The 72,089-nt window shown below is 31.3% G+C and overlaps 1 protein-coding gene across 2 annotated transcripts; it reads left to right on the forward strand.

Annotated features, from left to right (window-relative positions):
- Positions 1-6,997: 6,997 nt before the first annotated feature.
- On the forward strand, positions 6,998-57,482 carry LOC139514722 (uncharacterized). Of its 2 annotated transcripts, none has more exons than XM_071304327.1 (4): positions 6,998-7,119; positions 51,894-51,993; positions 55,853-55,929; positions 56,942-57,482. In XM_071304327.1, exons 1-4 carry the CDS (start codon positions 7,062-7,064, stop codon positions 57,061-57,063), a joined length of 357 nt encoding a protein of 118 aa, XP_071160428.1. In that variant the 5' UTR covers positions 6,998-7,061; the 3' UTR covers positions 57,064-57,482. The 2 variants fall into 2 exon arrangements, with proteins under 2 accessions (XP_071160428.1, XP_071160426.1); XM_071304325.1 differs by lacking the exons at positions 51,894-51,993; positions 55,853-55,929; positions 56,942-57,482 and adding exons at positions 14,318-14,417; positions 26,133-26,209; positions 27,720-28,110.
- The last annotated feature ends 14,607 nt before the right edge of the window (positions 57,483-72,089 follow it).

Here is a 72,089-nt window from a genome sequence, read left to right on the forward strand (position 1 = left end):
TGAAGAGTATGAAAAAAGTAATATATAACAAAAAAATATGACAGACATGATCCCACGACATCAACTGAACTACAAGCTCCTGACTTATGACCCAGATGAGTTTGGGTTAAACATGTATGTGAGCGCTCAATCCTCCCTGAGATAGGGATGTAACAGTAAACCATGATATAAAGTTAGTTGCAATTGCTTAACGTCACGAGACACAGCACTAGCTAAAAAAATAACCGCTAAGCACCTAAGTGATAGTACTCGCACTTATAAATAATAAATAATTCGGCCCCAGACTTAAGTAATAATCAGTACATAGTGTCATGGGCAGTAATAATACGCATGACCTTGTGCAATGCAAAATGTGGTAAACAGTATCGAAAGAATAAAAGTTAACTAATAATCATACTTGTAAACATTTCCTAATTACTTTTTATTTAAAAAAAACAACATCAATAGTTGTACCGATAAATAAAACATTACAATAACATTGGATTTAATTACGCTATTAAATTGATATTCTTCCTCTTAAGAATAAACAACTACTAAGTACTTCAAATTGATTATAAGAATACAAAGAGTATCAAAGATTCAGATTCAGATTCAATATTTTATTATAGTCTCACCACATACAAACATAAAATGAGATTCACATACATAGATTTAAAACATTAAAACATTTGCATTGCATGTACCAATCTTAAAAAGATTTATGAGAGACTTTTAAGATATACTATATACATATAAACTTATTTTTACACATTTAGAATTAAAAATTCTGACATAATATACATTTTTACTAAATGATATTAAAACATTTGTTTCTTTAAAAACTAGTGAAATAAAATACTATTTCTTCTTAATAAAATGTTGTTGCAGGTTTTGGCAACTATAGCAGCAACATTGTCATTACTAAATAAAAATATAAATTTTTCATTATCTGATAAAAGGTTAAAATGTTCATTAAAATGTAAAGCTTCATGTATCATGATTTGTCTTAGATCCACATATAATGGGCATTTTAAAATGACATGCATTTCATCTTCAACAATAGAGCTACAGTTAAAACATGTCCTCTCGTGGACTTCTTTCTTTTCATATCTTCCAGTTTCTAGTTTTAGTGGAGCTACCCCACATCTAAATTTAGCAAATGAACTTCTGTTCTTTAAAGATATAATATTTTTCAAATAATTTTCAGTACAATAGTTATTTTTAAACAATTTGTAAGTTCTTAATTTACTTCCCTCTGCATATGCAGCAACTCTTGTACACCAGTTTGATTTAAAATTATCAAATACATCCTCCTCAATTTGTTTAATACAATTTTTGTTTAATACATTTGATTCAAAATTACAATATTGCTCATAATTATACAATTTTAACATTTCTATAACTCTAAAACTCCAGTTTTTAATTCTAGTATTACACTTTCGTATAGACCACTTAAAAATTTTAAAATTTATCCTGTGTGGGTCCATTATGGAACACCGAGCCCAATGTCTCAAGACACTTGACCATTGTTTAACGCATGGAGGTTTCCAGCCCATATCACCAGCTATGGCATCATTTGGTGTGTATTTGCCAACACCCATGAAAAATCTCATGGCCCTGTTTTGGACTGCATTTATGCAGGAAAAGTCTCTTGTTCCCCAAATACCTGCGCCATAACTAATAACTGACCATACCATTGTATCATACAGTTTTGAAAAAATTTTGTGCTGGAAACCACCATGCATTTTACTCTTTACAATTAATAATCCTAATGCTCTACTGGCTGACTTCGCTACTGCCTTAGCCATTAACTGATAATCTAAATATTCAGTAAGTAATAAGCCTAAATATTGATAACTTTTTACACATTCTATACTATTACCACCAATAGAAAAAATACATTTAGTTTGTAAAACAGCTGGATTTCTAAAATGTATGATCTTAGATTTATTTATATTAACTGTCAGCTCATTATTGAGACACCATGTATTAAGTACATTCAACATTTTTTGTAAATCTTCTTCATTCTCTGCCATTAAAATAACATCATCAGCATATAACAATATAGCTAATTTTTCTTCATCTATGTTAATACCAATATTCAAAGCATTAATGTCATCAACCAAATTATTTATATATATATTAAACATTATAGAAGATAAAACACAACCTTGTTTCAATCCAGAATCAACATTAAACCAGTCAGTCATTTTACCATTAATACGTACACTACATTCTACATTAGAGTATAAAGCTTTTAAAGAATACATAAACTTTGAACTTATACCTAGATTTTCTAGTTTGTTGAACAAAAAAACTCTATTAATTGAGTCATGTGCTTTCTTAAAGTCTATAAAAGCTACATATGTTGATAATTTACACTTTTTCCTGGTTTCTATTATTGATGTTATAGTGCTTATATGATCAATTGTACTTTTGCCTTTCATAAAACCGTTTTGCTCGTCGTTAATTATCTCCCTTTTATCTAACCATTTGACTAATCTTTCATTTAAAATACTACAATACATCTTGTATGTGAATGGAGCTAGAGTTATGCCCCTATAAGATAAGGGGTCTATAGGATCTGATGTAGAACATTTTGGTATCTACCTTCTGTCTACAATGACATTTAACTTTATGCTATTTTACCCCTTCTATAATGCATGTCCTTAATTGACATAATGAAATCGTTGTACATATCTAGCCATAGATCGAATTTGACTGCACCATAATAATTATTTTGTAAGCAACTGACTATTCGGTATCATCCATAACTTCAATATAACGTGATACTTTTCTAGATTATATATCTTTATTATCAATAAACCATATATATAGGTAATATATAGAGATATTTACAAGTAGACAGAAGAAACAAAGAAGTTGCGTAGACAATATATGAAGTACATTTCAGCAAGAAGCACATATACCTGTGTGAATATTATTTATTTTACACAGTTTAATAAATTCAGATTTGTTATTTTGAGGTCACAATCTGCTAGCTGCGGAACCGTAGCTCTTAGGTCCTTATGTTATTTTTTGACTATTTGCGGACCATAGAGCTACGGATTTTTCCTATTTCAAAACGTTCGGAATTGCGACCCAGGTTCAGGTCGCACTTATTTCTCAAAAAAATATTGTTTATAATCCATGCAAAACTTGTCAATATATATAGTTCGTTTCGTTAGATATTTTTCTAGGATATGACGTACCTATTTATGTTTGAATATTCATTTCCTTAACACTATTATCTAATTATATCCATTTGTATACATTCTCCGCCTATTTTATTCGGCCATATTGAATCTCGTAGTGACGTCACGAGAATCAAGAAAAGATAACTCAAATATCCTCGATCTCCTATGTTGGAGGTGAGGAACGCCTATGAAAAACAAGAACAGATAACTCTTTTAGAAAAACACGTGTTGGTTTGTTTACTTATTTCTAAGCGAGAATCGAGGGTTTTCAAGACTTTACAACATTAAATCATTCGAAATATTTATATAGCTTGAAAGAATTATTATTTCCATTAGTATTTAACCTTAATTAAACGTACTTTCATTCAAAAAGTCATGAAAATAAAATAAAAGACAACGTAAACAAACCAACACGTGTTTTCCTATAAGAGTTATCTTTTCTTGATTCTCGTGACGTCAATACGAGATTCAATATGTCTTTATTCCTAACTCTATTATTCCATCTACCCTGTTCAACGGGAGCTTTTGATTTGTGTATTACGGATTACCTACTGATTTTCGACAGGACAAAAATCCTTACAACACAGTGTTGTTCGTTATCAAAACACTGCTTTACAATTTAAAACCGTACATACATGTATTAGCATTCTTCTTGAAATGACTGTACACACACGGCTTTAGCGCAATCATACAGACTAAACGGAAATTTATGTTTAGGACAAACTAAATTCATTTAACATACAATTCATTGGCTCCATCAATTTTACTATTACAGACCCTCAAGTTATATATACTTAAACTGTTACCGCCTTTGTTGTTTATTAAAGAATGACTATAATACTTGTTTTATCTATTCGAAATAACATACAAAAATATGTGGTGCACACTGAATAACCTAAATAGCGAGTTATTTCAATGTGTTCACCCCATTTTATGTCTTACTTCGAATAGACAGCAGCAGATATTAGAGTCTCCTTACAGGTTAGTTCTTAATTATAATTTTAATGAATAACTATTGAGGACAAAAATTGAGACGTCACCGTCAAATGACAAATCACTTTCAGCCAATCAGAAGACGTGTTACATCAAAATTAAAAATTATAACATAAATGCTTGTTTAAGACCAAGATAAGTACAATTACCAGAAAAAAAATTAATACAATTTTACTTTAAGATACATCAGATTTAAGCACATAAGTTTGTTTAAGCTATTATCTGTTTTAATAGTCAGAAAATTGTCTCAATACCATGTAGATAAATTTACCTTTTGTTTTCATCATGGGCTTTTACGATTCAAGATTCAAAATTCAAAGTGTTATTCAGAGTCGATATTCAATCAACTACATAATCACAAAGCTCTAGTGAGCTTTTCAAATCGGCTTAATAACAAAATATAGTATACACATACAAAAGTCACGAAAACAACACAATTTTAAACATATAAGTTAAAGATATAGTACACTTAAAACATAGCACAAGTTAGTAATAAGTTTGCACAACTCAAATAGTCACAAAAAAAAATCAAAAAAAATAATCACAGGCATAAACCCTATATGCATGCCCTGTACTGGCATGAGCTGTTACTTGGATCCTATATGTTTGTACCAATTGGTCAAAAGATGGTCCATCCAACAATGATCGGCAGCTTATTCCAGATTTGTGCAGTATTATAGCGACACGATCTTAAGCCATTCCTAGTTGTTCGGACTCTTGGGGGTACTGCTGTTTCCTGTGATCTTAAATCATACTTGTAATTTTTATATCAACCAAATCATGCAAGTAGCTAGGATTTTTTTTTGTAAATAATTTTAAATGTTTCTATTGCAATTGTTTTTATTCTTCTTATCTTAAAAGATGGTAATTTAGATTTTTATAGCAGTTTTTATAATGGACTTTCATAATCTTAATATATAAATCTTACGGCTCTTTCTTGTATTTTTTCCATTATAAAGATTTTTCTCGCTACAGTAGGAAAGATAGGAAGATGTGGTGCGAGTGCCAATGAGACAACTCTCCTCCCAAATAACAATTAGTAAGTAAACCATTATAGGTCAATGTACGGCCTTCAACACGGAGCCTTGACTTACATCGAATAATAAGCTATAAAGGGCCCCAAAATTACTAGTGTAAACCCAACGGTCTAATCTATATAAAAAACGAAACACAAAAAACACGTATAAATTACATAAACATACAACTACTGTACATCAGATTCCTGACTTAGGACAGGTGCAAACGTTTGCAGCGGGATTAAACGTTTTAATGGTACCAAACCTTCTCCCTTTTTCTAAAACAATAGCATAACATCACAACATAAAAAAAAACACGCGATAAAATATCAATTGGAAGGCTTAACTCAATCAAAAAACGTAAATTTAAACACTATGAACAAATAAATTTAAGTCTGAATCTAAAGTTATTCCAAGAAGTTTAACATTTTCTTGACAAAAAGTTTGTTTTCACTTGAATTTGATATCAAATTATGTTTATTTTTTAATATTTTTTTCCAGTGGCTATAGCCTGGAATTTGTCAGGATTAGCCTTCATTAAATTTAATGAAAACCAGTTTATTAGATTTAAACAATTAGTTTCTTAACTTTTCAACAACTTTATCTTAATCATATACAGTGTTATTATCAGCATATTTTTAAATGTTGCTTTTTTGTACAAAATGAATTATGTCATTTAGGAAGACATTGAAAAGAACTGGACCAACTTCCCACTTTCGCTGTGAATATATGTTGAGGTCACTGCATTCCTAAATGCTGTCGGTATATTAAAGTATGGGAAGACAATAATGAAATAGCAGTGGATTTCTGAAAATTGGTCATAAATGATGAGTTTTTTTAAAACAAAGTCTATGTTTATGTGTATAAAAAAATTATGATATACATTAATTTACAATAATTTAATTTTTCCATTTAAAATAATCGTTATAATGCCAGGTTGAACTCCGTCTTGTAAAATGTTCATTTTATTGTTAAATATAATCAAACGTTACCAATTGTACGGCCATTGGGGTAAGAATTGGGGTTAACAGTACAACTTTTTATTTAAAACAATTGTTATATATAATTCATCAACATTTACCGTACAGTCCTAGATCCATGCACAAGGAAGTGAAAATTTCATATCTTCTCTCATAAATCTGTCATTTCATACTGATAATGCGACCGATAATATTAATTAACTAACAGATGTTTTAAACACAAAATTGTAAAACTCTAAATTTACAAAAATAAATAGATTTGGAAATATTCTTTGATGTATACTGCCTTTCAAGATTTATTTGAAAACTAATCATTTTTATATATGGTTTTTAAATTATTTTAATCTTGCAAGTTATTGAAAAAATTAAATTTAGTAAAATATCAAAATCACATATATATAATGAAAAAAACCACCTTTTCTTTTAATGGTATTGTGTATTTCATTATTATCCCTTCTTTCAACAATTGTCACCTATAGATTGAGAGAGAAACCATGTGGTGTCTGTGAACTAATATAATATAATTGATGTGACAATTTTATTTGAAATTCTGGTGTTTCCTAAGTGATACAGGAGATAAGTTCACTTTTTATTTAACAGCATTTTGATGCATATTCTTGGGCTTAGTTCATAGACTGCGTAATAAGAATTCATATAAATATCTTGTTCATTTCCGAAAATCAACAGAACACTAAAAAATACAATAAGCTGTATTCAACAGTAATTTTTAAAAATCCTGTTTTAGTTCAAATGTACTTGAAATGATAACTTGCAAGCTTCAACAAGTTTTACATATTTTATCAGAACTGCGCAATCGGTATGTTACTAATAATTAAAAAAATATAGACATTTAAATCGTTATTTCTAAATAAGTTAACCGCAGTGCTGGTTCAGATATGGATGTTGTTATTTTCGTCATACTTTTGCTAATTCAAGTAATTGCTTTGGTAGACGGTAAGAACATTAATATGACTTTTTTGTTTATCTGTTTAGAATAATCAATCATGAGATATAATTTACAATAAGTGCTAAAATGGGTCATAGTTCTAAAATATTTATCTAGAATTCATAATCAAAAAGGCGTTGCCTCACACTAGATGCATACTATTATTGCGTATTTAAATATATTGTTAAAAAGTGATGTTGACCAATACAATGTCTTCGTATCACTACTAAAACACAGGAGTTTGTATTTTTTAAGCTTCTAGTTGGAAATATTTTTTTTTTCACATGCATTTTTTTCTTTCCTGTTTCTTTGTGTTATTGTATTTCGGCACTTTACTGGCTTTTGGATTTTGATAATTGACTGATTCCGTTGTAAAATATGATAGGGATATTTTGATTGATTAAATTTTATAATTTGTAAGATGTCTTATATATTGTTACATACATTCATTGTAATAAGCTCAGCATTATACTATAATAAATCCTTGTCGATGTGAACCATATTAATTTTAAGAATATTTGTTTTATTCATATGAATTATGAATTCGGAATATAATCTGGAAAGCCATATTTTTTTTAAGTTGCACATCCTGAATGTACAATTATTTTACCAAAGCCATGGAATTATTTAAACACAATTGTTATTCAAAATAAAACCGGATCCTATTTTTAATGATAGAGTTCATTTGCTTATAAATTAAATATAAAGGAAGTAAATAGTTGTCATCTTTTAAAACATGAACAGACTATCAAGTGGAAAAAAGTTTAAATGCCACAGTAAATAGCATTCAAACTTGTAGTACATGTAGAACAGCAAAAATGGATTTCGTATTATTCATAGTTGGTATATTTGCTCTTATAATAAACTGTACAAAAAGATAATTGTATATGAACCATATATATTTTCATCCATTTCTTATGAACTGAACATGTTTCTGCCTGTTAAAAAAATATACTTTTTTCCAAAATGTGATTGAAAGGTTGACAATCTGCCGCGTATGAAAGTGAGACATTTTGCATCAAATAATTTTTCTACAATTGTAGCTCGTTAAACTTTTATAGCCACAAAGTTATTCTAATTAAAATACCCTCCTTTATCATATACTTGTATAAAATATTACTTAAATTTTACAGTTCAATAACATTTGAAAATATCATAAGGCTACTATGAAAGGATTACTAGGTTTATTGACCAGATTCCTTGGAATTTCAATAGCGGGCTGATAAAGGTGCCTTTATTGACTGCTTCCGGTATGTTATCACATGCCTTTCCGTTAATTTCCGTGACGTTTATCACATGCAACTTCGTGCATTTCCGGAAATATGTATGTAAACGACAGAACGTGGAAAACGGCAAGTGATAAGACTTTTCCAAAAATGGTTGAGGAGCAAAAATGAATTAAGTTAAACTTGTTTTGAAAGACATAAATGAGTTGACAATATTATTGAAGAACACGATAATTATTGCGAAAAGATCAATGAATGCTTGTAATAGTATGCAATAAAAACGATTAAAGTTATTAATAAGATTTTGTTTTTGTTGTCTGTAAATATTATCTGAAAATGCAAAGATACACAAAATTAAATTTTAATAGTTCTTGTCTGTATTTCTTCTGCTGAAGTATATGATAAAAAGATAATTACATGTCATTTATCATATCAGACCCTTTATCGGCCCTCGTTGATGATATTAGCCCTCAAGCCTGCGGCTCTTGGGCTAATATCATAACCTTGGGCCGATAAAGGGTCTGTATATTTTTCTTTAAATTTTGAAAAAACGGTTTGTATTCACCAAATTGATTTCAATTTCGGAAACGCGTTTTTTGCTCTGGATACAAAACAGTTTAGTTTGACGTCCATAATCACTGATTTACTGATTCGTCTACTTCAAAAAGTTTTTATAAGCATCAAGTTACTATGTCGTACGGTTAAATAAGTCAGAAAAAAGTGAAAATTTAAATTATTTCTCTTAGGTCCAGGTACATTTATCTCTCTATTTTCCAAATTTTATGCAAAATTGAAGATCGATTGATAAAACATTATGAAATTTAAAAAAAAACAACTTTTTGTTGTTTAATGCAGCCACAATCTCCTTCTTCTTTTTCTTGTGATCCATTGAATAAATGTCCAGCATCATTTTAATAACTCGATAGTTTTATAAATATCTTGTGCCTTTGTATTTCTACTTTGTAGGTTTTTATTTGGTTACAACTTAAACTTAAAATTTAGAATGGAAATGAGGAATAAGTCAAAGAGAAAACAACTCGACCATAAAACAGACAACGGACGATGGCCACCAATAGATCTTCAATGCAGCGAAAAACTCCCGCAATCGAAGGCGTCCTTCAGCTGGCCCCATAACAAATATAAATACTAGTTCAATGATTATGGACGTCAATCTAAACTGTTTTGTATCCAGAGCTAAAAACGCGTTTCCGAAAACCTTTCCATTGCAATTATTATAGCAACAGAAAGTTTGTAATGGAGTTAGGGCCGATTTAAGCCTCAAATTTCAGGTTCATCTAACGAAATATTTTGAACACTTTTTAAACACTTAAGTGTCTATTTCAATTAATTCTTAGTTTTTGTGGAAGATTTTAACTGATTAACTGATTTACTAATTAAAAACGCCCCGATTCAAGCTAAAATATGACAAATCTATCAAATATGCCAAAAACTGTCACTTTTCAGATGGTTTTTGTCAAAAATTAAAGTGGCCTCATCCGTGTTCATCCTCAACCTTTATATATGTTACGTATTATCATCAAGTACAACTTATATTTCAATATTATGAATGAACACGAATGCGGCCACTTTCATTTAAGACAGAAATCGTCTAAAATTTAACTTAAAGGCTAAAATTGAAGATTTCAGTAATTTAGCATGCCTTAATGATGCTAGTATCCGATATATGTGCATTGTCTTGTCAAAAACAGACCATATTTATGTAGCAGAAGCATTCAACTTTCCAATAAATAACTAAAAGTTTACATTTTCACAATTCTGTAAATATGCTATATTTTGGGGCCAAAAAAAGGGTCTTACTGAACCTACTCCTTTAAAGGTCAACAACAGAATATATACAGACAATTTGCTTTTCGAAAATATCACATAGTTGAAGTTCGTTTCAAACGATACCCGCTACTTTCCAATAATATATTACACAATAATCAGCCAATGACATGGGTGTTATAACAAGGAAGTTACTATGTTAATATTGATAGTTGATTTTTATACTTTTATTAAAAGGTAAAACGATTTAAATAAACAATCTATGGATAAGATCTGTCTTTTTAAATCAGAGATCTATTAGCTACTAGTATTCAGCTTTGAAGTTCAACATTTATAACAGTTTTGAATATTTAAATTACAAATCTCACCTTTAAGGTAGATGGGGTGTCTAAATTATAATCCATAGAATCTTTTAATAATTTGCAAAAATGTAGTTCATATCCTGCTTGTTTAAAAACATTAATAAAAAGAATGGGTCACCGGACTTATTTTCACACTACAGGTTGTGCAAAATTGTCAAGATTTTGTATAGATTATGCATGGAAAACCCATTTTTCCGCCATAAAACACAAACCACACCATAGAATTTTGAGATAAAATATGAGAAGATAGCTCCAATATAATGCTTTCAAATAAGAAAAAGATAAAATGGGGTCACCGGACTCGTTTTCTTGCTACATGTAAAAATGGGTAAATTCCTAACACATTCTATTGTAAAAGTAACACTATCTGAATTATCTGCCCTTGCATTTGAGTTGCCTCCCCTTATTTGAGAAAGTTGGAAAAAAATGAATCAAACAAAAGAGTTCATATTTTTGTAAAATACAATCATAAATATGATCAAACATGGCATTTTCTATATTATTATGAAATTTTTTACACATGAATTACCTACTACTATAAAAATTTGCACATTTCATCAAAAATCTAGACCTGGTTTTCTAGTATTTTCAAAATCCAAGATGGAGGAAGGCACCCTATCTACTTATCTATAATCTAGAATAAAAGATGTACTTAGCATTCCAACTTATACTATAAACAGTACGTGTCCTCATATCTTGATTTAGCTAGTACAAATGTACGGGAAATCTAATCTAACAAAGTGAGTCATTTACAGGTTGTCTTTTTTTTTAAAGTGTATTAAATGTTTTCTCGTATATATCACTAAAAATTGGTTAAAAAGCAACTGATAGACTAATATCACCATTTGCATGATTTGTGTGGTAAGCTGCGTAACTATTGATTAAAAATAAAATCACAAAAATACTGAATGCCGAGGAAAATTCCAAACGAAAAGTCCCTAATAAAATGGCAAAATCAAAGAATAAAACACATCAGAAGGATGGGTACACTAAGAAGCGTGAAAGGGGTTGTTGCAAACCATCGGAATAATGTCCAACCGATACAGGAAACAAATGCAGCGAGTTGAGTAGAATCGGAAAATTTAGTCTCAGCATCGGCCTTCATTGAACAATTTCTAAACCTTTAATGCTGTAGATTTTGTTTATCTAGGAGCTTGTCATGTTCAATATATTAAGCAATTATTTGATACATATCACAGTACTAAAAAAATGATAGCAGGTGAAGGCTGCCAAGAGAGGACAAAATCACTAGATACATGTAGAAGAGGAAAGTTGTCAATTTCTTTTGAAAGAAAATCTCCCCTGAATGCTATACAATAAGCATACATAATAATAATTTTATCAGGTAAGACAAATATACGGAAGCGTATTAGCGCCAAACATTTTTTTTTAATTTTTCTTTTTATGTTATGTTTGCGTTATAACGCAAACATAGGAATAAAAATAAAAATAAAAATGTGTTGCGCTAATACGCTTCCGTACAAATATGCAGATTTCATCATCCAATTTCTCAGGAGGAACATATCCTCTGTCCCATCATATGGCGTTTACTTATAATAACTTTAAAGTAGTATGTATCCCCCCTAAGACAAGATACTTGTATCTACGTTGGTCGTTCTTTTTTTATGAATAAAAGCAATACCAACTCTTTCAATTTGTCGTTTACTTTGGAATGTGTAATACTTGTGTCAATTGTAGAACAGTCGAATGTTTTAATTATATTGCAAGATGAAAGAGAGTTAGATTGTATGTACTCTAAACGATCTTTGGAATTTTTTAGTATCCACTCTGATTCACGCCACCTCTAGAATAGGCAGTTTCACAATAACTTTGAAGCCCGGCTTTGATTGCTGACAAAATAGATGTTAATATTTTACAAAGAGGTATCGTGGACCACTTGGAATACCCAGCGATATACCGTTGTTTGTAAGGACATGTAGTTTATGTATCCAAAACAGTAATGGTAGATCCAGTTTTTCATCTTTGGTTGAAAAACCAAAGGAACATAGAACAGACCTACGATTATCCCGGATTTCCTTTTTGGCAAGTGTCGTGAGGGTATATGTTGAGTTTCCAAATGAATTGTCAATACCTAATTCGTTTATTAAGCAGTTGATGTAATGAGTTTTACACACAAAAACGATGTTGCTCGGGACTTTATATGCGGGGACAACAACATATTTGTCATAGAAGTAGGATAAGTGTTTGCACAATTTGGGTCTTGTTTGACGTAGCATGGGCATTGATAAAACCATTCAGTTTCTTAATTCTGATTTGTATCAACGACATCACTGCTTTAATCCGTTCGGAAAGAGTGTCTACGTTTTCCTTCTCTCGCTTAGCCCATTGCCTGGAATAATCCTCGACTGAATCCATCAAAATTTTGAAGTTGTTTTTCCAGTTGATTGATTACATTTTGGATCTTTCTATAACACATTTCGCAGGGAAGTGTTATTTACAATGTTGAAGTCACGGTTAATGTTGTGGCCAGCCGGATTATATGTGAATTGGGAACTAGCACAAGTGCAACCATAAGATTTAGATTCAAAGTCGTCAATATTGAGATCCTGCAAATGTGTTTGTAATTGAAAATTTCAGATGAATATGTTTGATATAATATTAGAATTTACACTAGTGTAAGTACTGACTCCTTACTCAAAAACTGCTTTAACAAAGGTATTTATGGGAAAAAGAATCAACACTAGTCGAGATAAGTTTTACGATCACCACAAATTTGTTAAACGAAATATGGTATAGTTGTATCAACTCACGACAGATATTATTCAGACACCAGAAAAATTATGTTTGCATGGCAGCAGACGCCTACCATGTCAATACACTAAATCTTTACCATTTTGGAGTACATGCATTTTTTCTTCTTTTTCGTATACCCCAGTGTTTGGTGGGGTTTCGTCTTTAGTTTTCTATATTGTGTTTTGTGTTCTATTGTTTGTATGTCTGTCTTTTATATTTTTTTGTACCCATGGCGTTGTCAGTTTATTTTAGACTTATGATTTGAATGTCCCTCTATTATGTTTTGCATCTCTTTTGTAATTTTCTTAATGATTTTCTTATTTGAAGATCAGTTGATAACTAAAGTCATTTATTGGAATTCAGTTTAAAGTAATCGCTTTTTTTCTCATAAAGATGAAATTAATCGGTCGCAATTCGTTTTTAAAATTTAAATAGTCTTCCTAAATACTGCATAAAAGTACATAGTTTACTTTTCTGTGTAAAGAGAGCAGGGGTTTCAATATAAATTAAAAAGAAAAGAATTATAGTACCAATGAGACAACCCTCCATAATATAACGCATAGTAAATAGTTATCAAAGTTACCAGGATTATAATTTAGTACGCCAGACGCGCGTTTCGTCTACATAAGACTCATCAGTGACGCTCATATCAAAATATTTATAAAGCCAAACAAGTACAAAGTTGAAGAGCATTGAGGATCCAAAATTCCAAAAAGTTGTGCCAAATACGGCTAAGGTAATCTATGCCTGGAATAAGAAAATCCTTAGTTTTTCGAAAAATTCAAACTTTTGTAAACAGGAAATTTATAAAATGACCACATTATTGATATTCATGTCAACACCGAAGTGTTGACTAATTGCATAATGTCTTTCAAATAGTCTAAATTAAAACCTTGAAATTGTAAAAAACAAAAAAATTCGTTTTAGTCCATAAAAAGAGTCTTTTGGGTGATTGATTATTTTAACTGCAAGCGGAGTTGACCTACTTTCAAAGAACATGTCTCTATTTGACTCATTTATAATTTGTTTATGACCCCTTCTTTGACTGATTACTAATCACACGTAGTACTGTATTACAGGTCAGTCGTGTTACTATGGCTACTATCACTGTACAGGATATGACTGGTGCTGTCTAGATGGATACGTTTGTACTGGGTCAACAACCTGTTTATCCATTGGGTAAGAAGTACGGTCATTACTTAAGAATTCTTTTTATCTATGGAATGTATATTAGCTGTCAACTCCATGTTCACTCATTTGACATAAATTCTTATATTAAACTTACACTTTTTAAAAAAACTATTCAAATTATCAAAAATATAAGAGAAACAATTACAAATGCATATCCTCGCTATAATAAATCGGCCTTGTGTACGTATTTTAGATTAATTGACCTCCTGATTTATGTCTGTTTGATTTCTAACAAGTATTGGAATATAGAGAAAGGCAGAGTTAATCTGTAATATAAGTCCGAATCCCGTTTCAAAAAGGGTGAACAAAGTGACATTCCAAGCTTTGTGTATATAACCTTGAGGCGCCACTTACTGTTTTTAGGGGTATCATTTGCGCCATTTTTTCTTCATGAATTACATATAATATACATATGAAAATTAAAGCTAAAATCAGGACATATGAGAATACGTACGCATTACATGTTCGCGCTTTTGGAGTTTAAAACATTTACCATTGCGCGAAGCTTTTGATTAAATTGATGTGCATTCATTTTACAGATAGGTAAAATTAAGATAGTTTAGATATAAATTAAGACTCTAGTTGTTATGAATTTAGAGCTTATTTATAAGTTTAAATCAAATATTTTAATATCAAATTCTAAAAAGATATTCAGTTATCAAGAGAAATCATTAGTGCACGATATATTTTTTTCCGTATCGATAGAACACTAACAGTGAGAGATATTTCATTGCTACACACCGTAAATAAGAGCAATATCCAAATCCCAAGGGTCACAGATATCAGGCATACCTTAAACAACCCGAAAACAATGCTCACTACATGATGAACTTTATTCAGCACAACCATGTACTTTTGAGGCAATGGAACGCCGGAACTGTCTTATACTGTAAATATTTAATGTGTCCCTTTGTTTTTACGATCTGTCGTTTCTTCTTTATGTTATGTGCAAATGTCTGTATTTCATGACACGGCATCTCTGTGAATGTCAAATTGGTTATTTGTTTGGTCAAACAGTAGTATGATTTGTCATTGCTAAAGTTTGTTGTGTACAATAGGCATTACATCATGCTTTAACTACTATATATTCTGTGAATACTTCGAAACTGTATTATCATCCAACTTTACATTCTCTCATATTTTATCTATGTTGTGTCTATTCTTCTTTTACGTAAGTCAGTTAAAAACTGCGTCCTGTCTCAAATGTGATTGTTGTGCCGAATGTTCTAAAGGTTTGTTTTTTTTGATACACCTTTGTTCTATGTAAACCTCATGATATAATAGTCTTTTGGCTTTATGTTGTGTTTATACATATGTATCTCCAGTGAAAAACACAACACATCATGGTATAGTCCCTATGCGTTTTGCCGAGTAATTGATACTCTCTGTGAGCATTCATTACGTCATGTGCAAATGCCTTTTACATTATGTGCAAACAACTTATACGTTTTGTGCAAACCTCGTTTACCTTATGTGCAAACATCGTTCTCCCTATGTGCAAACATCTTTCCCCCTATGTGCAAACATAGTTTACCTTATGTGCAAACATCTATTGCGTTATGTGCAAATACCTATTTAGCTCTGTATAACAACTACATCATTATGTGCAAATACCGCTTACATTATGTGTAAACACCGATAACGCTATGTGCAAATGCCTATTACATTATGTCCAAACATCTATTACGTTTGGTGCAAACACCTATTACGTTATGTCCAAACACCAAATACGTAATATGCAAACACCTCTTACGTTCTGGTAAACGCTTTTTTGACACAGATTAAAACAAAACGCATCAGTGATATACACTTAGAAAATTAAGAAAATTATAAGTGTTAGCTTTCTAAAAAGCTCTGAACTACTTCGCTGTATTCTTTTTCATGGTAATATCCATTGGATGCTGAATGTAAACTGAAGTTATATATGTTCATCGGGTTGTTGATTTAGTATTTGAAATGTAGTATTTTTATATATTGATTAATATAAAACTGTTATATAATTATTTAGTTTTTTGTTCTCCTTAAAGAGTGTGCGTTATACATCCATTCTTTTTATATTTTGTTCACTTTACTTGTTGAAAATTAAAATATTTACTAATATATAGACACGATTCTCGAGGTGTGTCTCTCCGGAAGTGTGCCTAGATTGACAAAAGTCATAAAATACATTTAATGTATTTTTGAAAACATTGTACAGGAACATTTTTTAGCAAACAAATCGTGCATATTGCAGATTAGCAATGCAAATAAAGACGTATTAATGATTGATATTTTCAATTTCAGTGTGTAATATATGCATAATAAAACGACCATGAATTATTAACATTTGATCTGAAATGTAATACACATAGTTAATTTTCCGGCATTTGATGGCTTAATATCCTCAGAAGAGAACAGTCTGTAATTATTTATCTCATTTAAGCCAATAGTTGTTGCTGAATGTCAGCCACATCATGAAGCAAACAAACAGAATTTATATATGACAAGTAATTATTTCAAGATGGCGTGTATATCGACTGAAACTAAAAGCTCTGCCCTGTTATTCGAAGCAAAAAAAAAGCTACATGTAAAAAAACAAAATGCCACCTCATTTCGTTACGGAAAATGTGAACGGAAAATAAGTTGACATAAAAAAAGAAGACGTGGTATGATTGCCAATGAGGCAGCTCTCCACAAGAGACCAAAATGACACAGAAATTAACAACTTTGGACTATGCGGTATGGGCTTTGCTCATTGTTGAAGGCTCATACCGCATAGTCAACAATAAAAGGCCCCGAAAAGATTTTGTAAAACAAATCAAACGAGAGCACTAACGGCCTTATTTATGTAATGTTCTCTTTCATCTGCACCAAGCGGGTCATTTCATATATCGCCATATCTTGCATACATAATCATAACATATGGTTTTGGAAGGCGCCAAATTACATTTATGAATTATAGACTTTTGACAAGGTCAACACATTATATATGCGTCTATTCAGATTATATTGAACGAAGACGAAGATATGTTCTCGCCACCTCTTATGTTGTATTTTTTTTTTGGAATTAGCAGGGAGTTTTGGCAAAACTGAGTCTCGAGCCCCCTCTTAATCAAACTGCTTATAGAACCAACAAACGCAGCTCAATCATTTTCAAAAATTCTGCTTCCGTCACTGGTAATTGAATGAGAAATCAAAAATAGAGAAAAAAAAATAGGTCCGTGTGTTTGTTTATCTAATGATATCTTCTCTATTCATTATTCATCAGATGACCGTATTGCTGTCGCCTGAATTGCCATTACGTTACCTTCGTTTTGAGATTGTAACCGATCTATAAACATGATAATAATAATTACGCGGACATTATCGAGTGAAAAATTACATTCCTTATCACTTGTTCTTAATTCATTTCACATGGATACTCCTACAAATATATTTTTTGAACATAAATTAATAATATGAAAATGTCGTTAAACTCGTTAGAAACATAAATAAAGTAAACAATCTTTAATATTTATACACACGTACGTGGGACATTGAATGTTTTGCTGGAAAATATGAATGCCCACTCAAATTCAATCTATCAGAAAAATCGAATTATTACAGAAGAGTGTCCACCATGCACTTGCACAGCACTTTAATTAATATAGTGCAATAGAATGATATACAAATGGATGAAAATTATATATACTTGTAACTGTAATTTACAAATATTAAAATAATGTATAACAAACAAAAACCAGTGTTTACTGATTTGTATCACTTCTACGATGAGGTTGAATTTATCATCCACGCACAGAAAAAATATATATCTGTACTTTAACGTCACCTTCAGGTAAAGAGATGTGATTTGGTTTTCTGAGAAAAGTGCTTGTGACCGTCTACAAGAACTTGCGGTCATCCGATGTTCAGTACTTCAGTACTTTGATTCATATCTTTATCATAAAGATGTTCTCAAAAATTAATAAAACATAACAAGCGTTTTATATTTTTTACAATTAATGTCTTATTATTCTTATTTTATCTTGATTCATTTTGAGAACTCAAATCGTATCAATGACATACTTCACATTTAAAGATTTTTGAAAACTGGGAGTTAGCTGGCAATTGTTTCATGGTGCTTTAAACGGATGAACAAGATGGTTCCGAAATTCCAACAATACAAAACATGACAAGTGAACATTCTTAAGTTATAATCAGTAGCAGGAAAATTACAAAAGAATTTAAGCCTTCCCTTTCGTGTTAAAGTCTGTCACAGTTTTCCTTTCGTTATATTAGGTGATTTTTTAAAGAATTTTGACTAAATATGTTACGTCGATTTCAAGCCAAACACGATTACATTAATTCAAGATTGTGTCCACACTTTGAGGATAATTTGGATTGAATCATATGAACTTCATGCCTCGCTAGCTATTAATAATAAAAAAAAACGTCTCGCTTTAACAGTAGCCGAGAAAAGGGGGACTGATATATCTAAAAATGGCAATATTAAACGGAAACTGTCAAAACATATTTTAGAATGATAACATTAAGATCCAATAGAATATATTGTATGAAATTTTATATTTTTTAAAATAAGATTTCTCAGAATAATGATGTGCAGCAAATATCTTTTATGAACATTTTGCTTAATTGTGTATTTAGCTATATTTATCGAACCATTCGCGTTCATAACTAAACGCATCGAAGCTTACCGTTTATACCGTATATCCCGCAATAATATTCATTGAATTTATGACTCTCCGTTCGGAAAATAGGTTGATGTTTCTAATTTATACGACGACATTCGTTGAAATATTGAACAAAAAGATAAATTCACATCAACAACTGTGGAATAATGTATTGATTATAAATGTACTTTATCGGTAAACGTGAAATTTATTTTGTACGAGCTTTAGAAACAGGACGAAAAGCGAGGTTTGCCGAATTTTCTCCTGTTTCGCAGCGAGAACTAATACATAACTAGTTTACAATTTACACCTGGTATTTGAGCATAGTGTGTTTAAATCTTATCCATTGTCTCTGTTTTTTACAATTATTGAAACGCGGACTCGAAGAAAACCCAAAAAAGAACTATTACCCAGAAAGAAATATCCATATTACCGATTGATCAACATGGAATCGGGTAGCAGGAAAATTTATTTGTACTTATACAAACAAAGCAAAAAAAAATGTTGTTTACCTGTTATTTGTATACAATAACTAGCTAATTTCAGGAGAAAAGCGAATTACTTAACTGTAACCATTTTTTAAACTGGTGAAAAATTAAATGGGGTAAAAAAATAAATAGATTAGCTGACTATGCGGTATGGTTTTTTTTAATTCTGTGTCATTTGGTCTCTCGTTGAGAATTGTCTCATTGGCATTCATACCACATCTTTTTTTTTTTATCGATAGTCAGTTTTTTTCTGAAATTCAAAGGGAAAATTATGTTATGATGACCATTTTAGCAAGAAAGAAATTACAATTTACTAGAATATGTATTTTTTTGTATCGTTCTTGATGACACGGTTCGAAAAGTTAACGGACCAAATACGAATAAATGAAAGTCATTATCTTGAGTTTCAAGTTGCGGGATTTAATTTCGAGTATGGCCAGTGAAGATGAAACAAGGCTGATAACCCTTTCATTCAGAAAAAAATATGTGTATGCGTCATTTGTGTGGATTACAGGCTAAGGGAGTTTTTAATATGAACAACAATTGTATTTTAGAGAAATTGCAGCTTTTTGTTACATCCTTCTACCTGTCTGATCCAAAATCGGATCAAATTTTTCCAACATCCCTGTTAGTTTAAAAAAAAATTCAGATAAGAGGGGCGGGTCACCTAACCACCCCTTTTCAGGACACCCACCCGTCTCAACACGCCTTGTCAGGGACGGAGGAAATAATAAGTCTTAGGAAGGTTATTCAGAATAATATTCACAACTGTTAAAGGAAATGAACGAAAATAAAATCTTAAACATTTTGTAGGATTCCTTAGCTGCTACATGAATCTTTGGAGACGTCATTACATTTGTAGCATTAATCTAGTACACGTTTCTCGCTAGATGAAAACTCTACTGGGATGGTAATAACAAATCATCCTGGTCTCGTGTGAAGAGTTGTCACATTGGCATTCGTACCACATCTTCCTTTTTATATCGTATTGTTCCTTTCGGTTGCACCTCTTGAAAACTAGAGTCGTGTCTGTATATTTGTTACAATTTTCAACAAGTAAAGTGAACAAATTTTCAAAGCATGGATGCATAACGCACACTCTTAAAGTAGAGCAAAATAATTTCCCATAAAACTAGATACATTGTATGTATATAGCATTTTTACACCAATCAATATAATTAATATACAAATCCACAGTTTGTAAGAAAGGTCAAACTTTTAATTTTCTTCATTTTCAAAATGCATTTCATTGATGCATTTTGTTTTAATCTATGTCAAAAGGGCGTTTACCAGAACGTAATAGATGTTTGCACATAACGTAATAGTTGTTTGCACATAACGTAATAGGTGTTTGCACATAACGTAATAGATGTTTAGACATAATGTAATAGGCATTTGCACATAACTTACACGGTGTTTGCACATAATGTAAGCGGTATTTGCACATAACGTAATAGTGTTTGCACATAATGATGTAGTTTTTATACATAACTTAATAGGTATTTGCACATAACGTAATAGGTGTTTACACATAAGTAAACGATGTTTGCACACAGGGTGGACGATGTTTGCACATAAGGTAAACGAGGTTTGCACAAAACGTATTAGTTGTTTGCAAATAATGTAAAAGGCATTTGCACATGACGTAACGAATGCTCACAAAGAGTATCAATTGTTCGGCAAAACGCATATGAATTATACCATGATGTATTGTGATTTTCATTGGAGATACATATGTATAAACACAACATAACGCAAAAAGACAATGATATCATGAGATTTACATAGAACAAAGGTGTATCAAAACAAAACCTTTAGAACATTTGACATAACAATCACATTTGAGACAGGACGCAATTATTAACTGACTTACGTAAAAGAAGAATAGACACAACATAGATGAAATATGAGAGAATGTAAAGGTGGTTGATCATAAAGTTTCGAAGTATTCGCAGAATATATAGTAGTTACAGCATAATGTAATGCATATTTTACACAAAGAAGTTTAGCAATGACAAATCATACTACTGTTTGACCAAACAAATAACTAATTTGAGATAACACAGAAATGACGTGTCAGAAAATAAAGGCATCTGCACATAACATAAAGAAGATATGACAGGACGTAAAGGCAAATCGACAAAACACATTAAATATTTACACTATAAGACAGTTCCGGCGTTCCATACAAATAAACTCATCATAGATACCAGGATTGAAATGTTTATATTGACGCCAAACGCACGTTTCGTCTACAAAAGACTCAAAAGCATATGTTTCCTTTTGTATATTGACATTTTGGTCTATTTAGAAAAAAGGAAATTAACCAAAATGCCGAAAATGTCTTAAGCAAATACCGATATCAAAAGTTTAAACACACCAAGCGAATGGATAACAACTGTCATATTTCTGACTAGGAGTAGATTACCTTAGCTGTAGTTTGCACAACTTTTTGGAATTTTGGGTCCTCAATGCTCTTCAACGTTGTATTTGTTTGACTTTATAACTGTTTTGATCTGAGCGTCACTGATGAGTCTTATGTAGACGAAACGCGCGTCTGGCGTATTAAATTATAATCCTGGTACATTTGATAACGATTGGTACATTCATTATCTTATGTAGAAAATGGTTGTTTGAACCTCGTTAATTTGATGGCCAAACTAGCCACTTATATGGCAAGTTTTATAGATTTCCAGGAGTAAGTGTATCTGCATAATAAAACGGACATACCCTATGTAACAAAGTTACTATCATCATTATATGCGTAATCATATCTTTAGAAGTTAAGGGAAGTATATCATCTATTCATATGAACGTATATATACCTACATAGAGGATTTGTCAGTCAGACAAAAGTACCATAGTTTATCTACCTACCACGTGAGACTACACATGACCAATGCATTGTGTGAAGGAACAATATAACGTAACACATGTTGCTGATGTCAGCTGAGTGTTTTGATATATAAACTGTGTTATTTTCAAACTTTGGGGGGATTGACTTCAAAACCACTATACGAACATTGTCCTCAAAATGTATTATTATATCATAAACATGCTTAAAAGTCTTCAAGTTATCGAGAGAAAAAATACATTAAGATTAAAAGATGTATCAGTTTACACAAGTTTACTTGTATAGGAATGCGCGTAATTGTGATCAAAAGATTTTGTGATCAAAGTAATGTACCAGAGCAATCTTTCAATCTTCAATCACACATAAAACAGTTGACTGGCACCAAAAATAAGAAAGTAAGGAATTTGATATTTTAACAAAATACTCAACAATAGCTTTTCCAAATACTACTATAATAATGGGAATAACAGAAAGGTCACGTATCGACCAGTATTTGCTTTTTTCTACAAAAGTATTTTTCTGATGGATAAGGGTCACTTGAGCTTTTTTTTTTTTTTTAACAGTTCTCATGTTTTATTGATAGTTTTTCACATTTGTTAGTTGATACATCAAATACCGGTACCTTATCCCGGCCTCGTTAACCGTTAGCAGTATATAATAAATTTTGTTAGTATTTGTTAGTTTAATTTGTGTTTGAAACATACATTTTTAATTATAATATAATCTGACTGATTGTTAGTCAATTACAAATAGAAAAAAAAATACAATATAAGCATATATAATTGCAAATCATTCACATTTATAATTACGTAATTTTGTACCGTATTTGACCCTTACTTTAACATCCTCATTATTGAATCAATCTACCTGACACATATTGCTCGTTTAGAAAAATCGTGCAGATGTCTTAATGTGATCAGATAATCGTAACTTGACGTGATTGAGGGATAATATACTTCACGTGTTAATCTTTTCGCTTTTGGATTATTATCAAAAGGTGAGATATTTTATGTTTATTATTATAGAAATATGAATTTATTATCTTTGTACTTAATCTGTACCTTATTGTGTTTTGATTTAAGTTTTAGAATAGGTGTAATTTAAGGGTTTTTCTTTACGGCCGCTGAGGTGTCGATTTTTATATTTTATAATCTAACAGTTTAAAGATTTTTTTGAAATTTGCGAATTAAATTACTTTTCCTTTTTTTTACACATCTGTTAACTTCAAAACATAATTCAAATTCTTTTTTAAAGATATTGTATATGTCGGCGGATTTTGTTCTTTGCTCCGACGTGTAAAATGATTTGTAAATTGAGAAACCTATCAACGTTATAATAAGATTTATGTCATTATAATGTCGGTCTCCTATTTTATATCCAAAGACTATATCTATTAAGTTTATTTTCTTACAGAAGTTTATGATATTCATTTTTTCTGTTATTTTATTCCACAAATCTTTTAAAAATTTACAGTCGATAAAAAAATGTTGATAATTGTCTGTGCATTTGCATAAAGTACACTCTGACGTATTATATATTTTCCATTTAAAAAGATTTTCTGTGTTCGGCAATATATAGCTAAATAGTTTCCATTTATATACTTTAAGTTTGTTTGTGTATATTTCTTTGTTTGTAAATGATAAGGAGTGTTTAATTTGTAATGGTTTTACGCCTAATAATTTTTGCCATTTTATTAATCCAATGTTTGGAGTTATTTTGTTTTTTAAAAAATATTGATATACGGTTTTGTTATCTAGATCTGCTAAATTTATTTCTGTTTCATTCATTCTGATTATTTTTTCGTTAATATTAACGCGGGTTTTAACAGATTTATTTGTTTTCAGGATATCTATCCAACATTTTGGAATAGCTTTTTTTAATATTGATAGTTCGGCTATCCTGTTGTGTTTTATTTCTAACTTACGCAGTATTGTCTTTTCGTTGATTTGACCGTTTTCGTCAATTATTTCATTTATATAGATTATATTGCTTCCGATCCAATTGAGCATCAATAATGGTTTATTTTTTATTTTTATGTTTTTATTACCCCATATAATTTCTTTGCGTATTTCTCTAAAGTTAGTGGGTGATTTAGTTTGACCTCCACCTTTCCGTATCCAACATTTTTACAATATCCAGATAAAATTCTGGTAGTTCAGTTGTTATTTTAAGTGGTTTTAAATTTTTAAGTTCTAAATTCATTTTGAAGATAAGGAAGTTTTTCCCGTATTTATCAAAAAAGAATCTCGGAATAATTGACCAATTTTCATGTTTAGACTCCATTAGTCTTGATACCCATTTAATTTTAAGTGTGTTGAAGTAGCTGTCGATATCTATCATATTAAGTCCTCCCGTACTGTAATCTGCTATGAGAGTTGACCTTTTTAATTTATCTTGTTTACCGTTCCAGATGAAATTAAAAATTTCTTTTTCTAGGTTGTCGCTATACATTTTATTTATGACTGTCATACTTGCTAAGTATGTAAATTGTGGGATGATAAGTGATTTGATAATAAGAATTTTACCGATCATCGTAAGATGTCTTTTTTCCCAAGATTTCATGAGTTTTTTTGCTTTTTCAAACTTATTTTCCCAATTTAATTTTGCGCATTCTGCTTAATTTGTGCCGAAATACAATCCCAACACTTTAACGGGTTTATCTGTGAATTTTATATTATCTACCTTATCTTTACAATTTTTTAGTTTTCCTATCCAAATGCCTTCCGTTTTGTTTTTATTTAATTTAAGACCAGAAAATGTGCCAAATATTTCAATAACGTTTAATGCTGCTATAATTTCATTTTTTGATTAAATAAAAAGAGTGGTATCATCTGCTAACTGGGAAATTTTCAAATTATGTTTTGAATGGTCAAGTTTGATTTCAAAACCTTTAATGTTATAATCATTCCTTAATTTACATGCCATAATTTCAACTGCGATCACGAAGATCATGGAAGAGCAGGGGCATCCTTGACGCACCCCCCTTTTTAGACTAATTGGTGCAGAAACCCATCCATTATTGAACACTGAGCTATTTATATCAGAATATAACGTCTTGATCCAGTTAATAAATGAACTATTAAAGCCGAAATGTTCGAGAGTTTGGTACATAAAGGTCCATTTTAAGGTATCAAATGCTTTTGAAAAGTCTAGAAACAAAATTGCACCTTCAACATTAAATTTGTCGGCGTAATCTATGATGTCTTGTATTTGTCTGAGATTGAAGCCAATATATCGTTTTTTTATATATCCTGTTTGGTCTGCATTTATTATTAAATTTAGTACATTTTTTATTCTTTGAGCTAATGTGTAAGATAGTATTTTATAGTCCGAGTTTAATAAGGAGATTGGCCTATAATTTGAAAGATCTAGTGGATCATTCTTTTTGTATATAAGATTAAGAATACTTTGTCTTTGAGAAAATGGTAGCTTTTGCCTGTCGTAGCTTGTATTAAAGATGTTAACAAGGATTGGACCTAATGATTGCCAAAACTTTTTATAGAAATTAATGATTGCCAAAACTTTTTATAGAAATTAAAGATCATACAAGGTCACTTGAGCTTTTCAGATGATCTTTTAAGATGATGATAGATATATTAATATTTAAATTTACAAACGATAATTGGTTACTCGCTTAAACGTTTTTTTGTGACTAATGTATTCACATATTTATACGAGAATGTTCCCAACGTAAATTATTATCTGTTTTCAGAGCTATCATTGGAGCCTGCATTGGAGCTATAGCTGGTCTGGTGTTTTTCATCGTCCTCATATACCTGTGCTGTAGATGTAAGTACCTAAGTATTACTAAAATGCACAGACAGAATAACAATGAATAACAAATTAGTAATTGTTATGACTTTAATAGAAGATAATGTCTTAAGACAACATATACTGTCTTATTAAACATCTAAAAGAGGGGCGATAGATGCCAGAGTGACATTTAAACTCATAAATCGAAAATAAACTGACAACGCAATGATCATTATAGGTGATTATCATAGTTATTAGAGTAAAGTCGAATATGCACCAAAATTAACATAAATGAACTATATATATTTATAAATATTAAAATTTGAAATATGCTAGAGTTTTAGAGTATTATTAAATGCGACGATTACATAAAAAAATCTAGTTCAAGCTTATGATGGTAAAATGGCTGCAGAGAAAGAGACAATAACCAATTATGCATCAAGGTTTCAAAAGTTTTTCAAGAAAAACCAAAATAGTGGGAAAGGCTTTGCACATGAATAAGGGATGATCTTTTTTTCACAATGTTAAAATGAGAATAGTTTCGATATTGTAAACAAAATATATGAGCATGTGTACACTAAAATGATAAACTCATAACATAATGTGATCAATCAGAACAAACTTAATATGTATTGTTATACGGTCATGCACATGGGTAATTCTACATCCTGTTTCAACATCTGATGTTTGTGAGACTGTCAATAAGTTGGATGTGTCCTGATATTGAGTCTCTTAGTGTTTGTGAGACTGTCAATAAGTTAGATGTGTCCTGATATTGAGTCTCTAAGTAGTGAGACTGTCAATTAGTTGGATGTGTCCTGATATTGAGTCTCTTAGTAGTGACATCTGATGTTTGTGAGACTGTCAATTAGTTGGATGTGTCCTGATATTGAGTCTCTTAGTAGTGATAACTAGCTCTATCTGTTAGTAAGCAATAATTCTTAGATTGTTTATTGTCTTGGTTAATTTTGTCTTCTTGGCAGATTTTCCCTCATTTCTTCGTGATGATCTGACGATTGAGGCCTTTCCTATATATATTTTAAAATTAATTATTGATCAGTATTGTGTTGTGCCATTGCATCACTGCCCTATGATATGAATAGATTTACTCTCACATTTATGTTTAACCCCGTAAAGCGTCTGTATCAAATTAGAAATACACTTAGCTGTGGCAGATATTAGTTGCCGTCTTCAATGTTCTGTTTTTGTCTATATGTTAAAGCATAAACTATGCTGCTGTTTTAAACTTCAATCAGGCCTTTTTTTCTCTTTTGACCTGTTTTGCATTATGGCATGCAAGGGACTTTAATGGTTCATTATACAATATGGATTTTGCTCATTGTTAGTGACTTATAGTCAATTTACCTCATCTTTTGGTCTGTTCTGGATAGTTGTTTCATTTGCTATCATACAACGTTCATATATCTGAGTTACTTTATTTCACATTATTTTGAAAAATTAAAATAAACATTCATAATAAAAAGAAATTGTAATAGCCGAAATCAAAGTCATCTTTTAACTTGTAAAATTTTATTTTTTTAAACAGCAAAGAAAGGCACAGTTGGAACTGTTGTAAATCATCCGGGTGCCCACACCACAGTAGTTGGACAACAACAGTATGGTCAGCAAGCTTATGGTCAACCGCCTGCATACGGTCAACCACAGTATGGACAATCAAGCGGGTTCGCTCAGCCAGCCTCTGATCCAGTATATCCACCTACTAAACAATAACGTGTGTTACAGCTACTTTTAAGACCTAAGCGTTTGTTATATTTATAGAAATGTTATTGCGTGGATTTTACCTTACTGATTTACATATGAATGTTTCCGTTATACAGTTAATATAAGAAATTGAAAATTTTATCCTGCTACAGGCCGTCTAATTGATAAATAGTAAAACTATATAGGTTTCATTAAAAAAAAAAAACACTCCAAAACTAGACTTCCTTTGAATTCATAGCTTCAAGGCAGATTTTACACAGTATGTATGTGTACATGCCTAATTTGAATAAGAACACCCCATTTAAACTTATGCACATAATTTTTGATGACAATGTTTATACTTGTTAACAAAATGTGTACTAATGACGAACATCAGGCACAACATTTAAATGACATTGAAAACAGTGTCAAGTTAATTAAAGTTGACCAAGATAAAAATTTTAGTCACGTTCATAACAAAATACAAAGTCTCGCCGATAGAGTAAAAGATTCACCAAGCCGTACACAGTGCAACGCCAAACACTTTGAAGTGGAAAAATCAAATGAAAATATAGATGATCGTAGTGTTAACAGCAACACAGCCAATACATCAAAGACATATATAGATCAATCACATACAACAATAAGAAACTCTCAAATATTTCCAGACGAACGGAAAGAAAAAACATTGATAATAGGAAGTTCCATAATTAAAGGCATTGATACAAACAAAGTTGGAAAAGATGTTCACATACGAACTAATAGAGGCGCAACAGTACCAACATTAACAGAAAAGAATCTAATATACAACATTACAAAAGTATTATTTTAGTTGTTGGTGGAAATGACGCCTCGTCAAGGATACATCCAGATGCTTTCAAAGAAAAATATGATGATGTGATAAAAACTGTCAAATCAATAAACCCAGGCATAAACATTGCTGTATCTGAGATTTGTCCAAGACGGAATGTTGATACAGAAATTTATAATGCAATATTACACAGGGTTTCTACTGAACATAAGTTAAAAATCATCAAACAAGCAGATGCATTTGTCTCCAGAGGCGGCGATCTCGTTTCTTCTTACTACCACCGTGATGGCATACACCTGACTAATCAGGGTACAATTCTTTTACTTAGGAACATAAACAGAGTTGTAAACATTTTCAACAGAACAACTATTTCTCAGTCCAATAATGAAAGTAATGAACAGCTTGGTAAAAGACAAACCATTGCAAATACATTCAATGGTATCTGCTTTAATTGTGGCTTTTATGGTCATCATTGTAAAGACTGTCACACACTTTAGGATAAATCTGATGTATTTCAATTTGTAGACAAATTATCAAATCATAGTAAATCATTACTACTTCATAACAATTTCGATATACTTCTCAATTTATGTCCAAATTGTAATACATCAAAATGTATATGTACTCAAAAATGTATGTCTGTAGCTAAAAATTTTGAAAACAAAAGTTCTAGAGAAAATTGTCATAAATCAAAAAATGGTATATGTGCTTATAGCCTCAGCTCAAAACCTAATTATAATAGAAACAAACATTATCAAAAAAACTGTCTTAATCTAAAATGTAAAGGTTTCAATGCTGTATGCCTTAATGTTCGACATATTCTATCTAAATTTGACGAGTTAAAAAATATGATTACTATAAACAACAAATATTTTAGATGTATTTGGATTAGTTGAAACATTCTTAAAACCTGACATTAACAATGAACAATGTAAAGTGCCGGGATACAAAATTTTCAGAAAAGATCGCCAGTGTAAGGATGGTGGTGGCCTATTGGTTTACATCAAAGATTCTATTGCAGTTAAAAATAGATCTGATTTATCAATTAATACATTAGAAACTTTATGGTTAGAGGTAGAAATTCCAAAATCTAAACCTTTCTTTATTTGTACTATTTATAGACCACCAAATTCCCCTCAGTCCTGGATAGATCTTTTTGAGGAAGAATTTAATGCAGCTCTTTCAGAAAACAAAGAGATAATTTTAATGGGGGACTTTAATATTGACTTGATAAAAATTGAGAATAAAAAATGGATCAATTTCATAAACAATTTTAATCTTCAACAACAAATTTGCACTGCAACACGTATTTGTGACAAATCTGAAACTCTAATTGATCATATTTACACTACTAATCCTGAAAATATTGTCCATTGTCATGTTCCGTCATATGCTTTAAGTGACCACTATCCTGTATGCTTAAATAGAAAAATCAATATAAAGATAAAAAAAAGAAAGTCATATCGAAATAAAGTATAGGTGTTTCAAAAAATTTAATGAAGATGCCTTTTGTACAGACTTACATCAAACCCCTTTTGATATTGTTGAAATGGAAGATGATATTGATATTGCTGTCGACAAATGGTATGAACTTTTTAATCAAGTTGTTAACAAACATGCACCAATGAAAACTAAAAGAGTAAAAACATTTAAACAAGCCAAATGGTTTAATGAAGAAATTAAAAATTCCATTCAATATAGGAATATGTATCATTCAAAAAAAGATTGGGTAAACTTTAAAAAGTGGCGTAATAAAACAACGTCGTTAATATTTAATGCAAAAAAGGAATATTACCAAAACGCCATAACTAGTTCCAAAAATAGTAAAGAACTTTGGAATCATATTAAAGAGTTAAATCCAAAAGAAGATAATATTTTCCCACCTAAAATGCAGTATGAAAATCAAACGGTTTATAACAACCAAGATATTGTAAATACTCTTAATGTTCATTTTTCATCCGTAGCTGAAAAACTTATTTGGAAATAATACTTCATATATGGATTTTTCTATGCTACAAAATTTTACTAGTGAAAAATTAAAGAAAACTGAAAATTTTCATTTAAAACTCATTTCTGTTGGAGAGGTGTGTTCTCAACTAAAACATCTTAATATTAATAAATCCGCAGGTTTAGATGGAATTGGTCCCAAATTTTTAAAGCTAAGTGCAGAAATAATATCCCCATCATTAACTTTTTTAATAAACAAAAGTATAACTTCAAATCGTTTTCCGCAAAAATTAAAACTTGCAAGAGTAACTGCTATACATAAAGGAGGACCAAGAGATATTCCCTCAAACTATCGTCCAATTTCTATTTTGAATACCATATCTAAAATTTTCGAAAGACATGTATGTACACAGTTATATGAATTCCTAAACAATAATAAATTGTTACATATCGCCCAGTCAGGTTTCAGACAAGATCATTCCTGCCAAACAGCGCTAACTAAACTAATTGACGAATGGTTAAAATATTTAGATAATGGAGAAATAGTTGGTACAGTGTTTTTAGATTTCAGTAAGGCTTTTGACCTTATTAACCATGCCATACTTTTAGAAAAGTTAAAATTTTATCATATCGGAAAACATATAATAGATTGGATAAAATCATATTTGTCTGACAGACAACAAGAAGTCCAATACGCTAACATTAAATCTGATAAATCGTTTGTAAAGTATGGAGTGCCTCAAGGTTCTATTTTAGGTCCGCTGTTATTTTTAATATATATAAATGATTTACCACTTCATGTTAAACAATCCAATATGGATTTATATGCTGATGATTCAACATTGCATTTTCATGATAAAAACATTGAAAAAATAAACAGCATATTGCAAAATGATTTAAATGCTATACAATCTTGGTGTAACAATAACAGTATGAAAATCAATGCACAAAAAACTAAGTGTATGAAATTGGGTTCAAAACCAAAACTTAAACAACTATCAGAATTATGCATTACCGTCAACGAAACATGTATTGAGAATGTCCATTCTTTCAAATTACTTGGAATTGACATTGATGAAAATTTAAGCTGGGAAGATCATGTTGATCGTGTATGTAAAATAATCTCTTCTAAAGTATCACTTTTATATAAAATTAAAGTATATTTGCCAATACACACAAGGCAACTATTTTATAATGCATATATTCTACCATATATAGACTATTGTAGTTCAGTTTGGGGAAATTTATTACAAAAAGATTCAGATAGAATCATAAAAATTCAAAAAAGAGTAGCAAGAATTATACTGGAATGCGATATTTCTATTCCATCTAATTTCATGTTTTCTTCTTTAAAATGGCTATCTTTTACCAAAAGAATAAAATACCAACAATCAATTTTAATGTATAAAATTGTAAATGGGCTAACACCTGATTACTTAGCAATTCTAAATATTGATGATGTGCAACGCCACAACCTACGATCTGTCTCTAATAATGATCTTTTTGTTCCAAGGCCAAATACAAATTTTTATAAAAAATCTTTTCATTACTCTGCAACCAAAGTATGGAATAATTTACCACTCGAAATAAAAAAATGTCCTAATGTGGAATTATTCAAGAAACATAGTTATAATCATTTTCTTGAAAATTATATGCAAGTCAAATAATTTGTTTTTCTCTAACAAAACTATATCAAATATTGTCATTTATTACCCTTTGTATATTTTAGTGATTGAATTGTTGTATATACTAGTAATATATATTGTAATTTAATGTATCAATGTTAACTGTATGCATGTATTTTGTTTGAGGGCCTCAATGAAAATTAGAATTTTTCTAATTGAGTTACCCTCTTTAAATAAAGAATTTATTATTATTATAAAAATAAATACATTAGCTGACAAATTCATTATTCGTCGTTTTGACTCAAACTGTGATAAGGTATATAACTATCTCACAAGTTTTAAACAACACATGAGATTGTATAGTATCAAAATATTTGCTTATATATATTTTTTCAATTTGATTTCTATTTGATAGTTGCTCATCATTTGACATAAAAGCTAACATGAGCTGTAATATTCAAATTGTGATAAATCTCTTCCTATTAAACAGGGAGTTAAAACCAACGAAATAAGAAATAAAAGATCCTGCAAACCTTGTAGTGACATAGGAGATGGTAAATGACAACTCCTCTTAAATTGTCCCTTATACAAAACAGTTAAGAGTGGTTTGATATTTACAAGAATTTGATTAGGGAGAAAAATATTCAATCGGTTATACATTTTCTTAATCTGGATAATCGTTTAAAGCTTGACAAATATTTCATAACACAGTTTTATTTTCTCTCAATCGATTTATAACTATTGAACAGCGGTATCACTACAAACCAGTAAAAGTCTGAAATATCTGTACTCAACTGTACTGAACTTTACTCAACCAGTCTGAATTGGTCTGAAATTTACTAGATAAAACTCGACTGTAGTCTTAACCATACTTCATAGTCTGAACTTGTACGTAACCAGTTTAAATGCGTCTAAACCATGCCTTACTTAGTCTGAACCATACTCGACATAGTCTGAACCATACTTGACCTAGTCTAAACCATACTCGACATAGTCTGAACCATCCTCGACCTCGTCTGAACAATATTCGATCAGGTTTTAACCAACTTAGACCATTTCTTTTGTATCTATACATTGTACTTTTTTCAATTTAGGAAGTGGAAATTTAGACAACAATAACAAATTATAAATTAATTTTATTTAGCATTTAAACCAAATTTCACAATAAACATAATCTTACCGTAACACCATATATATAACATTTAAAAAAAAAAGATAAAACAAACTGATCAAATTATCTCAAAATTGAATTGTGACTCATATTTTCAATGTCATTCAAAAATTTTGAATCTTTCAGATATATTTTATTATTTAATACTGGACAATTTTAATCATTTAAACTTAATTCGCCTAATATAGATTTACGGTGTCAGTTGAGTAAAGTAAATAATGAGGTGATTTTTTGTTTTTATAATGAAATACTTATACCTGTAAAATAGTAAATAAAGCAACTTTCAAAAATGACACCTTTGTTTTGTAAAACAATGAATTTATAAAATCATTATAAATAACTTTTACGGAAGCGTATTAGCGCCACACACTTTTTTTTTTTAAATTTTTCTTCCTATGTTTGCGTTGTAACGCAAACCTTTGCGAAATAACGCATACTTTTGCGTTAAAACGTAAACCTTTGCGATATAATGCAAACCTTTGCGTTAAAACGCAAACCTTTGCGTTATAACGCAAACATTTGTTTTATCTTATTTCTTATTTAAGATTCAAAGGAAACAGTAGTTATTAATGGAGGAGGCTGTATATATTAAAATTTATCACCTTTGTAGTCATTGCAAAGTAAAATGCTTGAATAATTATATCATATCATTGACTAATAATGAGCAGAATAATATAAGAAGATGTGGTATGAGTGCCAAAATGAAAAATCTCCATCTAAGTCACTATTCGTAAAAGTAAACCATCATAGGCCAAAGTACGGTCTTCAACACGGAGCATTGGCTCACACTGAACAACAAACTATAAAGGCCCCCAAAACGATATCCATGTTACTACTAGTATATAAATTACAAAGAAAATTGAGTAAATTGATGTTATCCCTAAGAAAAAAATCAACCCTGCTAATATAGCTATAACCGAATATAGATATACTTCCAAAGTAAGCTCTGGTTTGAGAACTGTGTAAAGTAGGTTAGATTCAAACAAGCTACCCTTTGACAATAAATGTATAGAATGAAGATGTTTTATTAACAAAATTATGTTCTCTCTATTCAAATTGCTATCCAAGCATCTTAAAAATACTTCATTATATTGAAATGAAAATTCAATGACTTTCTATCAAAGAATCTTGATCATATTCTGAGATTTAAAAAAAATGTTTCGAAGACGAAGAGCTATAATCCAAAAGGTCCAAAAAGGTGTAGCCAAATCCGTGAAAGAAATCAGAGCTGTGCATGAGGGTAAAAGTTTAGTTTTTAGGTAAAGGAATTTAATCTTCTCTATTTGATAAATCTGAGAATCATGTAAGGATGAAAAAATCTAATTTTATATATATATTTATATCTTTATTTTATTGTGGCTGTTGTTATGAAAATTAAAAATAGATTTATTCGGGTAACAATTAAGATTTTAAAAAAAAGTCGGGATTATTTGGTCAAGTATGGTTCAGACAGGTCGAGTATTGTTCAGAAATTTAGTCGAGTATTGTTCAGACATTTAGTCGAGTACGATTAAGACTGAACAAATAGGTCGAGTGCAGGTCGAGAACGGGTTAAGACTGTTTCAGACTGGTCGAGTAATACCTCAAACTATTTTGAATGTCAAAGATAAGGGTCGAGTACAAAACAGTACAGTCGAATACGATTAAGTCTAGGGTCGCGTAATGTATTAAAATTCAGACCAATTCAGACTGGTCGAGTAAAAATCGGTTCAGTCGAGTACAGATATAAGCCATTTCAGACTGTTACTGGTTTGTAGTGTATATTACTATTGTCGTTACTTATTATGTAAGTCATGCTTTTGAGGTTGGATATGAGACTTTGTATGAGTTGGTCTAACACAAGTTACTAACAAATTGAAAACAACACGTTTAATAATTTCTTGCGTCCGAATCTCTTTCCTGCATTTACTTCATCGGGAACGCTTAAAGCCAAACTTTGAAATCCGAAGATGAAAAAGTACCGAAACCTTTGAAGAGCTATATGTCAAAAATACCTAAAATAAATAGCCAAATTAATCTAAAGCTAACTTTTCATGAGGGAGTTGAAACCTTAGTTTCTTAATAATTTCAAAATTTATAAACGGATAATTTTAGTAAAGTTTGTTAAATCATGTCACCACCGAAGAAGTACTGACTACTGAGCTGACGATACCCTCCGGGACTGATAGTCCACCAGCAAAGATATCGACCCAGTGAATTACAACTCATGGTTATAACATGTTGATATATTTGACCTCTTGTGTAATATGCTTGATTTACATTATCTGACATGTTGTATACTAAGATAACGTTTTATCAAATATGCAAGATAAATTTATGCATTACAATATTTGATTTCAAGATTTTATCAATGAGATTAATATCCCGATGATTGGGTTAGTAAAACAATACTTATCGGAAACATACACTGTACTTCTGTACGCAGATTTTCCTGAAATCCAAATAATTAATTTGGTAATTTTGTTCTTTCTTCAAAATTAGCAAAATTATGTAAAGTAGACTTTGATGAGTAAATATTAACAAAATGTCAAGAACCACAAATATAATGTCATAAACTTGAAAGCCGATGTATAATTCTACAAAACGTGCGTACTGTTGTGTCGTTGTTTTCCTCTAATATCTAATGAGTTTCCCTCAGTTTTAGTTTGTTACCCCGATTTTGTTTTTTGTCCATAGATTTATGAGTTTTGAACAGCGATATACTACTGTTGCCTTTATTCCGATATTCTGATAACAACGGAGTGTGTATAAAACATCCATTTAATTTGATTTAAAAGAAAATACAATATTGTAACAATAGGATACCTTGAATCATATAAAGCCATAACAAAGTTTTTGGTACCCATCTTTAAGACAGCTATAAAATTATTTTCAAATCGAAAAGATTCTCATTTAATGGAATGTTCAAGGTGCTATCGATACTAAAAGTTCAAAGTTGCTATACAATTTGGAAGACTTAGAGACCTGTTAATAATGTTCAGAGTAATACTGTAAAAAGATACAATGATCAAAAAGTAAAATCATAAAAGTACTGATCTCCGAGGAAAATTCAAAACGAAAAGTTTATTATCAAATGGAAAAAAAAAATCAAAGGATAAAACACATCAAACGAATGGACAAGTTAACAACTGTCATATTCTTGACTTGGTACAGACATTTTCAAATTTAGAAAATGGTGGATTTAATCTGGTTTTATAGCGCTGAACCTCTCACTTGTATGACAGTCGCATCATAGATTAACAAATTTAAATCACTGAAATTCTTTATAGCAGGTTAAAGGGTTATAAAATGTTATTGACAGGATGCTTTTAAAAACTTATAATCATGATCGGTATCAAATTATTTGAATGAAAAACTAAACTTATACCAGTTTTGAAAAGATGATTAACCAAAACAAAAAGTACCAAAGACAAACACAGAGATTATAGCTAACATCAGGAAAATACATTCCTTAATTCATATGATCATAAAAATCTTCAAATAAATACAGTAAACACAGTATAAAAAGCAAAAATAAAGACTGAGAAACACACCCCAAACGAGTCTATGGGTGATCTCCGATTCTCTGGAAGTGAAGGCAGTTCCCTATTTATATATAAAATATTTTGAACCGGAATTCTATATTTTCCGTTCTTTACCTAATTTTCACACTTAACAGAAGTCGCTTTAACTTAAATGAAATGTTTTCACCAAAGTTTTTCAAATTGATTTGTATTGATTTCTGAACACGAAATCCCCCCTCCCAAACAATTAAATAGCTTTAAAGTCTGTGACATCACACTTATCAGCATTTCGTACTAGGGCCTCAAGTCAAACAAAAGAATGTGAATGAACTTACAACGAATAAGAAAACATATATTTTCATATACACTACATGGAATTAAGTACACATGTCAATGTAAGAAAGTAAAAATACATATTGAGGATGATAGAGTTTCTCTGCTGATATATAATAAGTCAAAAGAAGTGTTATATCCATAATTTAATATTATAGTTTCTCTAATTCTATGGAAATATATCCCTTTCCGAACCAATTGAATAAAAAAATTTAATCAACGTGTGTTGCCGGTGATCTCAGAAGATGATTGGCTGAGTCAAAGGGTCATAACCTTTCTCAGCTCCCTGAATTTAACAAAATGTTCTGACAGGTGTTAATTAAATTGACAACTTTGTGGGAAGTGGAAGGCACTCGAAGGGAATTTTGGTTTAGAAATTTATCTTTTAATCATTAGAGAAACAGATTATTACATACATTTTAGTAACGCGTGGATTATCGGATTTATCCTATCACGATAGTTGAATTATAAATTTTAAAGTCCTCGCCGAGGTTCGGACTTTAAAATAGATAATTATAATTTAACTATCTCGATTGGATAAATCTGATAATCCACTTGTATCAATGTAATAATCAATATATAAATGCTTGTTTAAGACTAAGATAAGAACAATTACCAGAAAATTTATAAAACAATGTTTACCCTAAAATACTTCAGATTTAGGTACAGAGGTTGATTATAACTTTACAGCGTCACTCTTATCTTCATTAAAAGGAGGCGAAAGATACCAATTTAAATCAAATCATTTTATTGGTGTAAAATCCAAATTTTGGATTGTTACCAAGACAAACATGACAATCATAACAAACATATAATATTTAAATTTAAACAACATTCATATTCTATGAGACTATATTTAGATGTTTTGGAGGAGGTGATACTTTTGCAAATTTGAAAGTACAATTATAAAAATTTATAATGCAATTGTTATAAAATATATCATAACAAATACTATAAGAAAAATATAAAATAGTCATCACTTTGTTACATTGACTAGTTTTTCTTATCAGCTAGGCTATTTCTTAAAACATATAAAACTCCCTTTACAATAATTTTAGTTATGTCATACTCATTAAATGTAAACATAAATGCAATTTATTTCTCTTCAGACATTTTGGTGAAATCTGGAACTATACTATCTACTTCCTGAAAAAGTTTTTGCCTACATTCTTCTACAATTTGACATTCTAAAGCAAAATGATATTCATCTTCTACCTGCTTTTTACAGATAGGACATAATCTGTTTGCCAAAGGTAATTTTCGGTGTCAACCCTGTTCAATATTTAGATAACTATTACTTATCCTCATTTTTATAAAATTTGATCTAAATCTATTAATAAAAAAAATTCTAATTTGTATTCTTTTTTTAATTTTCTGTATGTTCTTAGTTTGATTCTATTAGGGCTATTTTGGTCGTTTAAAAGACTGTCTTTCCAAAAAATTATATATCTTTCAGCTATTTTTTTATCTACAGCATTAAAAAGGAATTTTGTGCTGAAAGTATTTTTATGTTCCCATATATGATTAAAACCTATTTTTGAAAGAGCATTTTTTTTATTTGACCGCAAAACCATTATTTAAATTTAAACTACATTTATAGGCAGTTGAAGCATACCCGTCTTTTCTTGCATTCATCAAATGGCACCAATATCCAACAGAAGCCATTACAGCATCAATAGCAATAGGAAACATACCTATTTCTGCTAAAACTGCTGTGTTTACTGCAGCTGTATTTACACCCAAAGATATTTAGCAATTGTATTTGAAATTTTGATGGTATAAAAGACAAATATCTTCATTCAAGACGTGAATTATCTTTAACTAACATATCAAGTGCCCATATTTCACTGCAATAAAGTAGTATAGGTTTAAACAACTTTAAAACATTTTTAAATGTGGATAAATATTAAGTTTATCTGAGAAAAAAGGCTTTCTAATGCAAAACATTGCCTTTGAAGCTTTTTTGCACAGATGTAACAGCATAAGTGAAAATTCCTCAGAGCTTAAATAAAATACCCAAATATTCATATTCATTGGTCAAATCAACTGTGTGTTCATTTAATTTATTTTAAGGACTTTACCTTATTAATTAAATCTCATAACATTAGTTTTGTTTCGATTTACAGTTAAATTTCACTTATCGCAGTAAGTGTTGAGTTTGTCTAAACATTGTTGTAAGCCAGACTCTGATTAAGATATAAACACAAGGTCATCTGCATATAACAAACAATAAGATACCAGAGGGACGGTCAAACTCATAAATAGTTTCATTAGTTGTCAGACAATTGTCTCCACACCATTTAGAAAATTTACCATTTCTTTCATCACGTTTTTTTTTCCAACTTTCGCTATGAATGTGTCATAGAGTCATAGTTGAGCACATTACATTCTTTAAAACTGTCGGTATATTAAAGTATGGGAAAACATTGATTTCTATTCCATTATATTTGGGTTTTTACCTTATCATGCTTATCTATTTCTGTCTTTAGTCACTGTGGTTTGTAGAACAAGTTTGTAAAACAAGTTTGAAGAACTGTTTGGATATTATCTATATAAGTCTTTAGTGAGTACTGCACGAGCATTTCATAGGCGGGAATACGGGTGGGGTATATAAGTCCGATACCTGGATAATTTGTATCGAGGTGATCAGAGTAACTTCAAAGTTACAACACGTTCTACATAGTATTTAGTTTAGAATAGCTAGATGTGCATTTGCTGGGATATATTTGTAATGTCTTATTATCATAATTAAATGTTGTATCGCACAGAAAATAAGTTACTGCATGGCATAAAATAACGGACGATCAAATCGAACTGTATAAACAATTTTTACACGAACCGTTACAAATTCTGATAAAGAAAATGGACTCGGATAATACAGATATTGATACTTTATACAACGATATGGTGACTATTTTACATGCTGCAGCGGATAAAACAGTCCCCAAGTGCAGTTTTAATCCTTTTACTAAACCGTATTGGACATCTGGTGTTAATTATATATAAGATTGCCCACGAGAAGGAACGAACATTACGAAAAGTTTGGGTTATTGATGGTCGCCCTAGAGGTATGCATTATGATTCATATAAGTTATACAAGAGAGCAAAACACGAATTCCGAAATATACAACAGGCTGCGTATGAACAATATATACAACAAACTAACGATGACATTAATAAGGCAGCTGCATGCGATATCCGTCTTTTTTGGAAACTTATTAAACGTAATAAAGCTGTCTCGTCCAAAATTTATCCTGAAATAATCCATGATGATAATATATGCAACACTCCCGAGAGCATCGCTAATGCATTTATGGACTACTTTTCGAAACTCTACCAGCCGGACAGTGATGAAATGTATGATAATGACACGAGACAACAAATTGAACTTGATTACAATAAAATATTAAAATGTTGTTATGAACAAAACGTGTATTTACCAGGTGGTATTATCAAAGAAAGTGAAGTCGATGGTATAATTAAACTCTTGAAGCGTAGAAAAGCTAGTGGCCATGACAAAATTCAACATGAACATCTGTTGTATGGTGGACATACTTTAGTCCGATGCTTAACATCGTTATTCAATCTTGTTGTGAGTAAAGGTCGTATCCCTAATGGATGGAAACTAGGTCTCCTTGTTCCTTTATTTAAAGGCAACAATAAACCGAAGACTTCACCGGACAGTTACCGACCAATCACGTTACTTCCATGTGTTCTCAAAGTGTTTGAGCATGTTATTAAGTCAAGATTGTTGTTATATGTCTTTGATGGAAGTGTCTTTCCGAACCCTCAGCAGCAAGGCTTTCAGAAATATCTCGGATGTCTTACTGCATCCTTTAATTTACATGAAACTATATTTCATAATATTGAATTATTTAGTAAACTTTTTGTAGCATTCCTGGATAGCAGGAAAGCTTTTGATACGGTATGGAGGATAGGTTTAATGTACAAACTGTTTAAACTTGGTGTAAATGGTAAACTATGGTTATTAATAAATGACTGTCATTATAATACGAAAAGTGCAGTTATTGTCAATCAACAAGGAGGTGTGCTCTCAGGTTTATTGTATTTAATATTTATAAATGATTTAATTGCAATACTCATATAAGAAGACCCTATATCAATACTGAACGAATAACAATGAGAAGAAGAACAACGATCAACAGTTGTTGACGTATTTTCTAAACCATGTAAAAAATTAAACTAGAGTTGTCTCTCTTTGTGTGTTGTTAATTGTAATTCACAAATACCAAAATTAAAAAACTGTACAGACTTTCTGTATATTATACTCATTTGTGTAGAGGTTCCATCCTCTGTATTTCATTTACAACTTATACAAAAACAATCCTTTGAATTAAAAATACATTTTATTACACCAACTTGTATTTACATTTTCATGACTAGAATATACATTTTTACTTTGTGGCATTGCTTTGGCTACAGAGTATTCTATAATATTTTGTTGAGGCGCCAGGGTGACTACCGATTACCTATACACAATGGCTATCAGCTGACCTATGTTGACATAGTGTCATAAAACCCCTGGTAGTTAAACACGGTTACACCACCACCTACCATGGGGAGTGACCGGGGAAAACACTCGTATTACCAATGCTCCAGTTATTAGTGCCCCACCTGTTGGCAGGTGTAGGCCTCCCCTCTATAAGATGAGGTGGAGGAGGTCCCAGAGTCACCCATCTGTAGACCCCACCGTTACCACTAACCACATTTTCCAAACCTGCAAGTTTTAGAACTTGTCAGGCCCAGAGCAAGGGCCGAGTGAAATAATCCCCCAATCACTACCAGTCTCCCTGGACCTCCCCCCATTCAAAATTGACTCTGCGCCTAAGGATAGTAGAAGATGATTAATTTCTAAAAAGTGTCTTGTTTTCTTTCCAATTATTAAAATTGTTAATTACTAAAATCTAAAATTAATTCTGTATGCTTAAATCACAATAGTCCATAATATGTTAAAAAGTGCTGAATAACTGAAATGTCCAATTCATAGAAACGCAAGTTTATTCGAAATTATCCTGTATTGGTCCAATACTATGAAGGTCAGCCTGGATACTGGTAACCATAATATTCCAATCAAATACATCAAACAAGTGCCTGAAAATATAAAACAAAAACAGCAGCAACTATTCTCATAGGGAGGGTGGGCGGGTTTTAAATAGTTTAACTAATTTGTGAAACACCTGCTTTCAAGTCGACAGCAAATTAACAAGTGCCCGATACGGGAATTCCAAAATTCTAATTCAAGCTGATACGGAAATTCCAAAATTCTGATTCAAGCTGCGAGCGCCATCTATGGCCATGCCGAATATGGCAATGAGCTACAGACTGCAACACCCACGCACCCACACAAATATTCGATTGAATTAAACCAGATTATTGAAAATATAAAATTTTTATAATCTCTATTAATTGCAATACTCATATAAGAAGACCCTATATCAATACTGAACGAATAACAATGAGAAGAAGAACAACGATCAACAGTTGTTGACGTATTTTCTAAACAATGTAAAAAATTAAACTAGAGTTGTCTCTCTTTGTGTGTTGTTAATTGTAATTCACAAATACCAAAATTAAAAAAAACTGTACAGACTTTCTGTATATTATACTCATTTGTGTAGAGGTTCCATCCTCTGTATTTCATTTACAACTTATACAAAAACAATCCTTTGAATTAAAAATACATTTTATTACACCAACTTGTATTTACATTTTCATGACAAGAATATACATTTTTACTTTGTGGCATTGCTTTGGCTACAGAGTATTCTATAATATTTTGTTGAGGCGCCAGGGTGACTACCGATTACCTATACACAATGGCTATCAGCTGACCTATGTTGACATAGTGTCATAAAACCCCTGGTAGTTAAACACGGTTACACCACCACCTACCATGGGGAGTGACCGGGGAAAACACTCGTATTACCAATCCTCCAGTTATTAGTGCCCCACCTGTTGGCAGGTGTAGGCCTCCCCTCTATAAGATGAGGTGGAGGAGGTCCCAGAGTCACCCATCTGTAGACCCCACCGTTACCACTAACCACATTTTCCAAACCTGCAAGTTTTAGAACTTGTCAGGCCCAGAGCAAGGGCCGAGTGAAATAATCCCCCAATCACTACCAGTCTCCCTGGACCTCCCCCCATTCAAAATTGACTCTGCGCCTAAGGATAGTAGAAGATGATTAATTTCTAAAAAGTGTCTTGTTTTCTTTCCAATTATTAAAATTGTTAATTACTAAAATCTAAAATTAATTCTGTATGCTTAAATCACAATAATCCATAATATGTTAAAAAGTGCTGAATAACTGAAATGTCCAATTCATAGAAACGCAAGTTTATTCGAAATTATCCTGTATTGGTCCAATACTATGAAGGTCAGCCTGGATACTGGTAACCATAATATTCCAATCAAATACATCAAACAAGTGCCTGAAAATATAAAACAAAAACAGCAGCAACTATTCTCATAGGGAGGGTGGGCGGGTTTTAAATAGTTTAACTAATTTGTGAAACACCTGCTTTCAAGTCGACAGCAAATTAACAAGTGCCCGATACGGGAATTCCAAAATTCTAATTCAAGCTGATACGGAAATTCCAAAATTCTGATTCAAGCTGCGAGCGCCATCTATGGCCATGCCGAATATGGCAATGAGCTACAGACTGCAACACCCACGCACCCACACAAATATTCGATTGAATTAAACCAGATTATTGAAAATATAAAATTTTTATAATCTCTATTAATTGCAATACTCATATAAGAAGACCCTATATCAATACTGAACGAATAACAATGAGAAGAAGAACAACGATCAACAGTTGTTGACGTATTTTCTAAACAATGTAAAAAATTAAACTAGAGTTGTCTCTCTTTGTGTGTTGTTAATTGTAATTCACAAATACCAAAATTAAAAAAAACTGTACAGACTTTCTGTATATTATACTCATTTGTGTAGAGGTTCCATCCTCTGTATTTCATTTACAACTTATACAAAAACAATCCTTTGAATTAAAAATACATTTTATTACACCAACTTGTATTTACATTTTCATGACTAGAATATACATTTTTACTTTGTGGCATTGCTTTGGCTACAGAGTATTCTATAATATTTTGTTGAGGCGCCAGGGTGACTACCGATTACCTATACACAATGGCTATCAGCTGACCTATGTTGACATAGTATCATAAAACCCCTGGTAGTTAAACACGGTTACACCACCACCTACCATGGGGAGTGACCGGGGAAAACACTCGTATTACCAATCCTCCAGTTATTAGTGCCCCACCTGTTGGCAGGTGTAGGCCTCCCCTCTATAAGATGGGGTGGAGGAGGTCCCAGAGTCACCCATCTGTAGACCCCACCGTTACCACTAACCACATTTTCCAAACCTGCAAGTTTTAGAACTTGTCAGGCCCAGAGCAAGGGCCGAGTGAAATAATCCCCCAATCACTACCAGTCTCCCTGGACCTCCCCCCATTCAAAATTGACTCTGCGCCTAAGGATAGTAGAAGATGATTAATTTCTAAAAAGTGTCTTGTTTTCTTTCCAATTATTAAAATTGTTAATTACTAAAATCTAAAATTAATTCTGTATGCTTAAATCACAATAATCCATAATATGTTAAAAAGTGCTGAATAACTGAAATGTCCAATTCATAGAAACGCAAGTTTATTCGAAATTATCCTGTATTGGTCCAATACTATGAAGGTCAGCCTGGATACTGGTAACCATAATATTCCAATCAAATACATCAAACAAGTGCCTGAAAATATAAAACAAAAACAGCAGCAACTATTCTCATAGGGAGGGTGGGCGGGTTTTAAATAGTTTAACTAATTTGTGAAACACCTGCTTTCAAGTCGACAGCAAATTAACAAGTGCCCGATACGGGAATTCCAAAATTCTAATTCAAGCTGATACGGAAATTCCAAAATTCTGATTCAAGCTGCGAGCGCCATCTATGGCCATGCCGAATATGGCAATGAGCTACAGACTGCAACACCCACGCACCCACACAAATATTCGATTGAATTAAACCAGATTATTGAAAATATAAAATTTTTATAATCTCTATTAATTGCAATACTCATATAAGAAGACCCTATATCAATACTGAACGAATAACAATGAGAAGAAGAACAACGATCAACAGTTGTTGACGTATTTTCTAAACCATGTAAAAAATTAAACTAGAGTTGTCTCTCTTTGTGTGTTGTTAATTGTAATTCACAAATACCAAAATTAAAAAACTGTACAGACTTTCTGTATATTATACTCATTTGTGTAGAGGTTCCATCCTCTGTATTTCATTTACAACTTATACAAAAACAATCCTTTGAATTAAAAATACATTTTATTACACCAACTTGTATTTACATTTTCATGACTAGAATATACATTTTTACTTTGTGGCATTGCTTTGGCTACAGAGTATTCTATAATATTTTGTTGAGGCGCCAGGGTGACTACCGATTACCTATACACAATGGCTATCAGCTGACCTATGTTGACATAGTGTCATAAAACCCCTGGTAGTTAAACACGGTTACACCACCACCTACCATGGGGAGTGACCGGGGAAAACACTCGTATTACCAATGCTCCAGTTATTAGTGCCCCACCTGTTGGCAGGTGTAGGCCTCCCCTCTATAAGATGAGGTGGAGGAGGTCCCAGAGTCACCCATCTGTAGACCCCACCGTTACCACTAACCACATTTTCCAAACCTGCAAGTTTTAGAACTTGTCAGGCCCAGAGCAAGGGCCGAGTGAAATAATCCCCCAATCACTACCAGTCTCCCTGGACCTCCCCCCATTCAAAATTGACTCTGCGCCTAAGGATAGTAGAAGATGATTAATTTCTAAAAAGTGTCTTGTTTTCTTTCCAATTATTAAAATTGTTAATTACTAAAATCTAAAATTAATTCTGTATGCTTAAATCACAATAGTCCATAATATGTTAAAAAGTGCTGAATAACTGAAATGTCCAATTCATAGAAACGCAAGTTTATTCGAAATTATCCTGTATTGGTCCAATACTATGAAGGTCAGCCTGGATACTGGTAACCATAATATTCCAATCAAATACATCAAACAAGTGCCTGAAAATATAAAAAAAAAACAGCAGCAACTATTCTCATAGGGAGGGTGGGCGGGTTTTAAATAGTTTAACTAATTTGTGAAACACCTGCTTTCAAGTCGACAGCAAATTAACAAGTGCCCGATACGGGAATTCCAAAATTCCAATTCAAGCTGATACGGAAATTCCAAAATTCTGATTCAAGCTGCGAGCGCCATCTATGGCCATGCCGAATATGGCAATGAGCTACAGACTGCAACACCCACGCACCCACACAAATATTCGATTGAATTAAACCAGATTATTGAAAATATAAAATTTTTATAATCTCTATTAATTGCAATACTCATATAAGAAGACCCTATATCAATACTGAACGAATAACAATGAGAAGAAGAACAACGATCAACAGTTGTTGACGTATTTTCTAAACAATGTAAAAAATTAAACTAGAGTTGTCTCTCTTTGTGTGTTGTTAATTGTAATTCACAAATACCAAAATTAAAAAAACTGTACAGACTTTCTGTATATTATACTCATTTGTGTAGAGGTTCCATCCTCTGTATTTCATTTACAACTTATACAAAAACAATCCTTTGAATTAAAAATACATTTTATTACACCATCTTGTATTTACATTTTCATGACTAGAATATACATTTTTACTTTGTGGCATTGCTTTGGCTACAGAGTATTCTATAATATTTTGTTGAGGCGCCAGGGTGACTACCGATTACCTATACACAATGGCTATCAGCTGACCTATGTTGACATAGTGTCATAAAACCCCTGGTAGTTAAACACGGTTACACCACCACCTACCATGGGGAGTGACCGGGGAAAACACTCGTATTACCAATCCTCCAGTTATTAGTGCCCCACCTGTTGGCAGGTGTAGGCCTCCCCTCTATAAGATGAGGTGGAGGAGGTCCCAGAGTCACCCATCTGTAGACCCCACCGTTACCACTAACCACATTTTCCAAACCTGCAAGTTTTAGAACTTGTCAGGCCCAGAGCAAGGGCCGAGTGAAATAATCCCCCAATCACTACCAGTCTCCCTGGACCTCCCCCCATTCAAAATTGACTCTGCGCCTAAGGATAAAGAGAAAATTTGGTATTAATTAATTTTTCTACAATTGAAGCTCGTTCAACTTTTATAGCCACAACATTATTTTAATAAATATACTCTCCTTTGTAATATTAAATTAACGTTTGCATATTTTTCTATCAATTTTGAAAAAGCGCCATGGATTCACCAAATTGATATCAAATAATTATAAGATTCGTCTACTTGAAGCTGTTTTTAAAACGCATCAAATTACTATGTCATAAGGTTGTATAAATTGCAGTTACAGCGAAAATTGAAATTATATCTCTGAGGTCTCGATTTTCACAATCTTATGCTAAATTGAAACTCGATTGATAATACATTATGTAATTAAGAAATAGAGTGATACATGTTGTTGTTTTATGCAGCCATTAACTTCTTCTGTTTTTCTCTTGCAATCCATTGAATAATTGTAAAGCGTAATTCTAATGATTCGATAATTTTATAAATATCGTGTGTGTTTATATTTTCAACTCTGCATGTCTTTTTTGGGTTATAACTTGAACCTATCTGTTTTTATCCAGAGCTAGGAATGCGTTTCCGAAAACTTCAATTGTTATAGCGACAGAAAATTTGTAAATTTAAAGGTCAAAAACAGAATTTATACAGACAATTTGCTTTTCGATTGTAGAAGACATTTTTTTCAAAAGTCTGCGAAAACTTTTCTTATTAAAATTGAAAATGGAAATGGGGAATGTGTCAAAGAGACAACAACCCCACCACAGAAAAAACAACAGCAGAAGGTCACCAACAGGTCTTCAATGTAGCGAGAAATTCCCGCACCCGGAGGCGTCCTTCAGCTGGCCCCTAAACAAATATATACGAGTTCAGTGATAATGAACGCCATACTAATTTCCAAATTGTACACAAGAAACTAAAATTAAAATAATACAAGACTAATAAAGGCCAGAGGCTCCTGACTTGGTACAGGCGCAAAAATGCGGCGGGGTTCAAAATGTTTATGAGATCTCAACCCTCCTATACCTCTAGCCAATGTAGAAAAGTAAATGTAACAATACGCACATTTCGCTCGGACACACACTCAATAATCTAGTATATTATAAGAGCATAAACCTGAAGCACGGGGAGGCACTCTACTGTCTCCACACGGCAGGGTTAGGGTTAGTTATTAGTTGTTTGGAATTTATAAAGTTCGTTGAAGTGTTCTGTGCAAATATTGGGTAGAATTAAAAAAATTCCAAACGATACCCGATATTTCCAATAATATATCATACAAGACCGTACCAGCCAATGACATGGGTGTTATAACAAGGAAGTTACCATTATAATATTGCTAGTTGATTTTCACGTTGAACATGTCGTGCAGTTATACTGAATACGATTCACGTCGAATAAACAATACTATAGATAAGATCTTTCTTTTTAAATCAGTGTTCTATATCAAGCTATTCAGCTTTAAAGTCCAAATTTATAACAGTCTTTTGTATTTAATTTACAAAGCTCATCTTTTAAAATAAGAATAAAGGATATACTTATATTCTAACTAGTACATGTATGCATATCTTGATTTACCAAGTACGGGATATCTAATCTGACAAACCAAGCCCTTTACTGGTTGCCTATTTATTTAAAATGCATGAAATATTTGTCATAATATATCGCTTGAAATTGATTCAAAAGCAATCAATAGATCTATATAACAAACAATGTTGCTATATTTTATTGATAAAGACACAGACATAGACGAGGCAGGTTTAACCAGGAATTAATGTAATTTAGTCTCAACATTGGCCTCCAAAAACAATTACTTAACGTTTGATGCCGTAGTTTGTTTTGTTTTCGTTTTAGCTAGGAGCGTGTTCGGCTCTATATATCATCATCAACAACAACAACAATACTTTATTTTAAGAGGGTTACACAGTTAGCTATATAACTAATCTTCCCTGAGGCCCTCATCAAGAAAAATCAATCAAAATGCAAACATATACATTGCATACATTAGTATAAAAAGTCAAGTATGATAATAATATTCAATACAACTTGATAAAATGTTATGAAAAAATAAACATGATGACATAATCAGTTTTCAATATTATTTATACAGCTAGGTTGATTTTAATAAGTTATCTATTATTTTGTATTTGAAAGAATTAACATTTGTAATATTTCTTAACGATATTGGCAAATTATTCCACAAGAATGGTCCAGAATACATAAAAGATTTTTTTAACAATTCTGTTTTTGATTTAGAGAATATGAGGTTTCCTTGAACAACATTTCTCAAGGGGTATGGATTTCTGTCTGAAACATACTGAAACTTATAAGTAAGATATGATGGGGCTTGAGATATTTTATTCGCTGTTCGAACTCTCATCCAGTTTAAGTGTTTGAATAAGTACTCGGACGGAGTGAAAGTGTCTGTTTTTCAGTTTTTCAGAATAAGCATTACTATTTTGTACTTGTTGAGTTCTTTCATTCAAATACGATTGAAATAAAGAAACAGCAGCATTAATCCATCAATTTAAAGTTCTTTTACAGAGAATATCATGATCTAGTAAATCAAAAGCTTTCTTAAAATCCAACAGGACTGCTAAGTTGATATTACCATCATTTATATCCTGTATCCATTTATCTACGACATTGATAAGGGAAGTCTGACAAGCGTGTTATTGTCGAAACCCAGACTGTGCAGATTGTAAAAGATCTAATCGTTTTTAGATAGTCATACACATGTTTTGAAACATGCTTTTCTAAAAGTTTTTATAAAACAGGAAGTACATGCCTTTTATAGCTGACTATGCGGTATGGGCTTTGCTCATTGTTGAAAGCCGTACGGTGACCTATAGTTGTTAATGTCTGTGTCATTTTGGTCTTTGGGGATAGTTTTCTCATTGGCAACCATACCACATCTTCTTTTTTTTATATTAGTCTTTAATTTGTTGCTATGAAATTTTCACCAGCTTTAAAAACAGGGGTTACTCTTGCAATCTTTAGAACACCGGGTAATATACTTGTATCTATTATTCTATTATAAATGTAAGTTAAAGATGAAGTTATGAAAGGAGCATTCAATTTTAAAATGTTTGGTCCTATGTTACACGTTTGGTCATCTCATTTAAAAGATCATTTATTGGGACTGGTGGAATTGAAATTTTACTTGTTCTGACTTACTCAATTTCTTTTGTACAAATTGAGATAATTTTGCATAATCATGATTTTTGCATACATATGTCAATCTCCGGTTTTCTACACATGAAAAACGTATTAAAACATTACAAATGTCACTGACAATATTAGTTTTAACATCATCTTATTAAAAGGTTCATAATTATGTATTTTTGTTTGTTTGGATGGGTTAAGACTGTGAATATATTTTCACAAATCTTTCGAAGTTTTTGAATTTTTTACAATCTTTGAATACAAATTTCATCGATTATGTATTTAGGCCTGTTTCGCCAAAATTTGAACTCAGACCACATTCCTAATTTATGGTATTGAACAATTATTTTACAATTAAATCAAATTACTAAGAAATCCAGGGTAAATCCCTAGTTACGAAAGCAACTTTGTCAATTTCAATTTGATCCATGTTTTAATGATTAGCATAAATAAGTTTAACTTTACCAGGTAAGAAAAACAGAAAGATTTCAAAAGAGGGTCATTCAAACTCATAAATAAAGAAAAACTGACAACGCCATGGCTAAACAAAATCAAACAAACAAACAATACTACACAAAACGCAACATAGAAAGAGAAAGACGAGCCACATAAAAAGCTGTTGGATAGGGATCTCAGATGCTCGACATGTTGCTCTTGCTAGCCGGTAATTAGTCAAATCGGTAGATCATATTGGTGAAAAAGGAACGGGATTGTAGCTACGACATTAGGAATATATTCGATATAATCAGTAAAACGGATATTCAACCAAATCGTGTTTACGTCAGTAAAAATGACGAAGGGATGACCTCAACTTCACTATTTGAAACTCTTAATTTATTAGCTTTCTTGTGAGCAGCAACCCTCTATTAAAAAAATCATGATAGGAAATACCAGCCCTAGAATATCGTATCATTTTGATAAATATACTCCGTATGCAGGAGCTTAAGTCAAGATATGAGGCATACTTAACTGTATCTGTCATATCCTTTATCTCTTTCAGTGTAAAATATAGCAGGGGTTTCGATATAAATAACAAAATGAGGTATAAGTACCAATGAGACAACCCTCTACAGTATTGAGCATGGTAAACTATTTTATAATGTCTTCCAAATAGTCTAATAATATAACCTTGAAATCGTAAAAAAAATAATTTCTGTTTAAGTCCATAAAATCTTTTGGGTGATTGTTTTAACTGCAAACGGAGTTGAACTATTTTCAAAGAACATGTCTTTATTTAGACTCATTTAGAAATTATCTTTTGACTGATTACTAACCACACGTAGTACTGTTTTTTTACAGGTCAGTCGTGTTACCTTGGTTATACCCTTTGTTCAGGATCTTATTGGTGCTGTCCTGATGGATACGTTTGCACTGGCTCATCAACCTGTTTATCCATTGGGTAAGAAGTACGGTCATTACTTAAGAAAGTCTTTTTATCTGTTGAATGGGCATTAGCTGTCAACTTCATGTTCACTAATTTGAAACATTTACCTTTGCGCGAAGCTTTTGAATAAATTTACGTGCATACAGAAAGGTAAAACTAAGATAATTTAGATATAAATTAAGACTTAGACCGTTGGTTTTCCCGTTTGAATGGTTTTACACTAGTAATTTTGGGGCCTTTTATAGCTTGTTGTTCGGTGTGAGCCAAGGCTCCGTGTTGAAGGCCGTACATTGACCTATAATGGTTTACCTTTTTTTAAATTGTTATTTGGATGGAGAGTTGTCTCATTGCCACTCACACCACATCTTCCTATATCTAAGACTCTAGTCATTAAGAATTTAGAGCATATTTATAAAGGAGAAGGTCCGGTAAAGGCCGATTTAGTCCTCAAATTTCAGGTTCATCTGACTAAAGATTTTGGACACTTTTTAATACTGTGTCCATTTCAATTGATTCAATTAGTTTATGTGAAAGGTCTTAACTGATTCACTCATTAAAAACGCTTTGATTTTAGCTTAAATATGAAAAATCTATCAAATCTGCCAAAAAATGTCACTTTTCAGATGGTTTTTGTCAAAAATGAAAGTGGCCGCATCCGTGTTCATCCTCAACCTTTATTTATGTTATGTATTATCATCAAATACAACTTACATTTCAATATTAAGAATGAACACAAATGCGGAAACCGTCTAAAATTTAACAAAAATGCAAAATTATTGAAGATTTTAGTAATTTAGCATGACTAAATGATGCTATTGTCCGATATATGTACATTGTATTGTCAAAAACAATCCATATTTTTGTAGCAGAAGCATTTTAATTTCCAATAAATAAATAAAAGTTTACATTTTAACAATTTTGTAAAACATATATTTTGGGGCCAAAAAAGGGTCTTACTGGACCTTCTCCAAAAATCAAATATTTTCATATGAAATTTTTAAAAGATATTCAGTAATCACGAGAAATCACTAGTGCACGATGAAGTATTTTCCGTATCGACTGAACACTAAAGATGAGGGATATTTCATTGCTACACATTGTAAATGAGAGCAATATCCAAATCCTCGGGATCACAGATTCCTGGTATACCACAAACAACCCGAAACCAATGCTCACTACAATGACGAATTTTATACAGCACAACCATGTACTTTTGTGTCAAAAGAATGTTTTCCATTGTGTATTGGGCTTTAAATATTCATCTCTTTGCGTAATGTAAAATGAGTACTTTTGATCTTAGATGTGCTAATGGGTTTACATTTTGAAATATTTAGAAAAAAGGAAATTAACCAAAATGCCGAACTCCAAGGAAAATTAAAAACGAATATTTCCTAAGCAAATGCCAAAATCAAAAGTTCAAGCACACCAAGCAAATGGATAATAACTGTCATATTCCTGACTTATAAAAAAGAAGATGTGGTATGATTGCCAATGAGACAACTATCCACAAAAGACCAAAATGACACAGACATTAACAACTATAGGTCACCGTACGGCCTTCAACAATGAGCAAAGCCCATACAGCATATTCAGCTATAAAAGGCCCCGATAAGGCAATGTAAAACAATTCAAACGAGAAAACTAACGGCCTTATTTATGTAAAAAAATGAACGAAAAACAAATATGTAACACATAAACAAACGACAACCACTGAATTACAGGCTCCTGACTTGGGACAGGCACATACATAAATAGTGTGGTTAGTACATTCATTATCTTATGTAGAAAATGGTGGATTGAACCTCGTTAATTTGATGGCCAATTCGGCCACTTATATGGCAATGTTTATAAATTTCCAGGAATAAGTGTATGTGCATAATGAAACGAACATACCCTGATTGAAAAAAACATTACGATTAAAAGACATATCTATTTACATGAGTTTAACTGTACATGAATACGCGTAAATGTATTCAAAAGCTGCGAACAAATGCAATGATTTTTGTATGCAAATGTAATGTACCGTAGCATTCAGTATAGTAAAAAAAGAAATCAAGTTACAATAAACGGCAGGCACACACATATCAATTAAAACGGGAAGTCAGAAAGTGATATATAAAGGCAACAGTAGAATACCGCTGTTCGAAATTCATAAATCGATAGAGAAAAAACAAACCGGCTTACAAACTACAACTGAGAGAAACGTATCAAATATAAGAGAACTACGACACAACAGAAACACCAAAATGTAACACACACAGAAACGAACTATAATGTAACAATGGACATTTTCCTGACTTGGTACAGGGCATTTTATGAAAACAATGGTGGGTTGAACCTGGTTTTGTGGCATGCCAAACCTTCCGCTTTAATGGCAATGTTAATTATAGCATTAAAATGACAACATTACACGACAGGGGTACAATAAATAAATGGGAGAAAATATAGGACAGAAAAACAAACGAATAATAGTCATCAAAAGGTACCAGGTTAAAAATGTTTATACGCCAGATGTGCGTTACGTCCACACAAAACTATGCTCAGATGAAAAAAGTTTGAAAGCCAGAACAAGTACAAAGTTGAAGATCGCCGAGGACCAAAAGTTCCAAAAAGTTGTGACCAATACGGCCAGGGTTATCCGCCTGGGACAAAAATATCATTATTATCAAGAATAATACATAGTTTTACAAACAGTATATGAATTTATCATGATAACATGAAAGGCATATAAAATGAACCCGAGATAGGTTTGTTATAATCGAATCAACGGGTAAGTTATCCATTCGTTTGATGTGTTTGAGCTTTTGATTTTGCCCTTTGCTGATGACTTATAAATAGAAATTGACTATTAGGTTCGGTTGAAAACTAAACTTTACGACATAAGAGATGATTTCAGCTTCCCAGTTGTGGCCTTTTCAACCAGGAGTTCCAAAAAGGTGAAGTTGAAATCATCACTTCGTAAATTTTAAGGACGCCATCATGAGTTGGTTTTATAAGTTGGTTGATAGTTATGGTATATCCGTTAAACAGATGCTATCGGATATGTTCTTTATGTCGTAACTACAATCCCGTTGCCTTTTCATGAATGTGACCTACCTAATAAGACTATTTACCGGCTTTGTAATAACATGAGCAACACGACAGGTGATACATTTGGAGTAGGATCTGCTTACTCGTCCGGAGCACCTGAAATCACCCCCAGTTTTTGATGGGGTTCATGTTGTTTTGTACCCCTATTTGGGACATTTTGTTCACGCATCATTGTCAATATAATAAAATTTGATGCGACTATCGTACAAGTGAGAGCTTTAGCGCTATAAAACCAGGTTCAATCTACCATTTTGCTACATTTCAGAATGCCTGTACCATGTCAGGAATATGACGTTTGCTGACCATTCGTTTGATGTGTTTTATCATTTGATTTGGCCATTTGATTAAGAACTTTCCGTTTTGAATTATCTCAGAGTTCAGTATTTTTTATTTTTTTTTAAATTTTTAATAGTATTAAATAGCAATCTTTCAATATGCAATCACACGTAAAACAGTTGACGGGCACCAAAAAGCAGAAAGTAAGGGATTTGATATTTTACCAAAATACTCAACAATAGCTTTTCCAAATACTAGTATAATATTGGAAATGTAATAAAGGTCACGTAATGACCCGTTTTTGCTTTTCTCTACAAAAACATTTTTCTGATGGATATTTGAGCTTTTTGGATGGTCTTTAAATGATGATGATGATGATAAGGGCAGTTTTACAACGAAAATTTGCAAACAATAATTGGTTTATTACTCGCTTAAATGCATTTGTTTGACTAATGTTTCAAATAATTATTCGAAAATGTTCCCAACGTGAAATATTATCTATTTTCAGAACAATAGTCGGAGCCTGCATTGGAGCTATAGTTGGTCTTGTGTTTTTCATCGTCCTCATATACCTCTGCTGTAGATGTAAGTCCATAAGTATATTTAAACATGCACAGGCAGAATAACATTGAATAAACAAATTAATTAATTGGTATGATTTTAAAAGAAGAAGACAACATATACTGTTTTATTAAATATCTTAAAGAGGGGCGAAAGATGCCAGAGTCACATTCAAACGTATACATCGAAAATAAACTGACAACGCCATGATCATTATAGGTGATTATCAAAGTTGTTAAGAGTAAGGTCGATTGTGCACCAAAATGGTTAATTTATATATTACTATAATGGATTTATTCCTATATATTAAAAATTGGAATATGCTAGAGTTTGGAGTATTATTAAATGCGACGTTTTCTTCAAAAAATCTAGTTGAAGCTAATAAAGATAGTATTTGTCTGTTTGTCTTTTTCTTGTTTAGCCATGACGTTGTCAGAGATGATTTTATTAACAGTGTTAAAAATAGGAATAGTTCGAGATTTTGAAATAAGATAGATGAGCATGTGTACACTAAAATGTTAAATTCATAGAATAAAACAAACTATATATCTTACGTTGCATTATTGCATCACTGCCCCATGATATGAAGAGATTTACTTTAACAGTTATGTTTAACCCCGTAAAAGATTTACGTGTCTGTGTCAAGTCAGAAGCACGATGTGGCAGATACTGGTTGCCGTCTGTCATGTTCTGTTTTCATTTATATTTTTAAGTATTTACTAGGCTGCAGTTTTAGGCTTTAATCAGGTTTTCGTTTTTTCTGTTTTGAATTATTTCATGTCAGGGACTTTTATAGCTTATTATACGGTATGGCATTTGCTCATTGTTGGTGACTTATAGTCAATTTCACCTCGTCTTTTGGTCTGTTGTGTATAGTTGTTTTCATTGGATATCATACCACATTCATATAGTTAATTTTACTTTTTCTTAAGTTGTCTTGAAGCATAAAAAACATGTTACAATTATAATAAAAAATAATGTAATAGTCCAAATCAAAGAGAACTATTAACTTGCAAAATTATAATTTTTTAAACAGCAAAGAAAGGCACAGTTGGAACTGTTATAACTCATCCGGGTGCTAACACCACAGTAGTTGGACAACAACAGTATGGTCAGCAAGCTTATGGTCAACCGCCTGTATACGGTCAACCACAATAAGGACAATCAAGCGGGTTTGCATAGCCAGGCCCGGATCTAGCATACCTACCAACTAAAACATAACGTTTGTGCTACAGCAAATGTTTCAGAAACTAGACGTTTACTTTATTTATCGACATGTTATTGCGTGGATTTTACTCATCTGATTTACATATGTACGTGTCCGTCTTACAGTGAATAAAACAAAAAAATGGAAATATTAACCTGTTACATGCTGTCTTATTCATAAATAGCAAAAATATTAAGAATTTATTTTAAAAAAACTATCCTTTCTTTTACCTTTTAACTTGAAAGAAGATCTTATACAGTTTGTGTGTGTACATCATCCAACTTTCTAGACTTTTTTAAGTAATATGTTTCATTTACATTATTTGTCATGTTGAATACTAGGATAACGTATCATTAAATATGCAATATATATTAATGCGTTGCAATATTTGTTTTATTGCGAAATAATATCAAAGCGATTAATATTAATGGTTGAGTATCACAATACTAAAACAACTCGCATTTGATATCTGATTATTCGGTGTACGTCTGTACGTAGATTTGATATCTGATTATTTGGTGTACGTCTGTACGTAGATTTGATATCTGATTATTCAGTGTACGTCTGTACGTAGATTTGATATTTGATTATTCGGTGAACGTCTGTACGTAGATTTGATATCTGATTATTCGGTGTACGTCTGTACGTAGATTTGATATCTGATTATTCAGTGTAAGTCTGTACGTAGATTTGATATCTGATTATTCAGTATACGTCTGTACGTAGATTTGATATCTGATTATTCGATGTACGTCTGTACGTAGATTTGATATTTGATTATTCGGTGTACGTCTGTACGTAGATTTTTCAGAAATCCAAATAATTAATCTCACATTTTTCTTCAAAAATCGCAAAATTTGTTGAAGAAGATTTTGGTTAGAAAATGTTGAAAGTTAACAAAATTCCGAACCACACATATGATCTCGAGATTAAACAATCAAAATCACCGTCTTCTTAAAATGTTATAAACTTAAAAGCCGAAATATAATTTTAGAAACGTGCGTCTCTGATATTCTGATGTCAACGGTATATAAAACTACTACCATAATGATAAAGAAAATTACAATGTTTAAACAATAGGATAGCCTGAATCATGTAAAGACATAACAACTGTTTGTTGTACATTCATTTCGTACCCAGGTCTAAGACATGAGAATTGTTTTCAATTCGAAGAGAGCAGTGAACCAATTATTACCTCTTTAAACGTAGTGTTCAAGGTGCAATCGATAAATTCATATTTTCCATAGAATGTAAAGATTTAAAGATCTGTTGATAACGTTTAGAGTCTAATTTAAATTATGTTTGGCCAAATTTAAAAGACAAATTGATCAAAGAGTTATAAATTTAAAATCATTGAAATCCTTTGCAATAGATTTTACTGATTAAATGCACAATATCGAAGTATGCTGTCATATACGATACAATAAAAAGTCAATACACTGATTTTAAATCAAAATTCCGTAATTACTAAAAAAAACAAGGTGCACTATTATGTGGTAATATAATATGGTGTATCATTCTCCTGTTTTCATTGGATATTACGATCACGTGTTTCCAAGGTATTTTATGTATCCGATGCATAGTTTATATTTTTAATTATATTGACGCTATATTTATATTTATATTTATATGGACGGTCAATATGAACAAAATCTTGCTAAATTTATATTTATGACGCCGTGACGTCGCATATGATAACGATGGAGGAAGCGCCGCAACAGACAAAAATAACATTTGCAAGTTTATCAGCAGGAGATATCAAGAGTTTTATGTCAAATGAAGACGCTAAGAATACAAGAAATATAACGCAATAAGCTATAAAGTTGTTCACATAATATTGATGTTTTCAATAACAATAATTACATGTTCAAATTCTCACAAAATACAATTTAAAAATATACAGAAAGAACATTTAACGCCATGTTCCTATATACATGCTGTACATATGATAATCATACCCCTGTCCAGGAATGATCTAAGGTGCTATGGAAATCAAACACCGGTCCAGGAATGATCTGAGGTGCTATAGAAATCAAACCCCTGTCCAGGAATGATCTAAGGTGCTATGGAAATCAAACCCCTGTCCAGGAATGATCTAAGGTGCTATGGAAATCAAACCCCTGTCCAGGAATGATCTAAGGTGCTATGGAAATCAAACCCCTGTCCAGGAATGATCTTAGGTGCTATGGAAATCAAACCCCTGTCCAGGAATGATCTAAGGTGCTGTGGAAATACAAAAACGGATATATATTTGGATAAATTAATATAAGAAATATATATATATATATATATATATATATATATATATATATATATATATATATACAACTCGTCTAAACATCAACCCAACAATGTTAGATCTGTAAATTTGCTTTCGCAAATTTTTGGTTCTTCCCTCGCCGGGATTCGAACCCATGCTACTGTGATATCGTGACACCAAATCGCCTGCACTGCAGCCGTCCCGCTAGACCACACGACCACCTGGGCTCTCAAAAAAAAGAGCTTTCGGTGGGCATGTGTTACCTTTCCACGTCAGTTTTAATCTAGCGGCGTACTACAGTACATGATATATAAGGCATGAAGATGTTAATTTTAATATATATATATACATATGTAGGACTCGGAGGTGCGATGGGGACGCTGAAGTGCGATGGTCATGCTGAAGTGCGATGGTCCACGCCGAAGTACGATGGTCCTTTCGCTGAAGTGCGATGGTTTTGTGTATCATATGACGTTTGAATAATGTGACGTTTTCAAAATACAACATGGATTCGCAGGCAGGAGAATAGGTTTTGTAGATGAAAGTTTCATGCTAATAAAGGAAAGTAAGGGGGGAATGAAACGAACGATTCAAGTCCCGAACAGTTTTAAACGTTACAAACATATGTTTAAACATTTTAGGCAGCAAAGCGTCTGAAAGATGAACGTGGTCACCAAATGTGATAACCAGTATTCTGAATTATTCCACTTACTTTTTGTACGACAAATACAGTATACTAATCTTAATTCTAATGCAACAACGTTTGTAACATTCATTTTAATTGGATAACGTCACTTATTTGCATGGCATCAATTGACAATTGATGCTATCGGACGTACGCGCAAGCGCAGACGGCATATGACAGATTTTAAATGCATGTTTTAACGTTTAACGCGTCGCCAGTAAACTTAATTTGCGACCATCAAATCCCCAATTGATGCCGTCGGAGCTTAAAATACAATACAGTTATCTCCTAATTCATCTTTACGTAATCGGCACATGATTTTATGTGGGCAATTTAATAAAAAAAAATAAGTAAATAAAAAAGTATTAGCAATGTTTCAATGTTTTTGCTATTTCAAGTTCATATAATGTTTTTTTATTCCACGAGATAAATTTAGTTTTGAAAGAGAACACAATCGCTCTAGTCTTGTTTTTTTTTATGGTTTCAGTGTTAATGGTCTACAACATGTTAGACATAAATTAACCTGACTAAACCCTATGTGTACTTCCCAATTGATTATTCTATTCTTTTATTTTTCGTGAAATAATTGACAAGCCTCGCTATCAGTGAAGCATATATTTCCTTGGCGGTATTTTACTTCGTGAATACTGTTTCGTCATCAGGTATATATAAACTGATGAAGAATTGTTGTGAACAATTACTAAGTTTTATCATAATATTTAAGTAAATCAGTGGCGGATCCAGAAATTTTCACAAGCGGAGGCCCGCTGACTGCCTAAGAGGGGGTCCGCTCCAGTCATGCTTCAGTAATTCTCTATATATATAAGCCACAGAAAAGGGGGATCGGGTCCCCTGTCCCCCCCCTAAATCCGCCTCTGTAAATGATATATACACTTCTTAGTACTATTATAAAGACCTACACGCTGAATCTTTTTTTTCCCCTTCAAAACCTTATTCCATACTCTTGCGTGCTAAAAGGAGAATGGGAGAATTAGAAAATTAGATTAAAACTAAAATAAAAGTCTTTGGTATGATCTAAACAGATATTAAACCATCTTCCAAATTAGAGGCTATAGCAGCTTATTTTGTCAAATCTTATTGGTGTTTTTTTTTTAATGAAACAGCTCATATACATTTTGCTTTTACACAAATTCTTAGGTTGGCCATCGCACTACAGCGTAACCACCATCGCACTTCAGCGTAAATATCAACAAGTTAACGTCACAATGTCACCATCGCTCTTCAGCGTGTTAACCATCGCACTTCAGCGTAGACCATCGCACTTCAGCGTGACCATCGCGGTTCGGGGTACCATCGCGGTTCCGAGTCCTACATATATATATATATATATATATATATATATATATATATATATATTTAAATGACTGAGTTAGCTATCATATCAATCAATGACTCTCACAAATCATTATATTGATTTATGATGTAAGGGAGATAATCATCTCTAGCTAGTTTTAATGATAAAGATTACACATAGAGAACATCATTTCTGTTATTTAGTTAAAAGAAAATAGAACAATAGTGGATATGTTACTTTTTGAACAACATAATTTGTTTTTAACCATTTGATTTTCTAGCTTTGTCTCTTTTTGATATATATGATCTCATTTTTTTCTTCTTTCTATTTTTACATTTTACAAATTGTATGTCTTTTTTCTCTATTTCATGTTATTGGCACAGTAATGTATAATATATTATGCAGCATTGTTGGTGTTTTCTGGTTACAATTTGAATTCTTCTCAGACATGGCAGGTGAGATCAGACATCTTAAAGATATTTTCACATTCACACACTTTAAGTACACAGCTGTATGGGTTTTTTCTTGGTTTTCTTTTATGCATTTAACAAAATACATATTTTTGTTTTTTAAAATAGAAATATCATTTGAAAATGAGTAATAATAGTATAAAAATTCTCTCATACAACTGTCAAGGTCTTAATTCAATAGAGAAGCGAAGAGATGTTTTTGATTATCTTAAATAAAAAAACTTTAATATATATTGCTTACAAGATACACATTTTTCAGAAAATGATGAAATATCAATAAAAAATCTATGGGGAGGAAAGAACATATTTAATTCATTTGCTACAAATCAAAGAGGGGTAGCAATTTTATTGACAACACACTTTGAGTATAAAATACATAAAGTAAAAAAAGATGATCAAGGACATTTGTTAGGAATTGATATGGAAATCGAAGGAAAGAGAATGACGTAAATAACCGTATATGGTCCAAACAAAGACACACCAGATTTTTATATAAAACTGAGTGGAATGATAGAAACTTTAAACAATCCATCAGTTGTTATAACTGGAGACTATAATTTAGTGCAAAACCAAAGTCTCGATACATATAATTATCAAAATATTAATAACCCAAAAGCTAAGGAGAAAGTTCTAGACTTAAAAGATCTTTATAATTTAACAGACCCCTTTAGGGAAATTAATCCAGATTTAAAACAGTTCACATGGAGAAAAGCTAATCCCATAAAACAAGCAAGATTAGACTTCTTTTTAATATCCCAAGACCTTAATCAAAATGTAGTTGATGTACAAAATCACAACAGCTATAGATCAGATCACTCCCCAATAATATTAAATCTGAAGATGAATGATTTCATACTTGGAAAAGGATTATGGAAATTTAACAACTCACTTTTACATGATATTGAATACTCCAAAACTATAAAAGACACTATACTTAAAGTAAAAGACCAATATGCATCATTAGTATATAATAGAGAATCGTTAGAAGAAATTAATGATTTAGACATCCACTTTACAATAAATGACCAACTTTTTTTAGAAATATTACTTACAGAAATCAGAGGAAAAACTATTTCCTATGCATCTTATAAAAAGAAGGAAAGAGATAAAGAGGAAAACATATTGTCAGAAAAAATTCAGAAATTAGAGGAAAGCATCTTAACAGAGGAAATATTAAATGAAATTGAACACCATAAATCTGATCTTAGAATAATAAGGAAAGAAAAAATGAGGGGATACTATATCAGGTCAAAAATGCAATGGATTGAAGAAGGGGAAAAGCCATCTAGTTTTTTTTGAACATGGAAACTAAACATTTTATAAATAAAACCATTCCCAAACTAGTTAATGAAAAAGGGGAGACAATTTGTAAACAAGATAAAATATAAGAAGAGGCCAAAAATTACTATAAAAAACTGTATACTAAAACAGAAAGCTTGAGTGAAGTAAATCTTAATAGTGAAATACCTGATTCCGATATTAAAAAATTAAATGATACTTTAAAAGAATCTTTAGAGGGGGAGATAACTTATAATGAATTGACAACAGCTATGCGTAGAATGAAAAATGAGAAAAGTCCAGGGTCAGATGGCTTTACAAATGAGTTCTTTAAATTCTTTTGGACAAATGTAGGAAAATTTGTTTTCAGATCTATAATTTATGGTTACAAAAGGGGGGAATTATCAATAACTCAAAAACAGGGTATTATTACTTGTTTACCAAAAGGTGATAAACCTAGACAGTTTATGAAAAATTGGCGACCAATAAGTCTTTTGAATACAACATATAAACTAGCATCAAGTTGTATAGCAGAGCGTATTAAATCTGTTCTACCCATTATTATTAGCAATGATCAGACAGGTTTTATTCCTGTAAGATATATTGGAGAAAACACTCGTCTCATATATGATATTTTATTCTATACAGAGGTAAATGATTTGCCAGGTCTTCTCCTTCTCATAGATTTTGAAAAAGCTGTTGATTCGGTATCATGGAAATTCATAAATGAAGTATTAGACTTTTTCAATTTTGGACCCTCTATAAAACTTTGGATAAAGACTTTTTACACAAATATAAGCTCATCAGTATCCCAAAACTGTTTTTTTATCAGATTTCTTTCAGATTCAAAGAGGCTGTAGACAAGGGGATCCTTTATCACCTTATATTTTTTCTTTTATGTGCTGAAATTCTAGGAATTTTAATCAGAAAGAACAAAGAAATTAAAGGAATTAAAATTGATGACACAGAATATCTTATCTCCCAATACGCAGATGACACATCAATAATACTTGACGGTACACCTGAATCTCTAGATGCATCTCTTCGCTTACTCCAAAAATATGCTGAAATGTCTGGTCTCCATATGAACTTGGAAAAAACAAAGGTGGTGTGGATAGGCAAAAAAAAAATACAGTCAAGACACAATGTGTGTAAAATGGGGATTAGAATGGGGTTCCAGTAGGTTTACATTACTAGGAATAAACTTTTCTGTTAATTTGCATGAAATGGAACTGCTGAATTATGGTCAAAGAATTAAAGAAATTGAAAATATAATAAAAATTTGGTCTTAACAAACATTAACACCAGTTGGAAAAATAACTATCATTAAGACACTAATTATTTCAAAATTGAACCATCATCTGTTTTTAACATTACAAGCACCATGCAAAAATACTTTAAAACAACTAACTAACAAAATTTATTCATTTATTTGGGAAAACAAACCTGACAAGATAAAAAGAGAAATATTATGTTCTGAACACAAATTAGGAGGGCTGAAAATGATAGATATTGACAAATATATAAAAGGATTGAAACTAACTTGGATAAGACGGTTGTTGAAAAACAACCCAAAACTAAATAAGCTATTAGAAAGTACTGAAAAAATTAGTATTGAAAACCTAGTTTATTTAGGCCCAACAAAAAGATGTAAAAACCCTTTTTGGGAAGAAGTTTTTAAAGCTTGGACAGATTTACAAAATAAATTCATACCAAAAAATGAAGAGGAGTTTTTATCAGATTCGCTCTGGAATAATGAAAACATAAAAAAAGGAACAACATCCATTTTCTATAAAGACTGGATAGATAAAGGGATCTTTTTGATAAATGATTTATTAAACGATGAGGGAAAACTAATGACTTTTCAACAATTCCAAAACATTTATAAAATTAAGTCAAACTTTCTTACTTACATGTATAATGGGGTCATTTCATCAATAAAATCATATAAAAAGGCTTTAAAAAACTATATATCCATAAACAATTGTTTTAAAACACTAGGACCAATTATGCCAAATAATATAAGAATATTTTTTTTTATCAAGAAAAGGCTTGAAAGATATGTATAAAGTATTATTTGAAAAAGCAGTACTAAACTTAGATGTGAAGAAAAATGGTCATTAACACTCAACAAAAATTTTCATTGGAAAACTGTGCATAATATGTCTTTTTACTCCACAAAAAGCTCAAAACTCCACTGGTTCCAATATAGAATAATACACAGAATATTGGGCACAAATAAATTTTTATTTAAGATAAAAATAAAACAAAGCGATAAATGTACTTTCTGCAGTGAAGTTACTGAAGATATTGAACACATATTTTGGACATGCCATAAAATAGCAGATCTGTGGATAAGACTCATGGACTGGATTTATAACCAAACACAAATAATTATTCCATTTAACATGGATATAATTTTATTCGGAAATTTAGGAAAAAACAGAAAATAATGAAATAAAAAACTTAATAATACTTTTATCAAAATTCTTTATCTATAGAACAAAGTTGTGTGAAAATCAAGTAAATTTTGCAGGGCTGAAAAACTATCTAAAATAATATTTAATACTAGAAAAGAATATATTTTTTAAAACAAAGCCTCTTCACATTGCCAACCTCTACTGGGACCCCTGGCTTCCATTATTAGAATAATTTACACTTAAGCAACTTAATTAGCATTACCCTATGTAATGTTATTGTGCATTCTATTTTAGCCTTCCCACACCAACATATATGTTTTTATATAATATACTGTTATATGTTGTTTATTGTTTATTGTCTTTTGTTCTTGATTTTGTGCCTAAAATGCATATACATTCTCTAATATCTGTTTTGTGTTTGTATGAATTATTTACAACGGAAAACCAACTTTGCCAAATTTATTTAATGTTGTATCTTAAGAAAAAAATACTGCTGCCAAATTCCAAACTTCAAGGACTTTCTATTATTTATTTTTCTTTTTTTTTTCTCTAGTTTTTGTGTTTTTTTTTTGTTTTTTTTTGCATTTGTGTTTTAATTATTTATTACTTTCTCTTCTCTTCTCACATTCTCTCTTAAATAAAATTCTCACTTTATTGATCAATATTGAAATAATTGATACACAATAATATACTGTATATATATTTTATAATTTTGAGTTCTAACAATTACTAACAATTTTTATAAATATACAATCTAATGTTTAACGAGGCCGGGATAAGGTACCGGTACTTTCTGTATCAAACTAACAAATGTAAAAGTTTTCAATAAAGTATGTATAATTTAAAAAAAAAAAAAAAGAAAAAAAGAAATACAAAAACCAGATCCTGCTCCTCATATAGCACTCGTCGTGCTGCTACTTAAAGTACAAACCCGGTATTAAGCCATGGCGTTGTCAGTTTATTTTAGATTTCTGAGTTTGACTGTCCCTATAGTATCTTTCGTCCCTCTCTTTTTAACAAAACACAGTACCAAAACCTGCACTTAAGCAAAAATAGACACAAAAGCCCATCTTTGCAGCATGTGAAAAGAAAGCACACTGAGAAAACGAAGTAACCGCACTGAAAAAATACAAAAAAAAACTTTCCTTAAAAACTTAAACACATATCATTTATCTAATTCACGTTTTCATACATTCATTTTATCAACTTGAAACTCTTTTAGTCTTCAAATTATGGACTTGGCATTGTGCATCAAATAAAGCACCTTTTCTCGTACCTCTTAATGGGTTCTTTATCAAAAAATGTTCTTGTTAGTTTTTGGAGCAACTCGTTTGTATTTTTTTCATCTGTCATCAAAAGGACAGAAATAGGAATTCAATCTGTATGTCAATAACAATCTATTTAAAATGATTTTTTGTCAATAATCCAAGTGGGTGGAGCTAGATGTTTATCAGAACAACTTGCCATGACGAATCAATTACTTCAACAGTTCTTTATATATGCTTGGTAATCTAATATTTAACAACGGATTTTAATCAATTCATTTAGTCTACTATAAAGTTCACAAGCATTGTACGATATCGTTACTTCCTCATTCAAACAAAAAGTATTTAGATCTTAAATGTAAATCCAAAAAGGGGAATATGTAAAAGAAGATGTGGTATGATTGCCAAAGAGACAGCGATAAAAAGTGACAAAAGCAAACGTTAGACGTGATCAAACAACGGAAAAAAATAGAAACAAAATATTCCTGCTTTAAAGCTAGAATAAACAATAGATATGGACAAAGCAGTTGTCATAGCAATGTTTTTTTTATTAAAAGTCCATTTTGCTGTATCAAATTTAAATCATACTTTGATTAATATCTTGTGACCGAATCTTTTTTACATAATGTAGTATCTAAACTTGGAAAAGGTAATATGACCAGAAGGGACATAAAAATTGCCAATAGTTATCAAAGGTATCAGGATTATAATTTTATACGTACGACGCGCGTTTCGTCTAAATAAGACTCATCAGTGACGCTCAGATCAAAATAATTATAAAGCCAAACAAGTAAAAAGTTGAAGAGCATTGAGGACCTAAAATTCCCAAAAGTTGTGCAAAATACGACTAAGGTAATCTATGCCTTGGATAAAAGGGACATAGAAATAGCCAAAAGTGATTTAGTTACACTTTGCCTGTGTGAGTTTAAACATCCGGGTTTTTATATATACGGAGAATGTAGGCAGAAGTTATAGATAATGCATATTTTAAGTTTTTTATGTAAGTATACCCCCACTACGAAATATGGTAAATAAAAAAAAACCTTAAAAATCCCGTGCTCGTCGCTTCATAAACGGACAGATGGACCCCTCTTTGTAAAAGGATAACATCCCTTCCTTTTTCTACTTATGAGAACGGTAACATTTATTAATATCTGATGAGTTGTTTAAAACAAGCTTAAGCAATAAACAAACATTTGAACTATTGCAAGAATGTTATACTGTTCAGTAGCACACCACTGAATTGAATTAAATACAATAAAACAACAACAACAAAAACAATACACATCACATTTATGAGCAAAATTTAATACAGCTTTAATAAATACTGCTTTTCAATATTAATAGTAAGTTAAATTACGATAATTTCAACCGCCACACTCAGCATCTTAACCAAAACTTTCCCGTCCTCCTAAAAACCAGTAATAAATATGTGAATGTTTAAATATAACTAGATAATATACATTCAATTGTCCAGCTATTTTTTAACATTAGTATAAACTGAAAAATTTATTAACATTTAAATCAATTAAATAAGAAAGACCGTATCTCAAGGAATACAATAAACAATCTTAATTTATGTCTGAAATGTCTTAAAATGATAGAAGAAAATATGAAAATACAACAAAAAAGACAAGTGCCATCTTCTAACGAAACACTGTACCAAAACTTTCACGAAAGCAAAAGCAGACACAAAAGCCCATCTTTGAAACATTTAAAAAAAAAAGCACACTGAGAAAACAGAGTAACTTCCATTAAAACATACAAAAAAAAAATTCCTTAAAACATTAAACACATCTTATTTATTTATTTCACGTTTTTATACATTTATTAACGTTTATCAACTTAAAACTCTTTTAGTCTACAAATTATGGACTTGACCTAAATACAGCCCTTTTTCTAAAACCTCTTAATAGGTACTTTATAAAAAAATATGCTTGTTTTTTTGTTCGAGCCTATCGTTCAGAATTTTTAATTTAACATTTCAACGAATTTTTTTTGACAATAGTCCAAGTATGTTGGGTTAAATGTCAATCAAAACAACTTACCATGACGAATCAATTACTTCAACAGTGCAATATATAGGCTTGGTAATCTAATATTTAACTACGAGTTTTAATCAAACTTATTATTGAACTATGAAGTTCACAAGCATTGTACGATATCTTTACTTCCTCATTCAAACAAAAAGTATTAAATAAAAACGAACTTAAATATACAAGTAGCTAAAAGGGGAAGTCCATAAAAAGCAAAGACTTGATCGAACAACGGGGAAAGGAATACTAAACAAAATCCTTCTGTGAAGCTAAAATTTATAATACACATGGACATATTAAATCAGTTTTATAGCAAACACTGCTTCTAATATGCCAATCTGCTGTATTAAATAAAAATAAACCTTATATCAATATGATGCGACCGAAGCGTTTTCTTGTAGACTTACTATCATCAAGAACTTTATGTTTTACATGTATTAGTATCTAAACACGGAAAACGCTATATGATTTTTAGATAAACTTTGCCTATGTTGATGAAACTTGCGTTTTCTTAATAAACAGATAATATAGGAGAGAGTTATTTTAAGGTTATTCTTGAAGTATAACACACAGAGGGGTCTCGGGATTGATCATCAGATAGATTAAAGATATAAAAAACATGTAACATGAAACACAAATATCCATAGTAAAAAGTATATTTTCATATATAATGCGAATTAATAAGATTTTCACAACCCGAGTAATTTATTCGTTCTGAACAAAATTCCATGTAGGTATATAGAGGTTTGTTATAAATACCATCGGTACCGAAGTATTGACCACTGAACACATGATTACCGTCGGGAATAACAGTCCATAAGACAGACCTTGTAATATATAAAGGTCGTGCATCCGATACGGTTTTTTTTTTAATTAGACATCGTTTGGGCAGTCAAATTTAATTGTTAGTCCAAGGAACTTCCAAACAACATTTGAAAAAGGATTATTTTAATTTAGAAACAATCATTTTCAAATAATGTCCTCATTTGAATCAAAAATACTTACATGCTGTGTTATCCTTGTCAACCTGTATACGAGAACAGGAAAAGTACTGGGTACATTACCATCAAATGTTGCAAAGTCAGATATTTGATTTTTGAAGATTAGGAGTGTGGTGATAACAAATTTCACGCCTTCGATGGATGACTTCATTTTAACACGAATTGAAAAAACAAAACATTCAAACATAAATGAGTAATTTTCTAGTGTTTCGAAAATTCTCATCATTCCATTTGTGTTTTACTTCGTTTTATCGTACTGATTTGGTGTGTCGTTTTATCAAAACAAGACCTTAGTAGCAGGATAAAATAAATTTTAAATATTATATTCAAAATTCATACATTTTTAGTTTTCGTTATCAAAATTATCAAAAACAAACATTTCTGTTTTCTGTTTTGAAACTTAGCTGCCACTATTACAGGCAAAATTTACCACAGAAGGTTACAGATTTTCTGTTTAGGTCCCTTTTATGGTATTTAGCGCCAGGGCTTTAAAGTTTGTAAAAACCGATGCCGTATAGTTGTTTCTGCATGATAGGTATTGTCTAATCTAATGTGGTAACTGATTACGTTGACATGACAACTAGTACATAATTACTAACTGCTTATTTGTTACTTGTTGACGTTTTTGATTAGACAATAATACATTATTAATTAAGAAGATTGCATGATTAAAAAGACTGAACACAAAAACGGTGCTTAATGATTGATTACCAATTTCAAGGAGATGTTTAGTCATTGTTGAATCAGGAATTTTGCATTTACACTACCGCTTTTCAATTGTGTGCTGGTAAATTTATTGATTATTCCTTTGATACATATCATATTCGTAGGCATTATATTTTGATAATAACTAAATGGCCAAGCACTGTGAGGGGGCATATAGTTTTGCACTCACTTTTGTAATTGAGGAATGCAGGTATAGTACCCTTTTCCAACTATAATACCCCAGAATTGAAATATATTCCTACACAATAAGAAACAAACGTACACAAAAATAAATATGGTTTGCCTCCTCCCCCACCATTTTGAAAATGTGTGTGTGGGTTGCACGATAAATTGTTTATGAATTCATTAAATGCAAGAGTCACTCTATTTTAAAAAAAAGTGTCAGTGTAACACCCGTTATTGTACTATGTTTCTATAGCTCTGCTGAAGCAAAGTCATACAAATAAAAGAAGATTTGATAAAACAATATGCATAACAATTTCAAAACTTATATATGGAAAATAGCCATAATAATAGTAAAAATCATTTTTCATTGGATTAGATATAGCCTATAACAAGTAAAGGAAGAAACAGAAGTTAAGACGGAAGGTATTATAATCACTAGAAGGAAATTATTTTTATAAATCGCCAAAGATAAGATGGATCCATTATTTCTGATAAGTCTTGTTCTTATTTCTTCATTACAAGGTGAGTATGTTGTTATAATATATTAACGAAATTTTCCGATTTTTTACCCTTTTTTTAAGTTTTAGCATGACGTTTCACATTCATAAATAAACTCTTTGAGCTGCAGAAATGTTTCAATTACTACAAACTGTCCAGATTCCAATATTCTGCAGGTTACATTTTTGTACTATGATTAGCAACTACAGCCGAAATCTTACTCATCGATTTTTTTTTCAAGGTGAACATTGGTGAAGGAATATGAAATATAAAAAAAGAAAAAGTAAAATCACAAAAATACTGAACTACGAGGAAAATTCAAAACGGGAAATCTCTAATCAAATGGCAAAATCAAAAGCTCAAACTCATCAGACGAATAAATAATAACTGTCATATTCCTGACTTTACCAATAAATCATCAAATTTTCAATTTATACCAAACGATTTTTACTTCTTCTGTTGATGATACATAGATTACCATGTCAAGAATGTATTTTTCTAAAAACAGATTTTATGACTTAAGAAATTCAGGAAAGTTATAAAATTCACAGGTACTTGGAGACAGGACAATTTTAACCCTCCCCCTATTTTTCTGAAACCATTATTCTTTTTTCTTCTATTAATTGTAATGAGTCTTCAAGTGATAACGCGTCTTTCGATATACCTTAACCAACCATATACTCTTATTTCTATATAATATGTAACTGATGTTGATAGTAAACTTAAAATTGTTAGTAGTAACAAGTACACTTTATGTATAGAATAGGTATGTTCAAAGTTTATACAGAGAAAGCAAAAATAATTGTCCTGTTCTCAAGAAACTTAAAGGAACTCTTGTTATGACTTAAAAGTTAGTCC

Source organism: Mytilus edulis, chromosome 3, assembly GCF_963676685.1.
Source record: "Mytilus edulis chromosome 3, xbMytEdul2.2, whole genome shotgun sequence".
In the NCBI taxonomy this organism is placed as follows: Eukaryota; Metazoa; Mollusca; class Bivalvia; order Mytilida; family Mytilidae; genus Mytilus; species Mytilus edulis.

Excerpts from the sequence above, each read along its gene's own strand:
- LOC139514722 (XM_071304325.1), top strand. The coding sequence starts at position 7,062 with ATGGATGTTGTTATTTTCGTCATACTTTTGCTAATTCAAGTAATTGCT. Across the intron at positions 7,120-14,317 it reads AGTAATTGCTTTGGTAGACG|GTCAGTCGTGTTACTATGGC; the intron begins GTAAGAACATTA and ends ACTGTATTACAG. Across the intron at positions 26,210-27,719 it reads CATATACCTGTGCTGTAGAT|CAAAGAAAGGCACAGTTGGA; the intron begins GTAAGTACCTAA and ends TTTTTTAAACAG.